Source organism: Oncorhynchus masou, chromosome 28, assembly GCF_036934945.1.
Source record: "Oncorhynchus masou masou isolate Uvic2021 chromosome 28, UVic_Omas_1.1, whole genome shotgun sequence".
Lineage (NCBI taxonomy): Eukaryota > Metazoa > Chordata > Actinopteri > Salmoniformes > Salmonidae > Oncorhynchus > Oncorhynchus masou.
Window position 1 is genome coordinate 1,526,566 of NC_088239.1, and position 72,089 is coordinate 1,598,654.

Consider the following 72,089-nt stretch of genomic DNA (forward strand, 5'->3'; position numbering starts at 1 on the left):
CTGTGGTTCTTTAACCCTGGTTCTGTCTCTGTGGTTCTGTCTCTGAACCCTGGTTCTGTCTCTAACCCTAGTTCCGTCTTTGTCTCTAACCCTGGTTCTGTCTCTCACCCTGGTTCTGTCTCTATCACTGGTTCTGTCTCTGAACCAAACCTTGGTTCTGACTCTAACCCTGGATCTCTCTCTCCCCTAACCTTGTTACCTTATCTAACCCTGGTTCTGTATCTGAACCAAACCTTGGTTCTGTCTCTAACCCTGGACCTCTCTCTACCCCTAATCTTGGTTCTGTCTCTCACCCTGGTTCTGTCTCTAACTCTGGTTCTGCCTCTTAAACGGTGGTCTGTCTCTAAGCCTGGTTCTGTCTCTAAACCTAAGTCTGGTTCTGTCTCTAACCCTGGTTCTGTCTTTAAAACTAACCCTGGTTCTGTCTTTAACCCTGCTTCTCTCTCCAACCATTGTTCTGTCTCTTACCCATGTTCTGTCTCTAACCCTGCTTCTGTCTCTAACCCTGCTTCTGTCTCTAACTCTGTTTCTGTCTCTATCTCTAACCCTGTTCTGTCTCTATCTCTAACCCTTGTTCTCTCTAACTCTAACCTTGGTTCCTTCTCAAACCCTGTTCTTTCTCTAACCCTGGTTCCATCCCCTAACTCTAACCCTGATTCTGTCTCTAACTCTAACCCTGGTTCTGTCTCTATCCCTGGTTCTGACTTTGTCTCTGACCCTGGTTCTGTCTCTAACCCTCGTTCTGTCTCTAACCCTCGTTCTGACTTTGTCTCTAACCCTGGTTCTGTCTCTAACTAACCCTGGTTCTGTCTCTAACTCTAACCCTTGATCTGTCTCTAACACTAACCCTGGTTCTGTCGTTGTTTCTAACCCTGGTTCTGTCTCTAACTCTAACCCTTGATCTGTCGATGTCTCTAACCCTGGTTCTGTCGTTGTCTCTAACCCTGGTTCTGACTTTGTCTCTAACCATGGTTCTGTCTTTGTCTCTAACACTGGTTCTGTCTCTAACTCTAACCCTGGTTCTGTCTCTAACCCTGGTTCTGTCTTTGTCTCTCTCCCTGGTTCTGTCTCTAACCCAGGTTCTGTCTCTGTCTCTGACCTTGGTTCTGTGTCTAACCCTGGTTCTGTCTCTATCCCTGGTTCTGTCTTTGTCTCTAACCCTGGTTCTGTCTCTAGCCCTGGTTCTGTCTCTGTCTCTAACCCTGGTTCTGTCTTTGTCTTTAACACTGGTTCTGTCTCTGACCCTGGTTCTTTGTCTGTCTCTGACCCGTTTTATGTCTCTAATTCTGGTTCTGTCTCTAAACCCTGGTTCTGTCTCTGACCCTGGTTCTGTCTCTGACCCTGACCCTGGTTCTGTCTCTAATCCTAGTTCTGTCTCTAACTCCTTCCCTGGTTCTATCTCTAAACCTGGTTCTGTCTTTGTCTCTAACCCTGGTTCTGTCTCTCACCCTGGTTCTGTCTCTATCACTGGTTCTGTCTCTGAACCAAACCTTGGTTCTGACTCTAACCCTGGATCTCTCTCCCTACCCCTAACCTAAGCTCTAACCCTGGTTCTGTCTCTAAACCAAACCTTGGTTCTGTCTCTAACCCTGGACCTCTCTGTCTCTACCCCTAATCTTAGTTCTGTCTCTACCCTGGTTCTGTCTCTAACTCTGGTTCTGTCTCTAAACAAACCCTGGTTCTGTCTCTAAGCCTGGTTCTGTCTCTAACCCTGGTTCTGTCTCTAAAACTAAGCCTGGTTCTGTCTCTAACCCTGCTTCTGTCTCTAACCCTGCTTCTGTCTCGAACTCTGTTTCTTCTCCATCTTTAACCCTGGTTCTGTCTCTATCTCTAACCCTTGTTCTGTCTCTAACTCTAACCTTGGATCCTTCTCTAACCCTGGTTCTTTCTCTAACCCTGGTTCTGTCTCTGTCTATAGCCCTGGTTCTGTCTCTGTCTTTAACCCTGGTTCTGTCTCTAACTCTAACCCTTGATCTGTCTCTAACTCTAACCCTTGATCTGTCTCTAACTCTAACCCTTGATCTGTCTCTAAACCTTAGCCTGGTTCTGTCTCTAACCCTGTTCCTGTCTCTAAACCTTAGCCTGGTTCTGTCTCTAACCCTGGTTCTGTCTCTAAAACGAACCCTGGTTCTGTCTCTAACCCTGCTACTCTCTCTAACCATTGTTCTGTCTCTAACCCTGCTTCTGTCTCTAACCCTGCTTCTGTCTCTAACTCCGGTTCTGTCTCTAACCCTGGTTCTGTCTCTATTTCTTACCCTTGTTCTGTCTCTAACTCTAACCCTTGATCTGTCTCTAACTCTAACCCTTGATCTGTCTCTAACTCTAACCCTTGATCTGTCTCTAACTCTAACCCTGGTTCTGTCGTTGTCTCTAACCCTGGTTCTGTCTCTAACCCTGGTTCTGTCTCTGTCTATAGCCCTGGTTCTGTCTCTAACTCTAACCCTTGATCTGTCTCTAACTCTAACCCTTGATCTGTCTCTAACTCTATCCCTGGTTCTGTCATTGTCTCTAACCCTGGTTCTGTCTCTAACTCTAACCCTTGATCTGTCTCTAACTCTAACCCTGGTTCTGTCGTTGTCTCTGACCCTGGTTCTGTCTTTGTCTCTAACCCTGGTTCTGTCTCTAAAGCTGGTTCTGTCTTTGTCTCTAACCCTGGTTCTGTCTCTAACCCTGGTTCTGGTTCTGTCTCAAACCCTGGTTCCTTCTCTAACCCTGGCTCTGTCTCTAACCCTGGTTCTGTCTCTAACCCTGGTTCTGTCTCAAACCCTGGTTCTGTCTCTAACTCTAACCTTGGTTCTGTCTCTAACCCTGGTTCTGTCTCTAACCCTGGTTCTGTCTCTAACTCCGGTTCTGTGTCTAACCCTGGTTCTGTCTTTGTCTCTATCCCTGGTTCTGTCTCTAACTCTGGTTCTGCCTCTAACCCTGGTTCTGTCTCTAACCCTGGTTCTGTCTCTAACCCTGGTTCTGTCTCTAACTCTAACCCTGGTTCTGTCTCAGTCTCTAACCTTGGTTCTGTCTCTAACCCTGGTTCTGTCTCTAACCCTGGTTCTGTCTCAAACCCTGGTTCCTTCTCAACCCTGGTTCTGTCTCTAACTCCGGTTCTGTCTCTAACCCTGGTTCTGTCTTTGTCTCTATCCCTGGTTCTGTCTCTAACCCTGGTTCTGTCTCTAACTCTGGTTCTGTCTCTAACCCTGGTTCTGTCTCTAACCCTGGTTCTGTCTCTAACCCCGGTTCTGTCTCCAACTCTAACCCTGGTTCTGTCTCAGTCTCTAACCCTGGTTCTGTCTCTAACTCTAACCGTTGATCTGTCTCTAACTCTAACCCTTGATCTGTCTCTAACTCTATCCCTGGTTCTGTCATTGTCTCTAACCCTGGTTCTGTCTCTAACTCTAACCCTTGATCTGTCTCTAACTCTAACCCTGGTTCTGTCGTTGTCTCTAACCCTGGTTCTGTCTTTGTCTCTAACCCTGGTTCTGTCTCTAACCTGGTTCTGGTTCTGTCTCAAACCCTGGTTCCTTCTCTAACCCTGGCTCTGTCTCTAACCCTGGTTCTGTCTCTAACCCTGGTTCTGTCTCTAACTCTAACCTTGGTTCTGTCACTAACCCTTGTTCTGTCTCTAACCCTGGTTCTGTCTCTAACTCCGGTTCTGTGTCTAACCCTGGTTCTGTCTTTGTCTCTATCCCTGGTTCTGTCTCTAACTCTGGTTCTGCCTCTAACCCTGGTTCTGTCTCTAACCCTGGTTCTGTCTCTAACCCTGGTTCTGTCTCTAACTCTAACCCTGGTTCTGTCTCAGTCTCTAACCTTGGTTCTGTCTCTAACCCTGGTTCTGTCTCTAACCCTGGTTCCTTCTCAACCCTGGTTCTGTCTCTAACTCCGGTTCTGTCTCTAACCCTGGTTCTGTCTTTGTCTCTATCCCTGGTTCTGTCTCTAACCCTGGTTCTGTCTCTAACTCTGGTTCTGTCTCTAACCCTGGTTCTGTCTCTAACCCTGGTTCTGTCTCTAACCCCGGTTCTGTCTCCAACTCTAACCCTGGTTCTGTCTCAGTCTCTAACCTTGGTTCTGTCTCTATCCCTGGTTTCTATCTCTAACCCTGGTTCTGTCTCTAACCCTGGCTCTGTCTCTAACCCTGGTTCTGTCTCTAACCCTGGTTTTGTCTCTAACCCTGGCTCTGTCTCTTACCCTGGCTCTGTCTCTAATTCTGGTGCTGTCTCTGACCCTGGCTCTGTCTCTAACCCTGGTGCTGTCTCTAAACCTGGATCTGTCTCTAACCCTGGCTCTGTCTCTAACCCTGGTTCTGTCTCTATCCCTGGTTCTGTCTCTGTCTACAGCCCTGGTTCTGTCTCTGTCTTTAACCCTGGTTCTGTCTTAAACTCTAACCCTGGATCTCTCTCTACCCCAAACCTTGGTACCTTCTCTAACCCTGGTTCTGCCTCTTAAACAAACCCTGGTTCTGTCTCTAAGCCTGGTTCTGTCTCTAACCCTGGTTCTGTCTCTAACCCTGGTTCTGCCTCTTAAACAAACCCTGGTTCTGTCTCTAAGCCTGGTTCTGTCTCTAACCCTGCTTCTGTCTCTATTTCTTACCCTGGTTCTGTCTCTAACTCTAACCCTGGTTCTTTCTCTAACCCTGGTTCTTTCTCTAACTCTGGTTCTATCTGTAACTATAACCCTGGTTCTGTCACTAACACTGTTTCTGTCTCTAACTCTAACCCTGGTTCTGTCTCTAACTCTTACCCTGGTTCGGTCTATATCTCTAACCCTGGTTCTGTCTCTAACCCTGGTTCTGTCTCTAACCCTGGTTCTGGTTCTGTCTCAAACCCTGGTTCCTTCTCTAACCCTGGCTCTGTCTCTAACCCTGCTTCTGTCTCTAACTCCGGTTCTGTCTCTAACCCTGGTTCTGTCTTGTCTCTAACCCTGATCTGTCTCTAACTCTAACCCTGGTTCTGTCTCTAACTCTAACCCTGGTTCTGTCGTTGTCTCTAACCCTGGTTCTGTCTCTAACGCTGGTTCTGTCTTTGTCTCTGACCCTGGTTCTGTCTCTAACCCTGGTTCTGGCTCTGTCTCAAACCCTGGTTCCTTCTCTAACCCTGGCTCTGTCTCTAACCCTGGTTCTGTCTCAAACCCTGGTTCTGTCTCTAACTCTAACCTTGGTTCTGTCTCTAACCCTGGTTCTGTCTCTAACCCTGGTTCTGTCTCTAACTCCGGTTCTGTGTCTAACCCTGGTTCTGTCTTTGTCTCTATCCCTGGTTCTGTCTCTAACTCTGGTTCTGCCTCTAACCCTGGTTCTGTCTCTAACCCTGGTTCTGTCTCTAACCCTGGTTCTGTCTCTAACTCTAACCCTGGTTCTGTCTCAGTCTCTAACCTTGGTTCTGTCTCTAACCCTGGTTCTGTCTCTAACCCTGGTTCTGTCTCAAACCCTGGTTCCTTCTCAACCCTGGTTCTGTCTCTAACTCCGGTTCTGTCTCTAACCCTGGTTCTGTCTTTGTCTCTATCCCTGGTTCTGTCTCTAACCCTGGTTCTGTCTCTAACTCTGGTTCTGTCTCTAACCCTGGTTCTGTCTCTAACCCTGGTTCTGTCTCTAACCCCGGTTCTGTCTCCAACTCTAACCCTGGTTCTGTCTCAGTCTCTAACCTTGGTTCTGTCTCTATCCCTGGTTTCTATGCCTAACCCTGGTTCTGTCTCTAACCCTGGCTCTGTCTCTAACCCTGGTTCTGTCTCTAACCCTGATTTTGTCTCTAACCCTGGCTCTGCCTCTAACCCTGGCTCTGTCTGTAATTCTGGTGCTGTCTCTGACCCTGGCTCTGTCTCTAACCCTAGCTCTGTCTCTAACCCTGGTGCTGTCTCTAAACCTGGATCTGTCTCTAACCCTGGCTCTGTCTCTAACCCTGGTTCTGTCTCTATCCCTGGTTGTGTCTCTGTCTACAGCCCTGGTTCTGTCTCTGTCTTTAAACCTGGTTCTGTCTTAAACTCTAACCCTGGTTCTGTCTCTAACCCTGGTTCTGTCTCTATCGCTGGTTCTGTCTCTGAACCAAACCTTTGTTCTGACTCTAACCTTGGATCTCTCTCTACCCCAAACCTTGGTACCTTCTCTAACCCTGGGTCTGTCTCTGAACCAAACCTTGGTTCTGTCTCTAACCCTGGACCTTTCTCTACCCCTAATCTTGGTTCTGTCTCTCACCCTGGTTCTGTCTCTAACTCTGGTTCTGCCTCTTAAACAATCCCTGGTTCTGTCTCTAAGCCTGGTTCTGTCTCTAACCCTGCTTCTGTCTCTATTTCTTACCCTGGTTCGGTCTATATCTCTAACCCTGGTTCTGTCTCTAACCCTGGTTCTGTCTCTAACCCTGGTTCTGGTTCTGTCTCAAACCCTGGTTCTGTCTCTAACCCTGGTTCTGTCTTTGTCTCTATCCCTGGTTCTGTCTCTAACCCTGGTCTGTCTCTAACTCTAACCTTGGTTCTGTCTCTAACCCTGGTTCTGTCTCTAACCCTGGTTTTGTCTCCAACCCTGGTTCTGTCTCTAACTCCGGTTCTGTCTCTAACCCTGGTTCAGTCTTTGTCGCTATCCCTGGTTCTGTCTCTTACTCTGGTTCTGTCTCTAACCCTGGTTCTGTCTCTAACCCTGGTTCTGTCTCTAACCCTGGTTCTGTCTCTAACACTAACCCTGGTTCTGTCTCAGTCTCTAACCTTGGTTCTGTCTCTAACCCTGGTTCTTTCTCTAACTCTGGTTCTTTCTCTAACCCTGGTTCTATCTGTAACTCTAACCCTGGACCTGTCACTAACCCTGTTTCTGTCTCTAACTCTAACCCTGGTTCTGTCTCTAACTCTTACCCTGGTTCGGTCTCTATCTCTAACCCTGGCTCTGTCTCGAACCCTGGTTCTGTCTCTAACCCTGGTTCTGTCTCTAACCCTGGTTCTGTCTTTGTCTCTATCCATGGTTCTGTCTCTAACCCTGGTTCTGTCTCTAACTCTAACCTTGGTTCTGTCTCTAACCCTGGTTCTGTCTCTAACCCTGGTTCTGTCTCCAACCCTGGTTCTGTCTCTATCTCCGGTTCTGTCTCTAACCCTGGTTCTGTCTTTGTCGCTATCCCTGGTTCTGTCTCTTACTCTGGTTCTGTCTCTAACCCTGGTTCTGTCTCTAACCCTGGTTCTGTCTCTAACCCTGGTTCTGTCTCTAACACTAACCCTGGTTCTGTCTCAGTCTCTAACCTTGGTTCTGTCTCTAACCCTGGTTCTGTCTCTAACCCTTGTTCTGTCTCAAACCCTGGTTCCTTCTCTAACCCTGGTTCTGTCTCTAACTCCGGTTCTGTCTCTAACCCTGGTTCTGTCTTTGTCTCTATCCCTGGTTCTGTCTCTAACCCTGGTTCTGTCTCTAACACTAACCCTGGTTCTGTCTCAGTCTCTAACCTTGGTTCTGTCTCTAATCCTGGTTCTTTCTCTAACCCTGGTTCTTTCTCTAACCCTGGTTCTATTTGTAACTCTAACCCTGGATCTGTCACTAACCCTGTTTTTGTCTCTAACTCTAACCCTGGTTCTGTCTCTAACTCTTACCCTGGTTCGGTCTCTATCTCTAACCCTGGTTCTGTCTCTAACCCTGGTTCTGGTTCTGTCTCAAACCCTGGTTCCTTCTCTAACCCTGGCTCTGTCTCTAACCCTGGTTCTGTCTCTAACCCTGGTTCTGTCTCTAACCCTGGTTCTGTCTTTGTCTCTATCCCTGGTTCTGTCTCTAACCCTGGTTCTGTCTCTAACTCTAACCTTGGTTCTGTCTCTAACCCTGGTTCTGTCTCTAACCCTGGTTCTGTCTCTAACTCTAAACTTGGTTCTGTCTCTAACCCTGGTTCTGTCTCTAACCCTGGTTCTGTCTCCAACCCTGGTTCTGTCTCTATCTCCGGTTCTGTCTCTAACCCTGGTTCTGTCTTTGTCGCTATCCCTGGTTCTGTCTCTTACTCTGGTTCTGTCTCTAACCCTGGTTCTGTCTCTAACCCTGGTTCTGTCTCTAACCCTGGTTCTGTCTCTAACACTAACCCTGGTTCTGTCTCAGTCTCTAACCTTGGTTCTGTCTCTAACCCTGGTTCTGTCTCTAACCCTTGTTCTGTCTCAAACCCTGGTTCCTTCTCTAACCCTGGTTCTGTCTCTAACTCCAGTTCTGTCTCTAACCCTGGTTCTGTCTTTGTCTCTATCCCTGGTTCTGTCTCTAACCCCGGTTCTGTCTCTAACTCTAACCCTGGTTCTGTCTCAGTCTCTAACCTTGGTTCTGTCTTTATCCCTGGTTCTGTCTCTAACCCTGGTTCTGTCTCTAACCCTGGCTCTGTCTCTAACCCTGGTTCTGTCTCTAACCCTGGTTTTGTCTCTAACCCTGGCTCTGTCTCTAACCCTGGCTCTGTCTCTAATCCTGGTTTTGTCTTTAACCCTGGCTCTGTCTCTAACCCTGGTTCTGTCTCTAACCCTGGTTTTGTCTCTAACCCTGGCTCTGTCTCTAACCCTGGTTCTGTCTCTAACCCTGGTTTTGTCTATAACCCTGGCTCTGTCTCTAACCCTGGCTCTGTCTTTAACCCTGGTGCTGTCTCTAACACTGGCTCTGTCTCTAACCCTGGTTTTGTCTCTAACCCTGGCTCTGTCTCTAACCCTGGCTCTGTCTCTAATCCTGGTTTTGTCTTTAACCCTGGCTCTGTCTCTAACCCTGGTTCTGTCTCTAACCCTGGTTTTGTCTCTAACCCTGGCTCTGTCTCTAACCCTGGTTCTGTCTCTAACCCTGGTTTTGTCTATAACCCTGGCTCTGTCTCTAACCCTGGCTCTGTCTTTAACCCTGGTGCTGTCTCTAACACTGGCTCTGTCTCTAACCCTGGTTCTGTCTCTAACCCTGGTTTTGTCTATAACCCTGGCTCTGTCTCTAACACTGGCTCTGTCTTTAACCCTGGTGCTGTCTCTAACCCTGGTTCTGGTTCTGTCTCAAACTCTGGTTCCTTCTCTAACCCTGGCTCTGTCTCTAACCCTGGTTCTGTCTCTAACCCTGGTTCTGTCTCTAACCCTGGTTCTGTCTTTGTCTCTATCCCTGGTTCTGTCTCTAACCCTGGTTCTGTCTCTAACTCTAACCTTGGTTCTGTCTCTAACCCTGGTTCTGTCTCTAACCCTGGTTCTGTCTCTAACTCTAACCTTGGTTCTGTCTCTAACCCTGGTTCTGTCTCTAACCCTGGTTCTGTCTCCAACCCTGGTTCTGTCTCTATCTCCTGTTCTGTCTCTAACCCTGGTTCTGTCTTTGTCGCTATCCCTGGTTCTGTCTCTTACTCTGGTTCTGTCTCTAACCCTGGTTCTGTCTCTAACCCTGGTTCTGTCTCTAACCCTGGTTCTGTTTCTAACACTAACCCTGGTTCTGTCTCAGTCTCTAACCTTGGTTCTGTCTCTAACCCTGGTTCTGTCTCTAACCCTTGTTCTGTCTCAAACCCTGGTTCCTTCTCTAACCCTGGTTCTGTCTCTAACTCCGGTTCTGTCTCTAACCCTGGTTCTGTCTTTGTCTCTTTCCCTGGTTCTGTCTCTAACCCCGGTTCTGTCTCTAACTCTAACCCTGGTTCTGTCTCAGTCTCTAACCTTGGTTCTGTCTTTATCCCTGGTTCTGTCTCTAACCCTGGTTCTGTCTCTAACCCTGGCTCTGTCTCTAACCCTGGTTCTGTCTCTAACCCTGGTTTTGTCTCTAACCCTGGCTCTGTCTCTAACCCTGGCTCTGTCTCTAATCCTGGTTTTGTCTTTAACCCTGGCTCTGTCTCTAACCCTGGTTCTGTCTCTAACCCTGGTTTTGTCTCTAACCCTGGCTCTGTCTCTAACCCTGGTTCTGTCTCTAACCCTGGTTTTGTCTATAACCCTGGCTCTGTCTCTAACCCTGGCTCTGTCTTTAACCCTGGTGCTGTCTCTAACACTGGCTCTGTCTCTAAACCTCATCCACTTTTCAAAACATCTCAAATCTCACCATCCATGTTTTTCTGCACATTTGTTGTGTATCAGTTAGGAGACTGGTCGTCTGGTCAGAGAGAGACACATACCTGACACATTGGAAAGAATTAACAACAAAACAAAGAGAACTAGAATGCTATTTGGCCCTAAACAGAGACTACACAGTGGCTTAATACCTGACCACTGTGACTGACCCAAACTTAAGGAAAGCTTTGACTATGTACAGACTGAGTGAGCATCGCCTTGCTATTGAGAAAGGCCACCGTAGGCAGACATGGCTCTCAAGAGAAGACAGGCTATGTGCTCACACACACATATACACCCACCCACACACACACATACACACACACACACACACACACACACACACACACACACACACACACACACACACACACACACACACACATGCCAGAATATGATTGTAGCAGTAAGAGTGTACAGTAGAGGTGGAGAGAGAGAATCAGAGAATGAGTCTCATGATGATGAATTATATCGCAGATGTTCCTAATCGCCAAAGGGCACGTTCACAAAATCGTAGTAATTTCTTCTGGATGATGTATGGCCCACTTAAATGGATCTGATAACGTTGGTATGAATATAGTTTTCATTATTATTCCATACTTTTCATTATTGTCATTATTGCATTTTGTTACACTAACCGTGGCCGCGGTTAGATTAATGAAGCAAGCCACGTCTTTTTCTCCAGACACTGCGATCCACTGCTCTGTTCTGATAGGCCTGTGTCATATTAGGTTGTCGAGATTAAGGAAGAACATGGTCCATATTACGAGGGAATATATGGCCGTTCTGGATAATTTCGTTAGTTTTGTTTGCAGGCACGTCGTTATTTTCACTGATAGACGCCCCCCGATGCTGTACATTAAAGATAAAACGTTGATGTGATTTTCGTGTTAGGGGGCCGACCCGGTAGTGTTTCTAAATGTGGAAAGCAAATGCTGATTTACACGTGGATTTGGAGATTGGCTTCTTGGCACAATAGCAATCGTCCGTTTTTTTTATCAAGCTTTATTCATTGTTACTTGATGAAGGCTGTATTTACTTGAAAAGGGAGTGTCAGCTATAGTTTGACATTAATTGCCTGTGTGAGAGCTTTTGGAATGAGCTGCGTAGCGTATTTGACAAGAACATTCCGAGTTTTACCTGATTTGTTTGTCTAGTAATCACTGCTCATTAAAGCCATAAGTACGCCCATTTGAAAAGGCAAATAGAATAAACCTACAATACTTTTCGAGCACAATATATTGATACAAAATGTGTGTTTATTGGAGTGTTTTGTTTGATAGTTATAGAAACTTCGTCTCAGAGACAGATATTTAACAGGAAACATCCAGAATGTGCTATGGTCACACACACACACACACACACACACACACACACACACACACACACACACACACACACACACACACACACACACACACACACACACACACACACACACACACATACACACATACACACATACACACATACACACATACACACATACACACATACATACACATACACACACTGACACACACACAGTATTATGAATATAGCCTAAGCCTAAAGAATGTAAATTAGTATTGAAGCATTTTCTTATACTACAAATGCGAAAATGTTCTGGAACGTTTTCTACTGATGAATGAACTCTTGGATTGGGCAAAATCTTTCTCCATGACGACAGGCGAATTAATAGAAGGTGCGTCTCGTGTTTCACATGTCCTTATCAATACAACGTTGATGCGGTAGATACAACATGTCCTGAAGATACAGAAAGACTGGGAAATCTGTCCGGCCTTTGTCCATCATGTTAAAGCATATTCACTAGGCCTAAGTATCATTATATTACCGATCAATCCGTCCTTACCTCAATTCTCGTCAAATGATGTTGTTTATTTATTACTTAGGTTATTTTATAATATATTGTTAGTGTTTTGTTATTTCTATCATCGTAATTATAAAAACTATGTGTTACTGTTGTTGATATTAATGCAAGTATTATTATTTTTGTTGTTGTTATAATAATGTTATACGTTTGTTTGTTTTACGTTGTATGTGTATTTTTATAATTAACTTACTTTGAGAAGTGAATCAACCAATGTTTTAATCTTAGACCCTTTGTATCGATCAACTTGGACAGCATACAGGCTGAAGAGAGAGAGAGAGAGGTGAAGAGTATGAAGACGTATAAACTGCTAAAATGTGTTTTATAAGCCACGGTACACAACATCATAAAGACTCCCTTCCCTTTTGACTGCATGGTGTGTAGTCTTTCTATAGACCAAAATAAGGTTCTAGTACTAAATAGGCGGCCCTTGTACAAAACTATAGCAGCAAATTAGAGAGGGTAGGAGTGTGTGATCAAAAGGCAGGCGGAATAAGCACGGTTCGCCTGCTTCATTCATCCAGCGGCATAGAGTCTCAAGGCCAACAAGCGTATCTCCCTCTGAAAGGGAGTTCCTATTCAATGTGCAGGTGCGAAGTAGTGTTGCACATTCTGCCACATTATGCGAAGGTTGTTAGAGCTCCGCGCTCAGACGTACTAACTATGTGGGCTGATTCGCATTGGAGGGAGTCCGCTCATCCATGAAAGTAAAATAACTTCTCCCCTGAAACTGGGGGACGGACGTTGGTAATCCGAATACTTTGGGGAACATTCAACCCGCCCGCGTCGTGAATCATCCACGGCTTTCTCGACTCTACCAATTTCACAACTTGTTGTACATTTTTTTTCCACGAGTCGACTTTATCGAAAGGCTAAGGTGTTGATTTCTGCCACACGTTTGTTGTCAAACTGAAAGAACATATCGCAGGGGGGTGTAGTCTGAATTTAAACATCCCTTTATAAAGGACATTATTGAAATACTATTCATAATTAGACAAAGCATTTCATGGTTTTAATAAACCAGTAGACTTGCATACACTAAAAACTAATCTCATATTTATTTTTTGTTTGTTGTTGAAGCATGACTTTGCATGACATTAACAATTAAATTAATATTATTTTCTGGGAACCACACGCTTGTATCCTACATTCACGTTTTCCATTTGTGAAGTGTCCTTTTTCTAATTGATATATTGATTTGTTTGGTATTGCACCTGTCTTTTGGTTTAGATTGTGAGTTCCGGCCGGGCCTCTCCATGTCTGGTAACTATGACATGAAATGGAACGTTGAATGGGTTCCAGAACTGCTCGCGCGCTAATCCCCCCATTAAAAGAGCTTTATTCAATAATGCAAGACAGTTTCCGGAAGTCGGATTACCGCCTCCATTATTTTGCAAAGAAATTATATTTCACACTCAAACGAGTCTTGGGAAGCTTTGATATGATGCTGAGCGGGCCAGAGACAAGAAAGCAAATGGATTCATCTTATTTTTTGCGGCATTAGTCCCCAAATTATATACATTTTTAGGTAGGCCTAATCTGCAATTAATTTTAAATGTACTTTAACAAAAATGACCTTTCTACCATTGAATTCGGCTTCTTTCTCCGGTCATTTTATTTCTTATTCGGTGAACTACACTTTAAAAACTCCCATGTTCCAGAGTTAAACTAACATTTTAGTCGTTGATTCAACTAACCCTAACCCTAACCTATGTGAGACTCTAATTTAGCATTTCCTTCATGCATTTGTGAATGGTGGTTTATGTAGTGATGTGAATGAATGGTGGTTTATGTAGAGACCTTTACACAGGCCTATGTTTCTGATTTCAGTTATTTTTGGTCAGGAATATACAGACGGTTCTACATTAAAAATCTAATCAAATGCATTAGTCACAATCACGTGTTTAGCAGATGTTATTGTGTGTGGAGTGAAGTGGTTGTAATTCTCGCTCCGACAGCGCAGTAATATTTAACAAGTAATATCTAACAGTTCCACAACCTATCCCCAAAATACACGTACATCTAAGAAAGGAATGGATTAAGCCGATGTGTCAGAGCAGCATTGGACTAGGATACAGTGGCAAATTGATAATGCTGATACTGTTGTCTTCTAGACTGATGTACTGGTAGAATACAGGACGCTCTAACACAAGGGTGTCAAACTCATTCCGTTGAGGGAATCCTCTCTGCGGGTTGTTGGTTGTTGCCTTCAATTAAGCCCTAGAAAACCAGGTGTGGGTTAAGAACCTTAAGGACCTTCATTCATAAATAAAGTGAAAGGGAGGAGGGAAAACCCACAGACTCTCAGCCCACCGTGGAATGAGTTGGACATAAACCCACAGACTCTCAGCCCACCATGGAATGAGTTGGACATAAACCCACAGACTCTCAGCCCACTGTGGAATGAGTTGGACATAAACCCACAGACTCTCAGCCCACCGTGGAATGAGTTGGACATAAACCCACAGACTCTCAGCCCACTATGGAATGAGTTGGACATAAACCCACAGACTCTCAGCCCACTATGGAATGAGTTGGACATAAACCCACAGACTCTCAGCCCACCGTGGAATGAGTTGGACATAAACCCACAGACTCTCAGCCCACCGTGGAATGAGTTGGACATAAACCCACAGACTCTCAGCCCACCGTGGAATGAGTTGGACATAAACCCACAGACTCTCAGGAATGAGTTGGACACAAACCCACAGACTAAACCATAAACCCACAGACTCTCAGCCCACTATGGAATGAGTTGGACATAAACCCACAGACTCTCAGCCCACTGTGGAATGAGTTGGACATAAACCCACAGACTATCAGCCCACCGTGGAATGAGTTGGACAGCTGTGGTCCAACATGCAGAGAAATGTCACTTTCACACAAACAAACACACACTCACGCATCTTATGGTTGGAAAACAGGAGATGGATCTGAACCCTGACCCTTTGTGTTACACACGGAAAAGGATAGTTAACTTCCTTAAAATACTTAGTAATGATGGGCACATGTCTCCCTTTACACTGCCCAACCAGCCTTCCCCTTTACACTGCCCAACCAGCCTTCCCCTTTCCACTGCCCAACCAGCCTTCCCCTTTACACTGCCAAACCAGCCTTCCCCTTTACACTGCCCACACTGCCCAACCAGCCTTCCCCTTTACACTGCCCAACCAGCCTTCCCCTTTACACTGCCCAACCAGCCTTCCCCTTTACACTGCCCAACCAGCCTTCCCCTTTACACTGCCCAACCAGCCTTCCCCTTTACACTGCCCAACCAGCCTTCCCCTTTACACTGCCCAACCAGCCTTCCCCTTTACACTGCCCAACCAGCCTTCCCCTTTACACTGCCCAACCAGCCTTCCCCTTTACAATGCCCAACCAGCCTTCCCCTTTACATTGCCCAACCAGCCTTCCCCTTTACACTGCCCAACCAGCCTTCCCCTTTACACTGCCAAACCAGCCTTCCCCTTTACATTGCCCAACCAGCCTTCCCCTTTACATTGCCAAACCAGCCTTCCCCAGCCTTCCCCTTTACACTGCCCAACCAGCCTTCCCCTTTACACTGCCCAACCAGCCTTCCCCTTTACACTGCCCAAACAAGCCCAACCAGCCTTCCCCTTTACACTGCCCAACCAGCCTTCCCCTTTACACTGCCCAACCAGCCTTCCCCTTTACACTGCCCAACCAGCCTTCCCCTTTACACTGCCCAACCAGCCTTCCCCTTTACACTGCCCAACCAGCCTTCCCCAGCCTTCCCCTTTACACTGCCCAACCAGCCTTCCCCTTTACACTGCCCAACCAGCCTTCCCCTTTACACTGCCCAACCAGCCTTCCCCTTTACACTGCCCAACCAGCCTTCCCCTTTACACTGCCCAACCAGCCTTCCCCTTTGCCCACACTGCCCAACCAGCCTTCCCCTTTACACTGCCAAACCAGCCTTCCCCTTTACACTGCCCAACCAGCCTTCCCCTTTACATTGCCCAACCAGCCTTCCCCTTTACACTGCCCAACCCGCCTTCCCCTTTACACTGCCCAACCAGCCTTCCCTTTACACTGCCCAACCAGCCTTCCCCTTTACATTGCCCAACCCGCCTTCCCCTTTACACTGCCCAACCAGCCTTCCCCTTTACACTGCCCAACCAGCCTTCCCCTTTACACTGCCCAACCAGCCTTCCCCTTTACATTGCCCAACCAGTCTTCCCCTTTACACTGCCCAACCAGCCTTCCCCTTTACATTGCCCAACCCGCCTTCCCCTTTACACTGCCCAACCAGCCTTCCCCTTTACATTGCCCAACCCGCCTTCCCCTTTACACTGCCCAACCAGCCTTCCCCTTTACACTGCCCAACCAGCCTTCCCCTTTACACTGCCCAACCAGCCTTCCCCTTTACACTGCCCAACCCGCCTTCCCCTTTACACTGCCCAACCAGCCTTCCCCTTTACACTGCCCAACCAGCCTTCCCCTTTACACTGCCCAACCAGCCTTCCCCTTTACACTGCCCAACCAGCCTTCCCCTTTCCACTGCCCAACCAGCCTTCCCCTTTACACTGCCCAACCAGCCTTCCCCTTTACACTGCCCAACCAGCCTTCCCCTTTTACACTGCCCAACCAGCCTTCCCCTTTACACTGCCCAACCAGCCTTCCCTTTACACTGCCCAACCAGCCTTCCCCTTTACACTGCCCAACCAGCCTTCCCAACCAGCCTTTACACTGCCCAACCAGCCTTCCCCTTTACACTGCCCAACCAGCCTTCCCCTTTACACTGCCCAACCAGCCTTCCCCTTTACACTGCCCAACCAGCCTTCCCCTTTACACTGCCCAACCAGCCTTCCCCTTTACACTGCCCAACCAGCCTTCCCCTTTACACTGCCCAACCAGCCTTCCCCTTTACACTGCCCAACCAGCCTTCCCCTTTACACTGCCCAACCAGCCTTCCCCTTTACACTGCCCAACCAGCCTTCCCCTACACTGCCCAACCAGCCTTCCCTTTACACTGCCCAACCAGCCTTCCCCTTTACACTGCCCAACCAGCCTTCCCCTTTACACTGCCCAACCAGCCTTCCCCTTTACACTGCACAACCAGCCTTCCCCTTTACACTGCCCAACCAGCCTTCCCCTTTACACTGCCCAACCAGCCTTCCCCTTTACACTGCCCAACCAGCCTTCTCCTTTACACTGCCCAACCAGCCTTCCCCTTTACACTGCCCAACCAGCCTTCCCCTTTACACTGCCCCAAGTTGCACCCTATTCCCTCTAATGACACCCTATTCCCTCTAATGGCACCCTATTCCCTCTAAAGGCACCCTATTCCCTCTAAAGGCACCCTATTCCCTCTAAAGGCACCCTATTCCCTCTAATGGCACCCTATTCCCTCTAAAGGCACCCTATTCCCTCTAAAGGCACCCTATTCCCTCTAATTGCACCCTATTCCCTCTAAAGGCACCCTATTCCCTCTAATGGCACCCTATTCCCTCTAATTACACCCTATTCCCTCTAATTACACCCAATTCCCTCTAAAGGCACCCTATTCCCTCTAAAGGCACCCTATTCCCTCTAATGACACCCTATTCCCTCTAAAGGAACGCTTTTTTCCAGGGGCATAGAGCTCTGGTCAAATGTAGCTCACTGTGTAGGAAATAGAGTGCCATTAGAGACACAGGCTTTATGTTGACTTTAGTCAACTACTACGATATCCTCATGAAGCTATAGAGGTGCTGACTTACAGTCCTCATGAAGCTATAGAGGTGCTGACTTACAGTCCTCATGAAGCTATAGAGGTGCTGACTTACGGTCCTCATGAAGCTATAGAGGTGCTGACTTACAGTCCTCATGAAGCTATAGAGGTGCTGACTTACAGTCCTCATGAAGCTATAGAGGTGCTGACGGTCCTCATGAAGCTATAGAGGTGCTGACGGTCCTCATGAAGCTATAGAGGTGCCTCCTCATGAAGCTATAGAGGTGCTGACTTACAGTCCTCATGAAGCTATAGAGATGCTGAGTCCTCATGAAGCTATAGAGGTGCTGACTTACGGTCCTCATGAAGCTATAGAGGTGCTGACGGTCCTCATGAAGCTATAGAGGTGCTGACTTACAGTCCTCATGAAGCTATAGAGGTGCTGACTTACAGTCCTCATGAAGCTATAGAGGTGCTGACTTACGGTCCTCATGAAGCTATAGAGGTACCTCATGAAGCTAGAGGTGCGGTCCTCATGAAGCTATAGAAGAGGTACTGACTTACGGTCCTCATGAAGCTAAAGAGGTGCTGACTTACAGTCCTCATGAAGCTATAGAGGTGCTGACTTACAGTCCTCATGAAGCTATAGAGGTAAATGACTTACGGTCCTCATGAAGCTATAGAGGTGCTGACTAACGGTCCTCATGAAGCTATAGAGTCCTCCTCATGAAGCTATAGAGGTGTGCCTCATGAAGCTATAGAGGTGCTGACTTACAGTCCTCATGAAGCTATAGAGATGCTGACGGTCCTCATGAAGCGATAGAGATGCTGACGGTCCTCATGAAGCTATAGAGGTGCTGACTTACGGTCCTCATGAAGCTATAGAGGTGCTGACTTACGGTCCTCATGAAGCTATAGAGGTGCTGACTTACGGTCCTCATGAAGCTATAGAGGTGCTGACTTACGGTCCTCATGAAGCTATAGAGGTGCTGACTAACGGTCCTCATGAAGCTACAGAGATGCTGACGGTCCTCATGAAGCTATAGAGATGCTGACGGTCCTCATGAAGCTATAGAGGTGCTGACTAACGGTCCTCATGAAGCTGTAGAGGTGCTGAAGGTCCTCATGAAGCTATAGAGATGCTGACGGTCCTCATGAAGCTATAGAGGTGCTGACGGTCCTCATGAAGCTATAGAGATGCTGACGGTCCTCATGAAGCTATAGAGATGCTGACGGTCCTCATGAAGCTATAGAGGTGCTGACGGTCCAAATGAAGCTATAGAGGTGCTGAAGGTCGTCATGAAGCGAAAGAGATGCAGACAGTCCTCATGAAGCGATAGAGATGCTGACGGTCCTCGTGAAGCTATAGAGGTGCTGACAGTCCTCATGAAGCTGTAGAGGTGCTGACGAAGCTATAGAGATGCTGACGGTCCTCATGAAGCTGTAGAGATGCTGATGAAGCTATAGAGGTGCTGACGGTCCTCATGAAGCTATAGAGATGCTGATGGTACTCATGAAGCGATAGAGATGCTGATGAATGCTCCTCATGAAGAGAGATGCTGATGGTCCTCATGGTCCTCATGAAGCTGTAGAGGTGCTGACGAAGCTATAGAGATGCTGACGGTCCTCATGAAGCGATAGAGATGCTGATGGTCCTCGTGAAGCTATAGAGATGCTGACGGTCCTCATGAAGCGATAGAGATGCTGATGGTCCTCGTGAAGCTATAGAGGTGCTGAAGGTCCTCATGAAGCGATAGAGATGCTGACGGTCCTCATGAAGCTGTAGAGATGCTGACGGTCCCATGAAGCTATAGAGATGCTGACAGTCCTCATGAAGCGATAGAGATGCTGACAGTCCTCAGAAGCTATGAGGTGCTGATGGTACTCATGAAGCGATAGAGGTGCTGACGGTCCTCATGAAGCTGACGGTCCTCATGAAGCTGTAGAGATGCTGACGGTCCTCATGAAGCGATAGAGATGCTGACGAAGCTATAGAGATGCTGACGGTCCTCATGAAGCTGTAGAGATGCTGACAGTCCTCATGAAGCTATAGAGATGCTGATGGTACTCATGAAGCGATAGAGATGCTGACGAAGCTATAGAGATGCTGACGGTCCTCATGAAGCTGTAGAGATGCTGACGGTCCTCATGAAGCTGTAGAGATGCTGACAGTCCTCATGAAGCTATAGAGATGCTGATGGTACTCATGAAGCGATAGAGATGCTGACGAAGCTATAGAGATGCTGACAGTCCTAATGAAGCTATAGAGGTGCTGATGGTACTCATGAAGCTATAGACGGCCCTCATTTTTAATTTAATTTTTCCTTTATCTTACAAGGCAAGTCAGTTATGAACAAATTCTTATTTTCAATGACGGCCTAGGAACAGTGGGTTAGGGGCAGAAGAACAGATTTATACCTTGTCAGCTCGGGGACTCGAACTTGCAATCTTTCGGTTACTAGTCCAATACTCTAACCACTAGGCTACCCTGCCACCTCATGAAGCTATAGAGATGCTGACTGTATACTTCTTGACCCCAGGGCGTGGCTGTGTCTTTGTACTAGTTATATTGGCCTATAGTTGCGACTGAGGGGTGATCAATATATGGTTATAACTGTTTCTCATGTTTTGGGCTCCCCTAGTCTAAGGTAGTAACAGACATGTATGACTTAAGTGCATGCTTGCGGCTTCCCTAGTATAATGTAATAACGGACCTGTGGGTACATTTGCAGGGTACAGGGCTGAGCTGCAAAGTTTGCAGAATTTGATGAAAACGGCAATCTACTTTATTTCAATTCAACAATGCGTTATAGTTTGTTCTCTTACTACTTCTCTTTATTTCTCTCTCTCTCGTTCTCTTTCTCTCTCTCACACACGCACACGCGCACGCGCGCACACACACACACACACACACACACACTTGTATTCGCGTACACCCTCTCCAAACATGCACGATCAATGTTGTTTTTGCATGCGGTGCAGAAACGGTGTATTCTCACCAATAAGTATTAGTGTTGAATAATTACAGTTTTTTATATACCATTCTGTCAGCCCTTGTCTCCCCTTTGACGGCTGGATCTTAAAGCGTTGTAAGGCGCAACAGAGACGAGGCGAACACATCCGTGACAAAGAAGGCTTTCCGTGTCATCGGCGTCGTTCGGACGACGTGGAAGAATTGCTCAGATAATAAAGTCCGGCTTCAAAGACTCCTCGCTTCAATTGAGACCGAACTATCTTTTACCTCTTTGCGGGCACAAGAGCTGGTGCTATGGAGAGGACTGTTTGGTTCCTTTTTGTTGTTGTAGTGTTTATTATTCATTCTTTTCTGTGGGGCACTTGGACAGAGTAAACGGCAATACAAGCGCCAAAGGAACTCTAAACGTATGAGACAGTGGGGACTCCCGCCTTGTTCGTGCCTTAGAATGGCTAATGTTCTGCAGCGGGTTCTGCATACTCTCAGCCTCTAGAAAACAAATGTACGCCTCAGATCCTAGTAAAAGCATGTATGTACCTGTCTTAATTAGAGTATAACATTTCCCGGTGTATGTTTGACATGATGGAATAAATTAAGACACAAACCCATTTCTAGGCTATTATTGTATTTTATTTTAAAATATATTTTCATTAATTCTGAAATAATATTACATTTTAGCTACCCTAAACGACCATGTGCTCTACCGTCAGCTCAGTCACATAGGGAAGGTTGTTTCCCAATAGGCTACATGTTCCAAACTTCACATCTTTCGAGCGGCTTTTGACCATCTCTACAATCACTATTAGCATGCTTGTGCTTATCCCCCTCAGTCCAAAACACGAGGATATACCATACTGGTTTTGAAGAAAGTAGATCCCGCTAACTACAGCCTCAGTTCACAGAACCCACTAACTACAGCCTCCGTTCACAGAACCCACTAACTACAGCCTCCGTTCACAGAACCCACTAACTACAGCCTCCGTTCATAGAACCCGCTAACTACAGCCTCCGTTCACAGAACCTGCAAACTCCAGCCTCCGTTCACAGAACCCGCTAACTACAGCCTCCGTTCATAGAACCCACTAACTACAAACTCCGTTCACGGAACCCGCTAACTACAGCCTCCGTTCACAGAACCCGCTAACTACAGCCTCCGTTCACAGAACCCGCTAACTACAGCCTCCGTTCACAGAACCCGCTAACTACAGCCTCCGTTCACAGAACCCACTAACTTCAGCCTCCGTTCACGGAACCCGCTAACTACAGCCTCCGTTCACAGAACCCGCTAACTCCAGCCTCCGTTCACAGAACCTCCTACAGCCTCCGTTCACAGAACCCGCTAACTACAGCCTCCGTTCACAGAACCCACTAACTTCAGCCTCCGTTCACGGAACCCGCTAACTACAGCCTCCGTTCACAGAACCCGCTAACTCCAGCCTCCGTTCACAGAACCTGCTAACTACAGCCTCCGTTCACAGAACCCACTAACTCCAGCCTCCATTCACAGAACCCGCTAACTCCAGCCTCCGTTCACAGAACCCGCTAACTCCAGCCTCCATTCACAGAACCCGCTAACTCCAGCCTCCGTTCACAGAACCCACTAACTCCAGCCTCCATTCACAGAACCCGCTAACTCCAGCCTCCGTTCACAGAACCCACTAACTCCAGCCTCCATTCACAGAACCCGCTAACTCCAGCCTCCGTTCACAGAACCCGCTAACTCTAGCCTCTGTTCACAGAACCCGCTAACTCTAGCCTCTGTTCACAGAACCCGCTAACTCCGGCCTCCGTTCACAGGACACATGCAAGAAGCTATGCAATGCAAGTCTATTATTGTGGGAATAAGTGCGTAATTCTAGCGGCTTCTCTTTTGATAGTTCTAAAAAATATAGCAAAAGAATATTTTATCCTTATATTTGATCGAAAGACCATAGATGACCGTTTCCTACCCCATGGACAGCAAATATTACATTCCTTTGAAGAGGCGCTGAAGTCCTCGGACATGGCCCCATATTATCCGAGTTTGACTCGGCTATTGCTATAGAAATCTTAATTCACCGTGAGGACTCACCGTCATGAAGAAATGGCTCTTTGTGTTAAAAGATCTTTGAAGTCTGGATGAGAATATAGCCTTTCATCAAATGCTGCCCTCATCTTCCCTGCATAAAATCACACTTTATCTAAGAGAGAAATAGAGCCGCACAAACAAGACATGGACATGTGAATAAATATATATATTTAAAAATAAATAAATATGGATTTTCTTTTAAAGAATTGCTTTGTAGGTTTCCACTATTCAGGGGTGAGGAAAGTTTAGAGTAAGCGAATTGTAAATATAATACCTAGGAGGTGGGATCTTTTCAATGTGTCTTTATGCGGATTTAAATGTTGAAATGTCTACACGTTGGCAAGAAGCTGTAGCAGTAGAAATAACAGCAACAAAAAAAACATCGTTCAAACGTAACAAAAATCTCCTACTGAACCTTAGGTTTGAAGTGCTCCGGGTACAACATGTTTTGTTCCTTATGGGCTCTACCTTATAGACGGTACATGAGACATAATAAGTCACCAATGGCAATAAGGCTCGCTGTTGAATATAGTGATAGAACAATCTCTCTGTATATTGTCTCATGATTCCTTTAAAAAAAAGATCGGTGTAAATCTGCTCTGCTGAGTTATAAAGTTATGCACGAGTCGTCTAAACCGTGAGGCCGAAAGCGTTTTACAGAACCTGTGATATATTCGTTTTTAACTGTACCCTCGTAGTATATGCATTTAAATAAATCATTGTAAATATCAATGTTAAAAAGTAAAGACCCAGAAAAGTAAAATAGCAATTTTATCATACAGGATTTATTGAAAATACTGACAAATTACAACGCAGTTGGTAACACATTTCGAGTGTCTTTTCTCGGTAGGACAACATTTTTATAAAAATGCATTAATAACAAATAATGACAAGAATGACCAAATCACAAAATGACCACGTTGACCAAACATTTATGAATGTAATATCAAATAGACTATATGAAAACAATCAATAGGAAAAAATATGTCTGTATGAAACTCAAAACTTCTCAATTATTTAATTTATACAAATAAGATTAGCAAACAATTAAAATAGCTGAAAGATCAAAGCTTACAACATTACTGTTATTAACACATTGAATTTTAGCAATTTTACAAATGTACATTCACTTATCTTTCATATTGAAAACACTTTGGTTCGATAATACAAAAATGTTCATGTCAGATTCAAAAAAATAAATTAAAAAGATATTGAATTCAAAACTCGATTTACAAAATAATACAACAACATACAAACATACAATTAACCAGCACGAGACATTTGAACAAATTTACAGAATATTTGTTCATACTCATCCACATGGGGATATAAGAAAGCGATCACAAAACTACAATTTGGCTGTTTCTTATTTTGTCGATATGCCAGTGCATTGAATGATTTGGGCCTTAGAAAATAGACCTTCTCGATATGTTTATTTTCTGAGTCCATGGGCATATTAGAAAATATCTTGGATATATTTTTTATTATTTTCTGGGCCGATTTTGGTTAGAACGCGTCCCTTGGCTCTGGGTGTCTGTAGAGGGCCTCATCCTCGGAATCAGGGCTGGAGGAGCCGCTGGGGGGTGTCTGAGTGCCGCTGGCACCCGAACTATGACAGACGTACCACTCTCTTAAATTGGCGGGCTGGGACGAGGCTGCTGGTTCCGAGAGCGACGAAGACCCTGGCTCTCGGCCTAAGTCCAATGATGGGGACACCAATGACGGGGTTGATGACTCGTAGCCAGAGCTCGGTGGCGGAGACTTGCAGTGGACTTTCATGTGTTTTCGGAGCGAGCTGGGGTGTGTGTAGGATTTGTCACAGCCTCTCACTTTGCAGTTGTAGGGCTTATCGCTGGTATGCACGTGGGAGTGCTTCTTCCGGTCACTGCTGTTGGCGAAACGTCGGTCACACCCGTCAAACTCACATTTGAAGGGTTTCTCACCTGAAATAAGGGAACATAAGTTAGGCGTTGGATCCAGAAAACCCAAAGGCATAAACTAAAACCGCTGCTCTATTTTTGGTGGTGACGCATGGTCATATAAAACAGTACTGGCTTATAGTGTATTGCCTATTGTATGAACCAGCTGAGTTCCTTTAGGACAGCCCAAATCAACCAGCTGAGTTCCTTTAGGACAGCCCAATGAACCAGCTGAGTTCCTTTAGGACAGCCCAATGAACCAGCTGAGTTCCTTTAGGACAGCCCAATGAACCAGCTGAGTTCCTTTAGGACAGCCCAAATCAACCAGCTGAGTTCCTTTAGGACAGCCCAAATCAACCAGCTGAGTTCCTTTAGGACAGCCCAATGAACCAGCTGAGTTCCTTTAGGACAGCCCAATGAACCAGCTGAGTTCCTTTAGGACAGCCCAAATCAACCAGCTGAGTTCCTTTAGGACAGCCCAAATCAACCAGCTGAGTTCCTTTAGGACAGCCCAATGAACCAGCTGAGATCCTGTAGGACAGCCCACTGAACCAGCTGAATTCCCTTAGGACAGCCCAATGAACCAGCTGAGTTCCTTTAGGACAGCCCAATGAACCAGCTGTTCCTTTAGGACAGCCCAAATGAACCAGCTGAATTCCCTTAGGACAGCCCAATGAACCAGCTGAGTTCCTTTAGGACAGCCCAAATCAACCAGCTGAGTTCCTTTAGGACAGCCCAAATGAACCAGCTGAGTTCCTTTAGGACAGCCCAATGAACCAGCTGAGTTCCTTTAGGACAGCCCAAATCAACCAGCTGAGTTCCTTTAGGACAGCCCAATGAACCAGCTGAGTTCCTTTAGGACAGCCCAATGAACCAGCTGAGATCCTGTAGGACAGCCCACTGAACCAGCTGAATTCCCTTAGGACAGCCCAATGAACCAGCTGAGTTCCTTTAGGACAGCCCAAATCAACCAGCTGAGTTCCTTTAGGACAGCCCAATGAACCAGCTGAGTTCCTTTAGGACAGCCCAATGAACCAGCTGAGTTCCTTTAGGACAGCCCAAATCAACCAGCTGAGTTCCTTTAGGACAGCCCAAATGAACCAGCTGAGTTCCTTTAGGACAGCCCAATGAACCAGCTGTTCCTTTAGGACAGCCCACTGAACCAGCTGAATTCCCTTAGGACAGCCCAATGAACCAGCTGAGTTCCTTTAGGACAGCCCAAATGAACCAGCTGTTCCTTTAGGACAGCCCAATGAACCAGCTGAATTCCTTTAGGACAGCCCAATGAACCAGCTGAGTTCCTTTAGGACAGCCCAATGAACCAGCTGAGTTCCTTTAGGACAGCCCAATGAACCAGCTGAGATCCTTTAGGACAGCCCAATGAACCAGCTGAGTTCCTTTAGGACAGCCCAAATGAACCAGCTGAGTTCCTTTAGGACAGCCCAATGAACCAGCTAAGTTCCTTTAGGACAGCCCAAAGAACCAGCTGAGTTCCTTTAGGACAGCCCAATGAACCAGCTGAGATCCTTTAGAACATCCCAATGAACCAGCTGAGATCCTGTAGGACAGCCCAAATGAACCAGCTGAGTTCCTTTAGGACAGCTATACTGTTGTATGCAAAAGGTCAAAGTGTTACATTGAATAAAAAGAGAATGGATCATAATTTGCAGGATTTTAGTGGCTTGGTTATGGTTATGTTGAGAATGTAGTTCCCTGTAGTTTAAGACACAGGCTGTCCTCTACCTGTAGTTATTATCATACTTGACATTTTACTTGTTTATATTGCAAAGTAATGGAAAACTGTCATATATAATCAACAGTAAAACTAAACAGAAGTGTTACTGCAGCTTATTGTAAATGTTGGTGCATTGTGGGAAAATCGCTGTATTTCGGGATGGTAGGCCTACTGTAATTCCACCCTGCAGAATGAAAGCGCCGAAAATCTTTTCACCACTAGTGAGTTCATGCTGATGTTGTTTCTTCGTCATTAACATATTTTCAGGCGTGTCTTATAACAGGCTGCATATGTTGCACATGTGAGTGAGAACTTCGTATCAATTGAATTCCTATGTGGTTACAATGTCCCAGTAAGTTTAAATATATATTGGGGACAAATTGGAGTAACAACAAGTCTTTCAAACATAAATGGGTTATCACTTTCCTTGTTCTTTTGTGTCTGTGTTGCCCTGACCTGTTGCCTTGACCTGGTCTGTTGCCTTGTCCTTCTGGTCTGTTTTGCCCTGACCTGTGTTGCCTTGACCTGGTCTGTTGCCTTGTCCTTCTGGTCTGTGTTGCCCTGACCTGTGTTGCCCTGTTGTCCTGGTCTGTTGCCTTGTCCTTCTGGTCTGTGTTGCCCTGACCTGTGTTGCCCTGTTGTCCTTGTCTGTTGCCTTGTCCTTCTGGTCTGTTTTGCCCTGTAGTCGCTGCCAGTTTGGCTGCCTTTGTTATGGCCTCTAGAAGTGTATGTGATATTAAAATACCAAATATTCATTAATATACTGTAACGTGTGAACGCTTTGCCTAGCAACCAACCTGTGTACACCAATCCCTTGTAAATTAGAGTAAAATACTGTGTAATACAAACCCCTTCCTCTCCACAGATTTTATTAATTCATTCAATTCCGATTACTTTTTATTATAGTATAATGCAGTCAATTTTACGATATTTTACTGTGTGTCATTACACAATACTTGCTTTCATACAATAGTTGTAATTTATATTACAGTGCGTGTATTGTAAATTACATCTTCCTAAATAACGATACCAAAGCATTTACTGTGTAATAAAATACAGCATTTTACTCTCTACAGAGCTACAGCTTGATTGGCCTGTAATGTCTAGCTTCTATGTAGCCTGAACAGCATAACCTGGTAAAACCATAATGGTTGAATTAATTACTCTGAAATCATCCTATGCTGATCTCTCTCCGATGCAAGGCGGCGTTGTCAGGCAGCTAGGCTCTTAGCTACAGAGAATATATAATTGCTCAGTCTAATTACACATGCACGTTGAATATCAATTTGACCTTCAGCTGTTGGGCTGAGAGAGCAAATCAGGGACATTAGTGTAGTACAAGAGCATGTCTCGGGAACACACCCCAGGGGAAGCCCAGTCATAACCACAGATCCGGGTAGGTTTTAAACATGATACTCTGGACCAGAGGCCCTTGGGAATCAACACATGCACAAATCATTTAACAGATTTCTACTTAAGTAATGTGAGCAAACGATATGAATAATACATGTGGAGGAATGAAAGAGGCAGCAGAGGCAAATTGTTCATTCACCATAAAGGAATCAGAGTCATATTCACCATAAAGGAATCAGAGTCATATTCAACATAAAGGAATCAGAGTCATATTCAACATAAAGGAATCAGAGTCATATTCAACATAAAGGAATCCGAGTCATATTCACCATAAAGGAATCAGAGTCATATTCACCATAAAGGAATAAGAGTCATATTCACCATAAAGGAATCAGAGTCATATTCAACATAAAGGAATCAGAGTCATATTCACCATAAAGGAATCAGAGTCATATTCACCATAAAGGAATCAGAGTCATATTCACCATAAAGGAATCAGAGTCATATTCACCATAAAGGAATCAGAGTCATATTCACCATAAAGGAATCAGAGTCATATTCACCATAAATGAATCAGAGTCATATTCACCATAAAGGAATCAGAGTCATATTCACCATGAAGGAATCAGAGTCATATTCACCATAAAGGAATCAGAGTCATATTCACCATAAAGGAATCAGAGTCATATTCACCATAAAGGAATCAGAGTCATATTCACCATAAAGGAATCATAGTCATATTCACCATAAAGGAATCAGAGTCATATTCACCATAAAGGAATCAGAGTCATATTCACCATAAAGGAATCAGAGTCATATTCACCATAAAGGAATCAGAGTCATATTCACCATAAAGGAATCAGAGTCATATTCACCATGAAGGAATCAGAGTCATATTCACCATGAAGGAATCAGAGTCATATTCACCATAAAGGAATCAGAGTCATATTCACCATAAAGGAATCAGAGTCATATTCACCATGAAGGAATCAGAGTCATATTCACCATGAAGGAATCAGAGTCATATTCACCATAAAGGAATCAGAGTCATATTCACCATAAAGGAATCAGAGTCATATTCACCATAAAGGAATCAGAGTCATATTCACCATGAAGGAATCAGAGTCATATTCACCATAAAGGAATCAGAGTCATATTCACCATGAAGGAATCAGAGTCATATTCACCATAAAGGAATCAGGGTCATATTATGTGCAGTTCAGACTCATCAAGGCCCCAAGGAAGGCTTTTCATTTGGGTCGCAGGCCCAACCAGGAGACACGCGGCCATATTTGTTCAGGAAAAAAATGACTCTCTTCATGTCATTATCTCTAGTGGAATGAAACTACAATGGCACCAAGCTACATTACACGTGTCCATTGCCCTGCCTAATACACTGCTATATGACTCCTCTTCCTCTCCTGCTGCCCTGCCTGTTACACTGCTATATGACTCCTCCTCTCCTCTCCTGCTGCCCTGCCTGGTACACTGCTATATGGCTCCTCCTCTCCTGCTGCCCTGCCTGGTACACTGCTATATGACTCCTCCTCTCCTGCTGCCCTGCTTCTTACACTGCTATATGACTCCTCCTCCTCTCCTGCTGCCCTGCCTGTTACACTGCTATATGACTCCTCCTCCTCTCCTGCTGCCCTGCCTGGTACACTGCTATATGACTCCTCTTCCTCTCCTGCTGCCCTGCCTGTTACACTACTATATGACTCCTCCTCTCCTGCTGCCCTGCCTCTTACACTGCTATATGACTCCTCCTCTCCTGCTGCCCTGCCTCTTACACTGCTATATGGCTCCTCCTCCTCTCCTGCTGCCCTGCCTCTTACACTGCTATATGGCTCCTCCTCCTCTCCTGCTGCCCTGCGTCTTACACTGCTATACGGCCCTCCTCCTCTCCTGCTGCCCTGCCTCTTACACTGCTATATGGCTCCTCCTCCTCTCCTGCTGCCCTGCCTGTTTATCGGCTTGTTGCTGAGGGTACTACAACCCTGCTCTGAGCAATACTACAACAGTTTCCTTAGCAACAACCCTGCTCTGAGCAATACTACAACACTTTCCTTAGCAACAACCTTTCCCTAAATTATAATACAACCCTGTCCTTGGCAACAACCCTTCCCCGAGCAATACTACAACACTTTCCTTAGCAACAACCTTTCCCTAAGTAATAATATTACCCTTTCCTTAGCAACAACCCTTCTCTGAGCAACACTACAACCCTTTCCTTAGCAACAACCCTTCACTTAGTAATAATAGAACCCTTTCCGTAGCAACAACCCTGCTCTGAGCAATTCTACAACCCTTTCCTTAGCAACAACCCTTCCCTAAGTAATAATAGAACCCTTTCCTTAGAAACACCCCTGCTCTGAGCAATACTACAACACTTTCCTTAACAACAACCTTTCCCTAAGTAATAATAGAGCCCTTTCCTTAGCAACAACCTTTCCCTAAGTAATAATATAACCCTTTCCTTAGCAACAACCTTTCCCTTTGTAATAATAGAACCCTTTCCTTAGCAACAACCCTGCTCTGATTAATACTACAACCCTTTCCTTAGCAACAACCCTTCCCTAAGTAATAATAGAACCCTTTCCTTAGCAACAACCTTTCCCTTTGTAATAATAGAACCCTTTCCTTAGCAACAACCCTGCTCTGAGCAATACTACAACAATTTCCTTAGCAACAACCTTTCCTTAAGTAATAATATAACTATTTCCTTAGCAACAACCTTTCCCTAAGTAATAATTGAACCCTTTCCTTAGCAACAACCCTGTCCTTAGCAACAACCCTGCTCTGAGCAATATTACAAGCAGAGGGGTTTCCAATATAAATACATTAATAAAAATAAATGTTTATGAACATGACAACTTTGCCATGAATTCATATTTTGTGTTTTATAGTGTATTACTGCTTTGTATATACTACTACTACTACTACTTCCACTACTGCTACTACTACTGCTGCTGCTATTTACTAATACTACTGCTACTGCTACTACTAATACTACTGCTACTACTACTACTACTAATACTACTACTACTGCTACTACTACCACTTACACTTCTGCTATTACTGCTACTACTATTTCCACTACTGCTACTACTATTGCTACTACTACTACTTCCACTGCTGCTACTACTATTGCTATTACTACTGCTGCCGCTACTACTAATACTATTACTATTACTACTAATGCTACTACTACTGCTACTACTACTACTACTGCTTCTACTACTGCTACCACTACTACTAATATGATGACTACTACTACTACTACTACCACTACTACTACTGCTAATAATTCTTCTACTACTACTACTACTACTACTACCACTACTACTACTGCTAATAATTATTCTACTACTACTACTACTACTACTACTACTACTACTACTAATAATAATAATAATACTGCTTCTACTACTCCTACTACTACTGCTACTACTACTGCTACTACTACTACTACTACTACTACTACTACTACTACTACTAATAATAATAATAATAATAATACTGCTTCTACTACTACTACTACTACTACTACTACTACTACTACTACTACTACTGCTACTACTACTACTACTACTACTACTAGTACTACTACTAATGCTACTACTACTGCTACTACTACTACTACTGCTACTACTAGTACTACTACTACTGCTACTACTACCACTACTGCTATTACCACTGCTACTACTACTACTAATATGATGACTACTGCTACTACTACTACTACTACTACTACAACTACTACTACTGCTACTACTACTGCTAATAATTATTATACTACTACTGCTAATAATTATTCTACTACTACTGCTACTACTACTACTACTGCTACTACTACTACTACTACTACTACTACTACTACTACTACTACTACTACCACTACTACTACTACTACTACTACTACTACTACTACTGCTGTTGCTGCTACTACTGCTATTACTACAATCCACCCCACAACTAACCATACAATTAAATACAAAATGTGAATATATAATATTTTACAATAATACTACTAATACTACTACAACTACTACTACTAATAGTAATAATACTAATAAGATATGAATCATAACATTTGAATAGTGTACAACTGAATATATGACATCTACCTATGTTGTTATGTTTTCTTAGCCATGTGTCATGATTTATATGATAATATGAATAATAATCCCATAATATTTCCATTTAGCAGATGCTTTTATCCACACTGACTGAGTCATGCTTGCATACATTTTGCATATGGTTGGCCGGGGAATCGAACCCAAAACCTAGGCAGCGGATGCGCCATGCTTTACTATCCGAGCCATATATCTTAAACTATTATCAGTATTATTCTACGTGACCATTCAGTTCTAGGCTCAACAGAAGACCAAACATTATACAGAGAGTCTCGTTGACAAATCCCAGTATTAAAAGACACATTCAGGGGTTGTTCACGGCGGCGAAGCAGAAAGGGTCTCCACTACAGATAAAAAGGCGAAGCAGAAAGGGTCTCCACTACAGAAAATAAGGTCCATTACAAAACCCCAATGTATTTCCGCTCCAATGCTAACTTATCCCAACTGCATTCTGGACAGTAGGCTTCTAGTACCTTATAGGGCGATACACGACACTTCGGAAAAGTAAGTAACAACGTTCTATCTGATATGCTTGGTTCCATGTGCCTGCAGCAGCATGGTTTTGAGAGTACAGTGTATGCCTTTTCGTAAGCAGGTTAGGAAAATGTATGCAGCAGATTAGGATCATTCGAGTTAATGTTAGGAAGAGGGTTAGCTAAAAATGCAAAAACATTGTCAACTTTCGTCGTCAATTTGCCATGTACTGTGTAACATCTAGACTTGACCCTGCTGCAGGCAACGCAACAGTTGGACAGACCGTGTGGGCCATAGTCTCTCTTCGGACGGCATGTTTTGGCACACATCAAACCGCTGAGGGAGAGAGAACTGTTTTACCATAATCCCCCTAGCATTATCTCTGTAGAGCGCTGGCCCACTGGAGCAATTCACAACAAACACATCGGAAATGTGTTTGTCCAACAATACACTATTGCCTAATGTTTAGGCTAATCAGGCTCAGTGTCATGCCAACGTTTTGGTAGCTTAAAAATTGTTTATTTGAAATGCCATGATCCAAATATCACATTTAGAAAGAATAAAAAAAACATTTATATCAAATATATGTATATATATATCGAAATAATTATCAAATAAATACTGCTTTCAGGGATTTGGCAATTGGTTCAATGACATTTTAAATAATATTTTTCCCCTTTTTGTTTTACGCTGCGACTGCAGTACAGCATATATTCTCAACATAACTACATTTAATTTATATGCAATTTCAAATATAAATGTTATGCAATTTCAAATAGAAATGTGAACTGAGCTCTAGTGTTGAATGGGGTTCAATCCATAAATTCAAGTCGTAATCTTGCTCAATGCTGGAGGAGGATGGAACCTATACCGATGTCTCTGAAACGGAAATAAAGTCACTGACCTGTGTGAGTCCTCTTGTGGATCTTCAGGTTTTCCGATCGAGCAAACACTTTTCCACAGCCGGGGAAGGGACATGGGAATGGTTTCTCTCCGGTGTGCACTCTGATATGATTTACCAGTTTGTACTTGGCTTTGAACGGTTTTCCTTCTCTGGGACACTCTTCCCAGAAGCAGATATGGTTTGCCATCTCCGGACCACCGACATGCTCCACCGTCACATGAGTTACCAGCTCGTGCATCGTGCTGTAAGTTTTTGAGCAGAGTTTCTGCGGCGACAGTTCCGGTTCATGCCACTTGCAGATGAGTTCTTGCTTTATTGGCTGCCTCATGTAGCGGAAGAATGCACCAGCTCCGTGATGCTGAGCGCCGAGGTTCATGTTCAGATGGTTCAGACCGCCGTAGCCATGTAATGTCGAGGCGGAGAACGGATCAGCCCTGGAGCTCGCCACTTGACTCAAGTGATCAGACCTAACGTACATTTCGCTAGGTATTCCTAACCTTATTTGTCCATTCATGGCTTGGCCACCTGGTGCTCCGCTAGATGACTGCTCATGGTGGAGTCCGGAGAAGAGGGCATGGCTACCAGCATCAGGGTGATGGCCGTAGTGTCCCGGATAGCTACCTGTTGTTGAGACAAACATTCCGTGATGAGAGGTTGAACCGGGGCTCTGGTCGGTCAGTACCGGCATGGCTTGAGCTGTCAGATCTCTCCGAATGAGGAAATCCCTACCTGCGGCTGCGGATAACGCCTGGGCCGTGTGGGACATGGAATAAGGGACGGTCGCCGCCTGCACCGGGCCAAAAGCTCCCGTTTGACTGGAGACCACTTCACTGTGGCCTGCCATATGATGATTGTGGTGGTGATGGTGGTGTGGGTAATGATGGGCTGGGCTGATTTTGAGGGCCGCGGAGTGCCCCATGTGTTCTGGCCCAAATGGACTCGGCCCCAGGCGGGGTTTCGCAGTAATCTCCCCAGGGTGCGAGTGAGCCATTGAGTGTGGATGGCTGCTGAACCCCGGGAAGCCTGTCACGCTCTGAGGGGTATGGTGGTGATGATGGTGATGGTGGTGCGCCCCTACCAAGTCAACTAATCTCAGCGCCGTGTTCCGTTTGGAAATCGTAGGGTCCATCATAGGGCTTCCCAAAGCATTCATGTTCATTACTCCTAATTCTAGAATAACTTGACAGCAGGCAAAATAACAATGATGACAAATATATTTTAATTGCAATGAAAAATATAGAAAAACAAACTAAAACATATATTAAAAAAGTTGTAAAGTTGTGATTCTATCTGTGGCTGCATGGAATCCCATTCGGTTGGCCGGCAGCAGCAGGACGCTTTGATAGTGAATAGAGATTCATGGTAGGCGCTGCAGCCCGTGGAGCTAAACAATCACCCCGACTTCTAATTGGTCAGAGCCCCGTGATTGACGTCACTTGTGACAAGTCTCCAATGTGAACAAAAATGTTTTAGCGACAGCAAGCAGGCAGAGCGCCTGCGCAGAGCCTCGGGCAAAAAATAAAAATGTAGTTGTTATGCAAAGGTTATTGTACTTTAAACTAATCTCCAAAAGTTAAACCGTTACACCAAAACTATAACTGTCATATTTTACTACTGAGTGACTAAGAGTTATGGAAGTGCAATATACCCAATGTAGGCTGAATAAAACCTAGCCTCCAGTACACATGAAAATAATGCAGTAGAGCCTCCAAGGTTATAGCTGATAATCAATAGAGAGATATCTTCATTTCGGTACATATTTTACGAAAATATGTCATTGAAATTCATAAAATATATGCAGAGTCGGAAAATGTGTGCATCAAAATACCAGATATCTTTTCCAACATAGACAAGACTAGTCCTTTCTCAAAAGCAATTTTCCGCGTTTCGGAGTTTTTTCGCGGTTCGGAGTTCACTCAATGGCCCAAAATGATCCGGTTAGATAAAGAAACAGTTTTTACACGTTTTCCCAGGCGCTCGCTTGTTCGTCCTCACCGCACCACCACTCTTCGTCGCTCGTTGCGCTTCGTCCTCCTCCTCGTCGCGGGATCGGTTTCTGTGTATTAGTGAATAGAGACGACGCCGTCCATTGTCCCGGGAAAAAGTAATGGAACCGACCTGTTGTTATGATCCGGGGTAATTTCGCTCACGAGCCCTGTCGGATTGAGACCCAGAACTGAAGCGGATCAGGGGCACGGGAGGTGGCGCCCGATGAACGGCACAGAACGGCACAAGAGCGGTAGAGATTTAAATCCAAAATAAAACTTGCTAAAATATGAGTTTATACTTTAGAATGATACCCTGAGAGGGAAAGGGATGTCTGCTGTTGAAGGAAAACGTTGTCGAAAGCATAAAAGTTAATCTTGTTGATGATTCCCTGCTATCAAACCAACACCGCTAGACAATACCATAAATCACAAAACATATTTTGCATTCATTTTGTCTTTGGATTTATGTTAGACGATGAGATTTAATTGTTAATAACGTTTTATCCTCTCCTCTTTTATTAACACATTGATTCAGAAACCAACGCGTATTGGAGCACCTGAAGCTGCTGCATATGTTATATAAAATATATATATTTTAAAAACATTCCGCTCATCTCTACTGTTTGTGATGCTATAGTGTGTCGTCATTATATGTTCGGCATAATATAATCAACTACATAATGAAGACATTGAGCTGCGATATGATATCATTAACATTTTTTGATCAACTTTATTTTGTTGTTCACATCTATATTAAGGGGACTATTTATTGTTGTAACATAATTCTAGCCTATAAAACTGTTGTCATTAGTCCTCCTAGCTAAGGCCTTGAATATGTTTTTTTTTCATTCAACTTTAACATTTGGTAAACGCATGTATATTAATCGACATATACTTAAATATTCTTACCTCAATATACATTGGGCCCTTTTATCTTAATCAAAACAGTCGGAGACAAATAGGAATTGTTCTGTGAATTGACCCAAAAGGAGGTCAAACCGTTGCCATTAGATCCATGTCAAATATAGCATGTAGAATGTGTTTAACAATTTGGTCGGATTATAACGTGCCCACAGTAGTCAATCATTGGGCTGTTGTCTCAGAGAGCCATGGGTAGGTTCAGAGGCAGTAAAGCCGTCATTTATTTTGACAGTGTGTCTTGCCAATATTTGACTACTTTGTGACCATCGCCTCAATAGGAATTTGAGAGACCCAGGTTGGGTTATATTCATGCATCGGTCTCATTGGGCTGTTGAACAAAAGTAATGTCCATTCTCAATGTAGAATGAATTTGCTCATCAGTTAATTAACAAAAAATAAAAACAAGTATAACATATTCCGTTAGTATGTCAATAACGTGGTCATTTTACAACCACAATCTATTGCAAAAAAAAACAAACAAAAAAACGTTTTGGGGTAAATGTAATTTTAGGCACTTCTAAAACACAACTAGCGTACTGCACTACACACTGAAAATGCTGGACACCAAACATGTCCCACCTCTATGTGAGTACAACTCCTGCACACTCGATCGGTTACCGAAACAGCATAACGATGCAGCATTCTAAAACAAGACATTTCTATATGTAGGTGAATGGGTCACATATTTATTTATGTTAGTATTTGTGACTCAATGTTATTCGGTCCACAGTAATTCAATTGATATGAACTGGCCATGTGTAGTAGGCCATGTGCTTTGTTCTTTACACCAAAAACGTAAAACCGAAATGTATTATTTTTAGGGGGATAAAGTTGGCATATTACGCACAGACTACCATTGTAAATACTGATAGAGATAGCCCGACGGCAGTGATTGAACATCCCTGGAGAATCATATCCAGGATTGACTTGTCAAAGTCATTTGGTGACAAAGCCACGTTAAACACGTCATGAATAAGTAAATATAATGTGAAATATGTGTGATCCTGGCAATGTTTATGAAATGGCCTCTGCTCCAGGTGCCTAGTGCAAGGTCGCAGCTGTAGTCTGCAGAGAGAGAGAGAGAGTGGCAGCTCAGGAACACACTGCAGTAATGCATATGCCGAGGAAGAGCTTTTTCTGGTCCAAGCTGCGCCCTCTTGTAAACCACAAGAAATAATGCAAATGGGTCGGGACCAAGACCAGACCATATTGAAGCAATTCACAGATAGGGACCAAGACCAGAACATATTGCAGCAATTGACAAAACGCCTAATCGCTAGGCTAATTGAGTTGTTTTGTATATGTAAAGACAAAAATATGTATAAAGGGAAAATAATATACTGTATATATATGTATGCTATATGCATAAACTGGACATCCTTTTCGTTACAAACAACACGGTGTATATGCCGTTCGCCAATCAGAATTAGGTTGCCTATCCAAACTCAATGTATTTCAGAAAAGGCCTATTTTAACGCATTTAATGTCAGTTGTAAGACACCGCTTAATAACATCCCGATTACGTTATGTTACATAACTATTATGTTACATCACTATTATGTTACATCACTATTATGTTTCATCACTATTATGTTACATTACATCAATATTATGTCACATCACTATTATGTTATATCACTATTATGTTACATTACATCACTATTATGTTACATCACTATTATGTTACATCACTATTATGTTACATTACATCAATATTATGTTATCAATATTATGTTACATCACTATTATGTTACATTACATCACTATTATGTTACATCACTATTATGTTACATCACTATTATGTTACATTACATCAATATTATGTTACATCACTATTATGTTACATTACATCACTATTATTTTACATCACTATTATGTTACATCACTATTATGTAACATTACATCACTATTATGTTACATTACATCACTATTATGTTACATCACTATTATGTTACATCACTATTATGTTACATTACATCACTATTATGTTACATTACATCAATATTATTTTACATCACTATTATGTTACATCACTATTATGTAACATTACATCACTATTATGTTACATTACATCACTATTATGTTACATCAATATTATGTTACATCACTATTATGTTACATCACTATTATGTTACATCACTATTATGTTACATTACATCACTATTATGTTACATCACTATTATGTTACATTACATCAATATTATGTTACATCACTATTATGTAACATTACATCACTATTATGTTACATCACTATTATGTTACATCACTATTATGTTACATTACATCAATATTATGTTACATCAATATTATGTTACATCACTATTATGTTACATCACTATTATGTTACATCACTATTATGTTACATCACTATTATGTTACATTACATCACTATTATGTTACATCACTATTATGTTACATCACTATTGTTACAACACTATTATGTTACACCACTATTATGTTACATTACATCACTATTATGTTACATCACTATTATGTTACATCACTATTGTTACATCAATATTATGTCACATCACTATTAAGTTACATCACTATTATGTTACATTACATCACTATTATGTTACATCACTATTATGTTACATCACTATTATGTTACATCACTATTATGTTACATCACTATTATGTTACATTACATCACTATTATGTTACATCACTATTATGTTACATTACATCAATATTATGTTACATCACTATTATGTTAAGGTACATCATTATTATGTTACATTACATCAATATTATGTTACATCACTATTATGTTACATCACTATTATGTTACATCACTATTATGTTACATTACATCAATATTGTGTCACATCACTATTATGTTACATTACATCACTATTATGTTACATCACTATTATGTTAAGGTACATCATTATTATGTTACATTACATCAATATTATGTTACATCACTATTATGTTACATCACTATTATGTTACATCACTATTATGTTACATTACATCAATATTATGTTACATCACTATTATGTTACATCACTATTATGTTACATCAATATTATGTTACATCACTATTATGTTACATCACTATTATGTTACATTACATCAATATTATGTTACATCACTATTAAGGTATGTTACATCACTATTACGTTACATCACTATTATGTTACATCACTGTTACGTTACATCACTTTTACCTTATGTTACATCACTATTACGTTACGTCACTATTACCTTATGTTACATCACTATTACGTTACATCACCTTTACCTTATGTTACATCACTATTACGTTACGTCACTATTACCTTATGTTACATCACTATTACGTTACATCACTATTACCTTATGTTACATCAATATTACCTTTTGTTCCATCACTATTACGTTATATTACATCACTATTATGTTATGTTACATCACTATTATGTTACATCACTATTATGTTACATCATTATTACGTTATGTTACATCACTATTATGTTACATCACCATTACGTTACATCACCATTACGTTACATCACTATTATGTTATGTTACATCACTATTACATTATGTTACATCACTATTATTTTACATCACTATTACCTTATGTTACATCACTATGACCTTACATCACTATTATGTTACATCACTATTATGTTACATCACTATTACCTTATGTTACATCACTATTATGTTACATCACTATTACCTTATGTTACATCACTATGACGTTACATCACTATTATGTTACATCACTATTACGTTACATCACTATTATGTTATGTTACATCACTATTACGTCACATTACATCAATATAATGTTACATCACTATTATGTTTCATCACTATTATGTTACATTACATTAATATTATGTTACATCACTATTATGTTACATCACCATTATGTTACATCACTATTATTTTACATTACATCAATATTATGTTACATCACTATTATGTTACATCAATATTATGTTACATCACTATTATGTTACATCACTATTACCTTATGTTGCATCACTATTACATTTACATTACATACATTTAACATTACATTATATCAATATTATGTTACATCACTATTATGTTACATCACTATTACCTTATGTTACATCACTATTATGTTACATCACTATTATGTTACATCACTATGACCTTATGTTACATCACTATTACGTTACATCACTATTACCTTATGTTACATCACTATTACCTTATGTTACATCACTATTACGTTACATCACTATTACCTTTTGTTACATCACTATTACCTTATGTTACATCACTATTACGTTGCATCACTATTATGTTACATCACTATTACGTTACATCACTATTATGTTACATCACTATTACGTTACATCACTATTATGTTGCATCACTATTACGTTATGTTACATCACTATTACGTTACATTACATATTATGTTACATTACATATTATGTTATATCACTATTATGTTACATCACTATTATGTTACATCACTATTCCGTTACGTTTATAACAAAATAAATGCCCTGTAGCCTGTCCTATCGACAATAATATTAATTAAATTAGCGGCCTCCACCCATAATGGATATATTATTATCTATATCATTGGTCACCTTGCTGTAAAGTTCTCCATATTCCCAATAAATCAGTCAGCAATGCCAATCACCGGATACTTCTGATAAATCCGTGGAAAATAAACATTCAACTACAAACATGTTTTGCCTTCTGTTGTTGCATTTGATGATTCCCAGACCCCTGTTGAACCCCAAAGGTATTTATTTCTTCCCTGTTTAGAGTCACTTGGACACACGTTCCATCATGACCGTTTTCCACCTGTTGAAGCCAAGGGTCTTCCAGATTTGTATGTGAGTTGTGGTAGTCTACTTTAAAACTTGATACAACTCGTATGGAAAAAGAGAACCATGGATAATGTTCTCTTCCCCTTAGCCTCTCGGGAAGGAGTCGGAGAATGTACGGAGCAGAAACGGGCAGTCAAAATGATATTTTAATGGTTCGTATGGCGAGTCTGTTCATGCGGCTTTGAACCAGTGAGAGCCGCAAATCCCACTTGATAACTTCGGTAACCCACAACGTTGTACACATATATACAGTCTGGCTATGGTGATGCAGTAAGCTTTTACTAGTCGGCCAACATACAACGTGACCAGTGTTTTGTTTTCAACAATCACCAGTGTGTGAGTTATCATCATAAATGTCCTTCAAGATAACTGATTATTAAACGTCTTTGTGATAATAACTTTTTGTGTAAGTTTTGGGAAAGAATTTAGGTTGAGAATGATCATGCCAGAAGGGAGTCCTGACTGCTGATGTTCCCTTTACGAGGCTGCTGCAAAAACGGACATGGAATTGAGAGAGAGACAGAGAAAGAGGGATGTTGGGGGGCAGAACAGAGTTCACAGATAACTACAGCCTAGGCCCTACATATGTAGGATCCTAATTTGAGACAGGTTGCTACAGCAGGAAATTTAATTCTGCAGCAAAAGGAAATGTGAATTATTATGTGAATTAGAATTAATGGACATTTATGTAGGGGTTGATACATTTTACATAAGGGAAAATCTAGTCTGAATTTTTAAGGGGAAATTAGAAGCTTCAGAAGCCTGTTTAAACCTCAAACAGACTACAAGTTTTAAAAGTTCTTCATTGCAAGAAAGTTCTCCTGTAACAGAGTGATCAGATTAAAATCCTCCATCTGTAGACGTTCTCCTGTAACAGAGTGATCAGATTAAGATCCTCCATCTGTAGACGTTCTCCTGTAACAGAGTGATCAGATTAAGATCCTCCATCTGTAGACGTTCTCCTGTAACAGAGTGATCAGATTAAGATCCTCCATCTGTAGACGTTCTCCTGTAACAGAGTGATCAGATTAAGATCCTCCATCTGTAGAAATTCTCCTGTAACAGAGTGATCAGATTAAGGTCCTCCATCCGTAGACGTTCTCCTGTAACAGAGTGATCAGATTAAGATCATCCATCTGTAGAAGTTCTCTTGTAACAGAGTGATCAGATTAAGATCCTCCATCTGTAGACGTTCTCCTGTAACAGAGTGATCAGATTAAGATCCTCCATCTGTAGAAGTTCTCCTGTAACAGAGTGATCAGATTAAGATCCTCCATCTGTAGTTCTCTTGTAACAGAGTGATCAGATTAAGATCCTCCATCTGTAGAAGTTCTCCTGTAACAGAGTGATCAGATTAAGATCCTCCATCTGTAGACGTTCTCCTGTAACAGAGTGATCAGATTAAGATCCTCCATCTGTAAATGTTTCCATGGTCACACCTGATGTGTAAATGACAACACAGGAAGTATAAAACTCGAGGACAGCTTTATAGAAGAGGTGCTGTGTGCACAGGAAGTGATGAGTGAGCCTACCTGGGATTGTGAGGCTACTTGCAGTGTTTTTCAACATTGACATTGGATTGTTTTTTCGAGATAGACCTATAGCCGATTCGAACTGACAAAAAAATAATAATAATAACTTAATCGTGGCACTTGTAGGATAATTCGTATATTATTAGTCCTATTATAATGTGTTTGTGACAGTCACATATTGACGTTTTGGCTGTTTTGTAGTAAAACGTAATATTCCCTTGTGGTATGTATCCATGCAGCCTCTACTCCCTAAACTACTTGAATAGAGAGGGGGAAATGGAGTCGAGTCGTCTTTTCCGTTCCCTTTCATCCTCCGGAAATTTGACTGGATCCAGAGATTGCCATGGAAATCAACAAAGACATCGCCATGCCCTCAACGTGTGTCCTATGAAATCAAACAAATATCCCGGATCAACAACAAAGAGTGTGTGGTATACTGCCTCCCCAGTCTCTTTGCTGAGCAACAACATTCAGCGACACATTGACGTCTTGGTATGCAACCGAATAGCCATGCTCTACATCAGCATTTGCCACCCCCTTCCTTAACAAAAAGTGTGTTTTAGAATGGAAAGTTGTTGCTATGCATTAGTTATAGAGGAACATGCATGCATTTGACTTTTAGCAGTATATAGTGTGACTGAATAGCCGACGACTGTCTACATTTTCACACCGTCTATTGTTGCTTTTATTTCTCTCAACTTTCTTTCTTGTGTTATTCAGCCGTTTAACCAAAACCACAGTCAGCAATCTCACAATACCTGGGATTGATGATGCACGCGGACCAATAGGAGAGGGGCCTCGGCACGCGGATTGTTATTTGATGGGTGCATGTTAGTAGGGGGATAGGGCCTCCTCCAATGATCGTCTGAGTACCGGGTCACATGTTTGGTCCCCCCTTCCTCTCCATTCATCAGGGGTGGACTGTGTTGTCTTTTCAATTCATTTATCTGCAGGAATGATTGCGACTATCAGTCTGAAGCTCACCGCCTGACTGGGGAGGTGAAAGTTTCGCCACAGGAAGATAAACCGCAAAATACAATATTGTACATGATTTGCGTGTGCATCGGATGAGAATTAGTGTGGGGGAAAATTCCACTCTTGTTTTAGGTAAATAGAAAACCGGTGGATTGGAGTTTGTACTCCTCTGTAAGTTCTGAGAGAGACTTTTGCAGAAAGATAGAAAGCGAGAGAGGTATAGGAGTGAGAGAATAACTGTTCGTGATTTTTTATTTCTGCTCTCAGTCGCCTCATTGAGTTGTAGACTGCCGGAAGATGCTTCTGGATGCAGGACCCCAGTACCCCACCATAGGAGTCACTACGTTCGGCTCCTCAAGGCATCACTCAACAGGCGAAGTCACAGAAAGAGAAGTGGCTTTGGGGATAAATCCGTTCGCAGACGGGATGGGAGCTTTTAAAATCAACCACAGCTCCCACGACCTGGGCTCCGGCCAGACGGCGTTCTCCTCCCAGGCTCCCGGCTACGCTGCTGCCGCCCTGGGTCACCACCACCACCCGACACACGTCAGCTCCTACTCCACCGCAGCCTTCAACTCCACCCGGGACTTTCTCTTCAGAAACCGGGGCTTCGGGGATGCCACCAGCGCGCAGCACAGCCTGTTTGCCTCGGCAGCGGGAAGTTTTGCAGGGCCACATGGACACTCCGATGCCGCGGGGCACCTGCTCTTCCCGGGACTCCACGAGCAAGCCGCAAGTCATGCATCATCAAATGTCGTCAACAGCCAGATGCGGCTTGGCTTTACCGGGGACATGTACGGCCGGGCTGACCAGTACGGCCATGTTGCGAGCCCCCGCTCCGACCACTACGCCTCCTCCCAGCTGCACGGCTATGGCCCCATGAACATGAACATGGCGGCTCACCACGGGGCAGGGGCCTTCTTCCGATACATGAGGCAGCCCATCAAACAAGAGCTCATCTGCAAGTGGGTCGAGCCCGAACAGTTGTCGAACCCCAAAAAGGCTTGCAACAAAACGTTCAGCACGATGCACGAGCTCGTGACCCACCTGACAGTGGAGCATGTCGGTGGACCGGAGCAGTCTAACCATATCTGCTTCTGGGAAGAGTGCGTCCGAGAAGGAAAACCATTTAAAGCCAAGTACAAACTGGTAAATCATATCAGAGTGCACACCGGAGAGAAACCATTCCCATGTCCCTTCCCCGGCTGTGGAAAAGTGTTTGCCCGATCGGAAAACCTGAAGATCCACAAAAGGACACACACTGGTAAGAAATGTAACATGTTTTTTTAATTCCCGCATCAAAAACCTTGATCACAATTTCCGCTCCATAAGCGATGAAATGTTATTAAATGTAAGACATATTTGACTGAGTAACAAGCTAGAGTAGCCTATCAACTTGAATGTTTTTGTTACGTTTTTACACACACACACAAAAAATGTCAACAATATTGAATGCATTTATTAAATTGTCTATACAGTATAACTTTATGATTCGTATTTTGAAACTTTCAAACGTGAATATAATGCAATAGGTTTGTGAAATATGTGGCAATGCTGTTGCGAACTGTTTATCTTAGTGGACTAAGTAAAACATGCCAACACATCAAAATGTGTGTGTCAATATATAGGCCTACACACATTAAACAAATCATAAATACTGAAAATAAGGTTATCTTTATACAATGTGCTTGAACCACGTGAGAACTGAAACTCTGAAATGTTCATGTTAAATGAAAATGTATCATAGTTCATATTCTCCGTGTGTAAAATGTTTATGTCGTGTCATTTTTTTTAAGGTGAAAAACCTTTCAAGTGTGAGTTTGAGGGCTGCGACAGACGGTTTGCCAACAGCAGCGACCGGAAGAAACACATGCACGTCCATACATCTGACAAGCCATATCTCTGCAAGCAATGCGACAAGTCCTACACACATCCAAGCTCTCTGCGGAAACACATGAAGGTACATATTAACTTACACTTTTATTTTAATCCGTGGCTACTTAAAATTGTTCTGGATATTTAGCGTGCTATAAATACGTCCATATATTGGATATTGTTGAGGAGGAAAATGTTGTGTATACATTCCAGCAAATATGAACGTACGATGCAGTATAACTAGCTGTTGTGTTTTCATAAAACCTTTCACGCTGTAATAATTTCCAAAATATTGCGTCATGCATTTACATTAGGATCTTGGTTTATTTATTAAAAATGGATTATCATTAACATGTATAGAATTGTATTTTCTTCTCACTATAGAGAATCGAACTTTAAGCCTTCATATTACCGTAAAGCATGGCAGCGTATGAGTAATACACAGGCACACTGTCAAATGTAAAAATGTCCTGTTGTTATTATTATTATTTTTTCGCTCTGTCTCATAGGTTCACGAGGCTACCACGCAAGGACCCCAACCGTCACCAGCGGCCAGTTCCGGGTACGAATCGTCCACGCCGCCCACCATCGTATCCCCGTCCACAGAGAACCATAATTCCAGTTCCATATCACCGGCAACCTCGACAGTACACCACACGACCAGTCACCACACCACGCTGTCGTCAAATTTTAATGAATGGTACGTGTAAAATATTTTCACAAAGACTGCAGAAATAGGACTGCTTGGAATCTAAGACTTTGAAAGTCAGTCTATAATGCGTGGACAGAGAAAAATACGAGGAAGCCAAAATGGTTGGTTAATGGCTACAGAGAGAGAGACAGAGTGATGCATGGACAAGGTGCACGACCAGCTACCAAGTTAAAGTTTTTTTTAAACATCCCCCCCCCGGCTCTTTTTTGAAAGACTGAACGCAAGATATCTCAATGCATGCTATCTGCGGTTCGTGGCCTGATTCTCTTTGTACATAAAGATTCACAGTTCAAACATGTTATATTTTATTTTGTAAATAGTTATATCACAGTTTAAGGGCATTTGTGAAAATGTGGTCCCTAGATATATGGAAAATGAGATGGTTTTACCAATAATATTGCGATGACTAGTGTTGATTGAACAGAATGTTGTAGTTGATGTGTACCCAATGTGAATTACTCAGTATAACTACCGTCTCCACTATGACGTCGACCTTACCGACTATTAGTCTATTTATGTGCTTTTGTATTTGGTGCCACATTCCGTCTACGGTCCAGTTGGAGTAGCACAGTACTTACCATTGCTGTTATTTAATGTCATGTCGATAAATCGTGTAGTGAACGCCTGAAACTCCGTGTCAATCTGTTTATGTACGTGATAAAAGATTTTAAAAAACTATTTGTCCATTACCTTGATAATGTCAAGGCAGTATTACCTACATGTATATAGCTCAATTTTCCATATTTATCCGCATGTAAAGGGTAACGTTAGAAATGATCGGGATTTATGGAGAAATACGCTCTTATGTAGAATTTAGTCTACACAAAATGTTTGGTTACATTTCGTACTATATTAAAGCATAAAAAAATACAACCAACTATTGTCTTCCAATATTTTTTGTTTCTCATAGCCTACTGTCTAAATATGACTGGACATCAAAATGACTGCTTCGTGATTACCTATGTATTCCATTATCATTAACAACGCAGTTAAATAGAGAACTAGGCATTTAGTAAAGCATGATAAGCCTATATGAGGTATTATATTGAAATAACTATCATACTAAAAGTAACCGTTTTAAATGACATGTTCACAGGGGCACAAATCAAATAGGTGGTGCACATTTCATAACACCTAGACTATCAGTAAAGGGACATGATATGTGGACCGTCTTATCAGGCTAGGCTAAGCTACTGCTCTATCACCCGCTTATCAAAGGGCACCACCTAAATCACATCATGCTAGCCTTTTTAGACTTGCAGAATCCAATTCAGTAATACGAATTAATGTTAAGTAATTTGATTATTCCTGTCCTTGTCTCCTGTTAACCCATAATTAACATACCAGTCCTTGCCCTCGAGTAATTCGAGAATGTAAACGGTTAATCGTGACGGATATAATTATCAGTCTGTGTAAACGAAATTGTTTATGTTTTGACTTAATTGTTGTCGATGTAATTCAGTTTCCCCAAAGCTAGCTGTGTCAGATGGATGTCATAGTGCCGAGGAAGTGTTGAGACTTCTGGAGTCAGTGTTGTAGTCTTTGTTCCGTGGTGTAGCCAGCCTGGTTGACCGGACCATTAGGCAGGGTTCACGTCAACAGACAGACGCCAGTGATCACCAGCCTGGCCTGCGTCGTTAACACTGCCAGTGCGCTAAGGCGACACAGAATAGAATCATATAATCCCCGATCTGTCAGTCTGCAGCTGACAACATGACACGTTGGACAGGCCGAAAAATGACGATACAATTCTAACAGAAAAAGACGAAGACAAATGGCCTGCACACAATGTTCAATTGATCAGTCATCAGTAACAATCCTCACGCAGTGTGTTTATGTGTTTTATTTTTTACATATAGTTTACAGTAATACTACGGGCCTAAACATTTTCTCTGAAATAAGATCTGTTTTTTTAATTAAAATGATTTGCAATCGTACAGGATGGAACTAAGAGTTGAAATATGATCTGTTTTTATAAAATACGTTACCATGGTCCAGGATGAAATAGAAGAATGACTATGTGTTTTTTCAAGTCCATATAAAACATTTGATTTAAAATGTAAGAGTGTGTGTATGTGCGTTCGTGTGTGTGTGTGTAATTTAAATGGCGGAAATTCATGATATCTAAGGTGATTTGTTTGAAATGTATTCATATTATTTTAGCGTGCCAGGCTATTCATTCTTTTTCCTGATAAATGGCGGTACTAAAATGACTTTTCCGACTCTATTTAAGACTATCTATTTAGATTCTAGTGCCAATACTTTTTCATTCATGCATCATTAGACCAGCTATAGAAAGTGCTGTGTATACCATATACCCATAAATATGTTTTGCATTATAGAATGACATTGGTTTTGTTTGAAAAGACCGGTCGTTCTCCAACAAAGCTAGAAAGCTTTGCTTATCGACTCTGGTCTTGAATTTCCTTAACATTTATTTTGAACTAAAATATCACTAGGCCTCAAATATAACTTTATAATATTATTAGATGTTACCAGATCATATCGTTATATCGCACACCTGGTTTCGGAAAACGCAACAAATGCATGTTGAGGCTGAATTCAACTGCAAAGTGTCTTGAACTACGAGACAACCATGGTCTCCTCATGCCAATATCAGCGCTACACAGACAGACACTACTAAAGCATGTATATGCAGAGATTCCATTGGGTATCGATATATATATCGTTTACATTCCAAAATGTAAAACAAATGTCATTAAATTAGTCATAAACACACATAAACAATGTAATTGACATTTTACATTAAAAAAAAGACATCGCATTGTGTTATTACAGAACAAAAGTAAACTATTAACATTTGAAAAGACTGAGAACAAATGTAGGACATATATATATATGGTAGAATCAATATTTGAGATTCTTCCTTTACAAAAATAGCTGATATGGAAATCTTCTCGTTTCCAGACGAAGATGTCTGAATGCCAGGCGGTGTAGCCACCACGGCGTGCATGGGCTCTTATGAACCGGATCATTGACGGAATAAGGAAATCTCATCCTTTCAGTTTTGTTCACACCAACTTAATTTGTTCAGTTGACTGTATTGCGACGTTTCTTAACGGTCACATCGCGCTGAAAACAGCAGAGTCGCGTTTAAAGCTCTTGAACAGCGCAGGCGCCAGCCCTCAGTGCGCCTAGCTTGTCAATGAATATTTATGACTTGCGCTCGCAGCCAGTTAAACCCAGGCCGAGCGTGTGTGTTGTTTTCAATGATAGAAATTAATGCGAACTTGCACGTTCCAACTATGAATTATATTTAAACCTTCAGGAAAATATTTGACCCATGAAAACAGACGTGTCACTTTATAACTTCAACACGCAGTTATTGCAAAGTAAAATATCCTGTTCCAAATATGATAGTCAGATTATAGCATAGTATGGTCCAATTATAATATAGACGTCAAATATTCAATTAAGATGTTAATGGAAAATCAACGTTTTATTATTTGACTAATAGACCTACAAAACGGGTAATACTAACTATCGAACAAAGCCGTTAGCTACCAAATAGCTGCTTACTTTCTCCAATAATATAAGACAATATGTTTAATCATTTCAGAGTTATTTCAAGTTCTGAACAAAGTTTAGAAGACATTCTGTATGATTATGTTCGTTATTGTTATACCCTAACCTTTTTTTCTGATTGGGTGTTGGAGTGTAAACCTGGCAACTTGTTTCTTTCTAATGCGCACTTGATGTTGGCCTATACACTCTTCAAATCTGTCAAGTCATTAACATAGTTGCCAGGCTGCAGGAAGGATTAGTCTAGTATCAAGTTACTGAGTTGACTAGTCTATGTACTAGAGCTGAGGGGTTGGTTGAACCCGGCAGTACATGGAGCCCCGGAGCCCCGGAGGTACACGGAGACCCAGCCGGAGAAGAGAAGGAAAGCTGTTGTGCCACTTGATGAATCATTACTGCCCGCCCACGGTTCCACATGTTCATCCTACGGTGGTAACTAAATTAATAAGATAAATATTTAGTCATAAGACTACATGCTGATATGTATAGGGTAGCGTATGTGTTTCCCCCCCAAAAATAATCAATGATGGTGCAGAAATGTTTAGTGCGCAGATCTTCCCAATAGACAATTGATCTGATGATTGAACATTTGTATCTTTAGTTTGGATAGTTTAGTCCTTATTATGGTAACAGGTGAAAAAAAAGCATCGGTGTGATTACACGTTTTTTTTTTACCTTGGCAGAAATGTGTATTTATTATAATGATTGTGATGATTCTGCTAATGTTCTGTTTGTTATCGTGTCGTTATCTCTTCTGTGTGGTTTCTTTTCATGAACCCAAGGCAAATAAAGACATCCAGCGTTACAGATCAGAGAGCCGCTGCCAAGGGCCCTTCACATCCTTCATGTTTTCCATCCACCGACTTACGATCTTGGTTAAATGACAACGCTATTTTCTTACATATACATAACATTTAAAGGAAACCTTTGGTGATGGGTAAACCTGTTTGTATCGATGTGTATTGTGCTATATATGTCTGAACTATGCTGTACCCTTCCCAAGGCCACTATATATCCGTTTTCAGAGATACAGATCCTTATTCCCCAGCCGTACAGTGGACAGTGAATCATATCAACCCTACAATGAACCTCTCGGGTTGCCGTCTAGCTGTTAGGCAGAGATGGATGTGAGAGGGGCAATTCCTGCCCTTTCTCCAATGTAAAGGTAGTTGGACTTTTTTTCTCTCTCTCTTCCTCAATTCACATGCGCTTGCCCTTTGGCTGACTTCGAGGCTGTCTCGGCTCTGTTCAAAAGGCTCGCCTCTGATAGGTTGATCTGCCTGAGCCGCTGTGTGCTGCGGAGTTGAAGTTTGAGAGGTGGTATGGAAAACTCCATATTCATGCTCCGCGTAAAGCTGACATGAGCGTGTCAGATGTGTATGGAATATATATATATATATATATATATGTATTTTCTGATATATTACTACCGTGGAAAGACATTCTAACGGGAAAGTTAATGCAACACTAATGTCGTAATAATTTGCAATGTTAGCAGCTCACTTGAAGATACCAATTGTACGCGATAAACGTCAAACGAGCATAGAAATACATATCGTGTTGGAAATGAATAGAGTAGAATTAGTTAATTCTGTATCAAATAGGCCCATATTCTTAATATTAATATGTTGAGTTCTCGATTCGAGATAGGGCCTACGTTATTTTTATTCTGACTTTTCATTTTGGATCAATTCATTAAAAAAAGGAACGTTATAAGGCTCTTAGTAGCCGACCTCCTCGTTTACAGCCTGGGTCAGGTTGTACGTGGGCTCCTGGGTCAGACATGGCGCAGTGTGGATTATATATTTGTCTATAGGTAAATTATATGAACACCTTCACTTATAATTAGAAACCATTGTATGTGTCATTAGAAATAATTGGAACTCATGTCTAGGATATTAGCACTCATATGGATAAAGGAATAATTAGTGGAGGTAGACTCGTTAATTACCGTGTTCAGTCTGATTCAGAGGTCTTCACCGGTCTTTCATGAGTTAATAAAAACAATAGTCAAGTCTTTATATAATATCAAATGATTGGCATAATGCCTTTCAACGGACTGGTCACTTCCTGCCAGACCCAACCCAACCTGGAATAAGGGTTGACGCGCGCATCATGCAGTACAGCTGTATGTATGTTCCTCCTTTTCCCCCCTGCGATTCGCCCGAATCGCCCAGCAGCTAAATAAAGAACGGCCATGTACCATGAGTCACGCAGCTAGCTCTCTGAGACACCAACCAGTCAGTAGTGGCGCTGGACAGGCACAGTGACACGCTATTAAGTTTAGACCACAGAAGATTTGTAGAGGCGCTGACATTGTCCATGTTGTCGCCTTTCCCTGACATGTTGCTAAATGGGTTCATTCCAATTAGATGTTTGCGACAGGGGTAGACCAGGGGTAGCTTTCTCCCTGGGCCGTTGTTTCCCACCATGATGCAGTGGTTTAGGGCTAGAAAAACATCACCATCCGTTCCCTACAGAAGGCATCATGTCAACTGTACAAATTAGGCCGCCAATTTAAGTTGTTCATCTTTGTTGTTTTATGACACAACTACACAGAAGTAATATCGGCAGGCCTGCGTTTTTTTGCTATAGGTTTTTTATCTCTCCTTTTTTATGGCACGGGTCATTTGACTAGGTATCTCATGTATGCTAAACCGTTTTTAATTACACTTGTAGAAGGCAATAAAACATAAATGCTATTTCGTTGTTTTGTAAATGAAATCCTATTAGGTTAGGGTTGGTATTTTATTTCCTCTTCATAAGAGAGAGAGAGAGAGAGAGAGAGAGAGAGAGAGAGCGAGAGAGAGAGAGAGAGAGAGAGAGAAAGAGAGAGCGAGAGAGAGACAGAGACAGAGACAGAGAGACACTACCAACGGTTATCTATTATAAATACAGGAGCATGCGCACTACCAAATGTTTTAGATTGGATATACCATATGTATAGTTGATGTGAATATTTCATTTTACTTCCATTCATTTATTTTATGTGACACTACATGCAATTCAGTTTTATGATATTCGTAATTAAATTTGGACAAATTATTTTTCATCTGGATTTATTTATTTTGTTGTAGCCTAACTAAAATCTATGCATCCCTGAGCTTTGAGCTAAACCATTTTTGAATAGGCAATTTTGTGAAAAACAAATCGTGTAATTCTGTTACGTAATATTTTTTTGTGTAGCCTGGTGAATCGAAGGAAATTCGAATTTATTGTTTCAAAATATTTTAAGAGATCAATAGTTTTACATTAGGACGCGTTTAGGTCTTGGCATGTGTTGAATTAAAGTACCACAAATCCTAACAGATTGTCATTAAAGCTACAAAACATATTCTGTACCCTTGGGGAAGGTATCTTGTTCTCTTCTTAGATTAGAATTAGACACACAGATATGTTGTAGAGAAACGACTTCAATTAACATAATCACTGACCTCATTATTATTGTGCTCTGAACCGAGAGGGAAAGTTTTCTTCCTTTGTAATTAGGACATGATAGAGATGTCCTCAAACTGTTCAAGTTGACTTCCAGCAGGAGTCCATGGCAACCGACAACCACACCTAGTGTTCATAGGAGTTGCTTGTTCTAGGTTCATTTGATATGGTCTCCGTAACGTCACTCTCTAAATGTTTAAATCTGGGATGTAAAAAATTAGATTATTCTGTCAACTGTTGTTGTAGTGACACAATCTAACGTGTCCCAGTTTTTTTTTTTTTTTACCGGGTATTTACATTCTGAAAACGGGCTCCTATCAGGGTTTCCTCGACCTACTGCAAGCCAAGCTTTGCTTAAATAGCGCAAGCAATGGGATTGTATATTGTCATTGAGTAGCAGTAGCCTAATTATAAGGGGAATATCAGAGCAGTCAAACCTAGCGTACTGGTGGAGTTGCACAATAAATAAACAATTACATTTAGGTTACCACAACACTACAGCTAGGACTATTTGTTTAGCTATTCTGACAGGCAGTTTTACAGTACTTCAAAACGTTTAACAACATGCCTACCTGTTTGGTGAACTTACCCATGTGTCTTTTTCCAACGTCTCAGATCCACAGTTGAGATTGTGTCATGTGCTGTGGACATTGTGTGGCCCTATGTCATGTGATAGAGAATGCAGATGTATGCAGGTGTGGTCGGAAGGAGGTAAGATACAACTGTCTTGAGATCAGTAGGCCGCAGATAGCACCATTGCTGAAAGAAATGCATGCCTTTTGTTCTAACTCCTTATTTTATACTCAGTGTCATCGGTTGTTGTTGATGTATTTAATTGATAAATCTTCTTCAGAATCGGTGTCCCTTTCACAGGAAATGTTGAGCTAACGTAGGCTAATGCGATTAGCATGAGGTTGTAAGTAACAAGAACATTTCCCAGGACATGGACATATCTGATATTGGCAGGAAGCTTAAATTCTTGTTACTCTAACTGCACTGTCCACTTTACAGTAGCTTTTACAGTAAAACAATACCATGCTATTGTTTGAGGAGACTGCATAATTTTGAACATGAAAAGTTATTAATAAACAAATTAGGCACATTTGTGCAGTCTTGATACATTTTGAACAAAAACGCAATTGTTCATTGTATCAGTCTAAAACTTTGCACATATACTGCTGCCATCTATTGGTCAAAATCTAAATTGCACCTGGCCTGGAATAATACATTATGGCCTTTCTCTTGCATTTCAAAGATGATGGTACAAAAAAAAATACAAAAGACTAGTAGTTTTTTCTTTGTATTATATTTTACCAGATCTATTGTGTTATGTTCTCTGACATTTATTTCACATTTACACAAACTTCAAGGTGTTTCCTTTCAACTGGTACCAAGAATATGCATATCCTTGCTTCAGCTCCTGACCTACAGGCAGTTAGATTTGGGTATGTAATTTTAGGTGAAAATGTAACATAAAGGGGCGGATCCTTATTAATGAGGGCTCCTCACTTGCGCATGCTGATAGGAGCACTACTGGCACCAAATTAGCTTACTAGCGTTGCCTCATTTTTGGGCCAAAACAGAAGATGCTTAATTGTAAAATTGGTATCAATTTCATTATCGATTTAAATGATGGATATTAAGTATTTATACATTTTATAAAGCAGATCAGAGATGATGTAAAAAAGAAAAAGAAAAGCCTAGCTACCTCCCTCCAGGTAACAGCTCAATCTTGAAATAATTTGCCTTCCTCCACTTCTGGTTGTTGCCTCCAACTCGATTCAAAGCAGTGGACATTTTATCACCAAATTCCTCACATTTATATTGAAGTCAACTGTGTAGACTCCCTGTCTAACAGATGCAATGCATTCAACTTTGTGTTGTTATTACCTTTGGCATCACGCTGTCCAGCCTTCCCAGATTATTGTGTTGTGTTTCCAGTACACTCTAAGACTGGCCCATAAATACATACAGTGCTGTGACTGCCAGAGGCTGTGAAACAGACATGGTATTTCGGAAGAGAAATTACCTTCAATTCGATGTATCCTCCGTTCGACACCAGTGCCCCCGCACATTGACTCTTTACCGGTACCCCCCCTGTATTTCACCCCGCTATTGTTATTTACTGCTGCTCTTAAAATATTTGTTATTCTTATCTCTTACTTTTTTTGGGGTTGTATTTTTCTAAAACTGATTTGTTTGTTAAGGGCTTGTAAAGTAAAGCATTTCCCTGTATTTGGTGCACATGACAAAGACAATTTGATTTGACTTCATTCCTTGTGGACACATTGTTGTGTGAGTCTGGCTGAGAATCATATTTCAGACCCCTACCAGTCCTGATACGATCAACTCTCATTGGTCTAATATGGTAGTTCAATTTAAATAGCATTATAGCTCTTCCAGGTCTACTATTTAAACAGTCATAACACTATGTAGTGAATGTTCTTTGAGAAGTTAATAGGTGCATCAATAAGAGCGGTAAGCTAAATACAGTATATACTGTGATAGACAGATTAAAACACTGACCTTCCACTTTACAGCATATTGTGTCATCCTTAGAAAGGACTTAAAATATACTGAACAAAAATATAAACGCAACATGCGACAATTTAAAAGATTTCACTGAGTCACAGTTCATATGAGGAAAATCCGTGAATTGAAATAAATTCATTAGGTCCTAATCTATGGATTTCACATGACTGGGAATACAGATATTCATCTGTTGTTCAGAGATTCCTTAATAAAATGGGCCTCAGGATCTCGTCACTGTATTTTTGAGCTTTCAAATCGCCATTGATAAAATGCAATTGTGTTTGTTGTCCTCAGCTTATGCCCGCCCATGCCATAACCCCATCGCCATCATGGGGCACTCTGTTCACAGCGTTGACATCAGCAAACCGCTCGCCCGCGTGACACACAGGATCTGCAGTTGTAAGGCCGTTTGGAAGAATTGTGTGACAAAACCGTACATTTTAGAAGGACCTTTAACTGTCCTCAGCACAAGGTGCACCTGTGTAATGATCATTCTGTTTAATCAACTTCTTGATATTGCCACATCTGTCAGGTGGATGGATTATCTTGGAGAAATGAGAAATGGATTATCTTGGATGGATTATAAAGGAGAAATGCTCAATAACAGGGGATGTAAACAAATTTGTGCACAACATTTCAGAGAATTAAGCTTTTTGTGAGTAACATTTCTGGGATATTTTTTTATTTCAGCTCATGAAACATGGGACAAACACTTTACATGCTGCGTTTGTATTTGTGTTCAGTGTTTATTAGTCATCCAAACCCTCGTGGAGAACCAGGCTTCCTGGAGGTTAGACGTGGTGTTTGGACATTCGGCAGCGTGTGACTAGCTTGTCGGTAACACCCTCCACTGCAGAGCTGTGTGCGTTAGTTAATAGAGCTAACACACTATGTCGCGTAATGGCTAAACAAAACTCTCCTATATACTACCTTACCATTGGTTCTTGATTTATGATATAAATTACATAGGCATAACAGTTCACCCTCTCTGCTTAAATGACCCATATTACAGATCAACTCTATTCCATTTACCGAGCCATTGAGATTGTTTCCTTTGGAAATATAAGTACATCTGTGGCAATATACTATACAATCCTGACTATTTGCTTCATACACGATAATATCAGTCCGTACAACGGGCTACTTTAAATGTAGTCAACTTTAATCTCAACCTTGGCTCAAATGTTCATGTGATTTGTCTTGTAATGTGGATGGAAGAAGCATAAAGATGCCACTAAAACACGGGTGATAATGTCTCTGTGAAGCCTGGCAGGCGTGTGTAGCATGGTTACTGTTTGAGGACATGTCCATGGCTCAGCTAATGACTCTTATTGATCATAATGAGACCAGGTGTGTTGGCCAGGTGGATGGCATTTATTACATCCCTTGTCTACTCTTTAATGAATTAATTACTAATTGGTTCTAGCACCTGCTTAGGCAAAGTGGATTTTTTTTTTAGATGGAGAAGCCACATTTAACATTCTCTGTTCAGATCTCAGTGCAGGAGGAAAATAACTTGTTTTTAGTTGACCTCAGAACTAGATTTTCTAGCATTTCCTGTGAGTGCTTAACACTATGTATGATAAATATGGTGCAATTTCATAAAATATAGAATATCCATTCGTGGACACAAAATAAGGGGGGAAAAAATAATTACAAGCATGAAAGTCCACTACAGTTTATTCCCAAGCTTCACTGTCTGGTATTTATTCAAAATGTCTTGGGGCAACATTGAGTTCCTTTTTCAGTTCAACTCAATCACCATGTTGACTAACAGACAGCACTTAATCCAGAAATGGCTGGGAGGGAAAACTGTCTGGTTATTCCACTATATCAGACAGCCCAGCTATATGCACATTCACAAACTATTTTTAATTTTGTGAACTTGGGGAACTGAACATGCTCTTGATAGGCAGGGGCTAGTGCCAGGAATCTATCCCAATAACCATTCCAACACTCTGTCTACAATCTAGAATGCTAGGAAACAATCCAAGCTCTGTCTAGATTATAGAATGTTAGGAAACAATCCAACGCTCTGTCTAGATTCTAGAATGTTAGGAAACAATCCAATGCTCTGTCTAGATTCTAGAATGTTAGGAAACAATCCAATGCTCTGTCTAGATTCTAGAATGTTAGGAAACAATCTAATGCTCTGTCTAGATTCTAGAATGTTAGGAAACAATCTAATGCTCTGTCTAGATTCTAGAATGTCAGGGGTGTAATCATTAGTCCAAAACATTTTCTAATGGAAACAGTTTACTCCAAAGGGAAAACGTTTTGCAACGAAAACGAGGGTTTCTATTGGATAAATTCAGGTAGGTCGCACCCCGTTTCATTCCGTTTCGTTCCATTTGGTCCCTCGTGAATACACCCTAGGCTTCTTTTCAGTTCCTGTGAAGGACATCCTGGTCATGTGACTTAGCTGTAGATCAGAGCTCTTGTACATTACCCACCAACAGTTCAACCCATTTTTTGGGGGGAAAAATACTCCTCCTCCCCATCCACACTCATTCATACAGTATGTGGATATGAGGTGCAGCAGCACCAGTGTCTAGTGGTAGAGTGCTGATTGGTCCTTGGGAAGAATAGTCAGCTAAACTCTGCTTCTGTCTCCATGCTGTTGCCTTCCAGCAGCTTGACCAATGGAAACGTCCACCTCAGACCACTCCGAAGGGATAGAACGCAGACAGACAGCAACACATGGTGGCACAGTAATATATAGTGTTGTTATTAATTCAATCCATCAGAAGATCTAGAACGAGCTAGGTAGCTCTGTATGGCCATTAGCCTTAAATACATCTCCAACTAGCTAGGTAGCTCTGTATGGCCATTAGCATTAAATACATCTCCAACTAGCTAGGTAGCTCTGTATGGCCATTAGCCTTAAATACATCTCCAACTAGCTAGGTAGCTCTGTATGGCCGTTAGCCTTAAATACATCTCCAACTAGCTAGGTAGCTCTGTATGGCCTTAGCCTTAAATACATCTCCAACTAGCTAGGTAGCTCTGTATGGCCGTTAGCCTTAAATACATCTCCAACTAGCTAGGTAGCTCTGTATGGCCATTAGCCTTAAATACATCTCCAACTAGCTAGGTAGCTCTGTATGGCCGTTAGCCTTAAATACATCTCCAACTAGCTAGGTAGCTCTGTATGGCCGTTAGCCTTAAATACATCTCCAACTAGCTAGGTAGCACTGTATGGCCGTTAGCCTTAAATACATCTCCAACTTGAGTGGCATGGTGTTTAATTAGCATTGAACGCTTTCTGTTTGTTTTTATCCTGAATCAAATTGGTGTTAGTTATTACAACACCGTATTGTTGATGTCATTGTGAAATGTGTGAATTTTGAAAAACCTTTGTTGCAGTAGATTTTTAAATTCTGGTTAGGTGTTTTGGTGCAGATGCTGTAGACAACTTTTTGCTGTGTAGTTGGTGTGTCCCAGACAGTCTTTGTGAATTGGTATCTCAGATCCTTCATTTACCTGGAAGTCATCTGGTGATCACTCTGACTTCGTGAAGCTCTTCCACAGTGAGCGGCAACGGGGTTATTCATGATGATGTGGCACACTATTACAGGTAAGACCCTAAGACCCTGGGATAAACACACCATTACAGTAAGACCCTAAGACCCTGGGATCACCACACCATTACAGTAAGACCCTAAGACCCTGGGATCAACACACCATTACAGGTAAGACCCTAAGACCCTGGGATCACCACACCATTACAGTAAGACCCTAAGACCCTGGGATCAACACACCATTACAGGTAAGACCCTAAGACCCTGGGATCAACACACCATTACAGGTAAGACCCTAAGACCCTGGGATCACCACACCATTACAGTAAGACCCTAAGTCCCTGGGATCAACACACCATTACAGAAAGACCCTAAGTCCCTGGGATCAACACACCATTACAGTAAGACCCTACTACCCTGGGATCAACACACTATTACAGTAAGACCCTACTACACTGGGATCAACACACTATTACAGTAAGACCCTAAGACCCTGGGATCAACACACCATTACAGGTAAGACCCTAAGACCCTGGGATAAACACACCATTACAGTAAGACCCTAAGACCCTGGGATAAACACACCATTACAGTAAGACCCTAAGACCCTGGGATCAACACACCATTACAGTAAGACCCTAAGACCCTGGGATCAACACACCATTACAGGTAAGACCCTAAGACCCTGGGATAAACACACCATTACAGTAAGACCCTAAGACCCTGGGATCAACACACCATTACAGTTAGACCCTAAGACCCTGGGATCAACACACCATTACAGGTAAGACCCTAAGACCCTGGGATCACCACACCATTACAGGTAAGACCCTAAGACCCTGGGATCACCACACCATTACAGTAAGACCCTGGGATCAACACACCATTACAGGTAAGACCCTAAGACCCTGGGATCACCACACCATTACACTAAGACCCTGGGATCAACACACCATTACAGTAAGACCCTAAGTCCCTGGGATAAACACACCATTACAGTAAGACCCTACTACCCTGGGATAAACACACCATTACAGGTAAGACCCTGGGATCAACACACCATTACAGTAAGACCCTAAGTCCCTGGGATCAACACACCATTACAGTAAGACCCTAAGACCCTGGGATCAACACACTATTACAGTAAGACCCTAAGTCCCTGGGATCAACACACCATTACAGTAAGACCCTAAGACCCTGGGATCAACACACTATTACAGTAAGACCCTAAGACCCTGGGATCAACACACCATTACAGTAAGACCCTAAGTCCCTGGGATCAACACACCATTACAGTAAGACCCTAAGACCCTGGGATCAACACACTATTACAGTAAGACCCTACTACCCTGGGATAAACACACCATTACAGGTAAGACCCTGGGATCAACACACCATTACAGTAAGGCCCTGGGATCAACACACCATTACAGGTAAGACCCTAAGACCCTGGGATAAACACACCATTACAGTAAGACCCTAAGACCCTGGGATCAACACACCATTACAGTAAGACCCTAAGACCCTGGGATCACCACACCATTACAGGTAAGACCCTAAGACCCTGGGATCAACACACCATTACAGGTAAGACCCTAAGACCCTGGGATCACCACACCATTACAGTAAGACCCTGGGATCAACACACCATTACAGGTAAGACCCTAAGACCCTGGGATCACCACACCATTACACTAAGACCCTGGGATCAACACACCATTACAGTAAGACCCTAAGTCCCTGGGATCAACACACCATTACAGTAAGACCCTAAGACCCTGGGATCAACACACTATTACAGTAAGACCCTACTACCCTGGGATAAACACACCATTACAGGTAAGACCCTGGGATCAACACACCATTACAGTAAGGCCCTGGGATCAACACACCATTACAGTAAGACCCTAAGACCCTGGGATAAACACACCATTACAGTAAGACCCTAAGACCCTGGGATCAACACACCATTACAGTAAGACCCTAAGACCCTGGGATCAACACACCATTACAGTGTGGGTAGATGTTCTCTTCATGAAGCTGTAACACAGGGTTTCACTCTGAACACGTTACCCGGGGGATTATGGGTAGATGGGTAGATGTTCGCTTCATGCAGAGTTCATGTTCTCTTTTCTGATTGGAAAGCAGACTGAACCAGACTGAACCAGGTCTTCCTCTATTATTTTGCCGTTGCTTAGCTACATTCCGTTTTATTTTATCCTCAAAAACTCATTTAATCCGTGTCGATTACAAGCAGACCCATAACATGATGCAGCCACCACCATGCTTGAAAATATGAATAATGGTACCCAGTGATGTGTTGTGTTGGATTTGCCCCAAACATAATGCTTTTTTTTCAGGACATAAAGATCATTTCTTTGCTACATTTTTTGCAGTTTCACTTTTAGTGCCTCGTTGCAAAAAGGATGCATGTTTTGGAATATTTGTATTCTGTACAGGCTTCCTTCTTTTCATTCTGTCATGTAGTTTAGTATTGTGGAGTTACTACAATGTTGTTGATCCATTCTCAGTTATCTCCTATCACAGCCATTAAACTCTGTAACTGTTTTAAAGTCACTGGCCTCATGGTGAAATCCCTACGCGATTTCCTTCCTCTACGGCAACTAAGTTAGGAACGACACCTGTATTTTTGTCGTGACTGGGTGTATTGATACACCATCCAAAGCGTAATTAATAACTTCACCATGCTCAAAATTGACATTCAATGTCTACTTTCAAAAAACACTATACATAAATAATAGTTGATCATATTACACAGATTTAGACACAGCTATACACAAATAAACATATTTAGTTATATGTCAAATCTTAAAAGTTCAATTTAGTGGTGATAAATTCCTGTTGTTGACGGAGATTTCCTAGCAGAGAACAGGCATTTATATCCTACTAAAATTACAGAGTAATTCAGTTGGCGAATGAAAACATCAATGCCAAAGGAACATGAAGATTATTCATATAATTCTAAGAAATTGAGGAAACTGTGAGATTATTGGCAGGCCTATGTTGGGGGACTTGAATGCAGGGCCTCAACGCAAGTCGCACATGTCTCTCTGTTATGAAGCCTTTAACTTGTACATGCGTTGAAAGTGATATCATTTAAGGGTTTTATATGTGCTATTGAACCCAAACATGTAGATGATAGCTATATGGGTCTGATTTCATTTAATAACATACAGTATTGTTCAGCATTATAAATCAATCCAATAGTGTCTATTTTATAGAGGTCTGATTTTATTTATTAACACGATGGTACAATATTTTGTAAAAAACAAATTCTACCTCTTTGTATAAACATAAATTACATTTTAAATGAATTAACTTATGGTTTTGGCCCCTTGTGTAATCAAAGCTCCCCACAACAAACTGCCGTGCCTGAGAAACAATTACTAAACACATGTTAAGGAGATACAAAGTCATGCCATAAATCTGCCTCAACATTATAATGTGTTGAGAAGCAGTAAGGAGTTTCTATACGGTCCGTTGTTTCAAAGGCTTCTTCTTCTCTTCTTCTACGTCAATGTACACATGGCTCTGGGAGAGAGTTGTACACATGGCTCTGTGAGAGAGTTATACACATGGCTCTGGGAGAGAGTTGTACACAAGGCTCTGGGAGAGAGTTGGACATATGGCTCTGGGAGAGAGTTGGACACATGGCTCTGGGAGAGAGTTGTACATATGGCTCTGGGAGAGAGTTGTACACATGGCTCTGGGAGAGAGTTGTACACATGGCTCTAGGAGAGAGTTGTACACAAGGCTCTGGGAGAGAGTTGTACACAAGGCTCTGGGAGAGAGTTGTACACAAGGCTCTGGGAGAGAGTTGTACACAAGGCTCTGGGAGAGAGTTGTACACATGGCTCTGGGAGAGAGTTGTACACATGGCTCTGGGAGAGAGTTGTACACATGGCTCTAGGAGAGAGTTGTACACATGGCTCTGGGAGAGAGTTGTACACAAGGCTCTGGGAGAGAGTTGTACACAAGGCTCTGGGAGAGAGTTGTACACATGGCTCTGGGAAAGAGTTGTACACATGGCTCTGGGAGAGAGTTGTACACATGGCTCTGGGAGAGAGTTGTACACATGGCTCTGGGAGAGAGTTGTACACATGGCTCTGGGAGAGAGTTGTACACAAGGCTCTGGGAGAGAGTTGTACACAAGGCTCTGGGAGAGAGTTGTACACATGGCTCTGGGAGAGAGTTGTACACATGGCTCTGGGAGAGAGTTGTACACATGGCTCTGGGAGAGAGTTGTACACATGGCTCTGTGAGACATCAATCTCTGTCAGAAGAGCAATAAGGCAGACGGTCCATACCGGGCAGGGCCATGGCCGGGGACAGAACTTTTGTAAATCAAATAAAGCCGTTGTGTTCTGGGCTCTATGACCCAGCTCCCTGCAGTGAGGATGCTGTGGGAATGAAATTATACACGCATGCTTACCCTGGTTACATTGGCTGCCTTTAATACAATAATACAATGAAATACACCCAGAGAAAAGTCCTTTAAGATCTACCGTGTCAAAATTCCATTTCATTTTAATTTTATAACGTCGGTGTCTCTGAAATGTAGGCTATAGTTCGAATTTATAGCATGGGTGTAGAATCTAACAGCTGCAGTGTTTTCTGGAGAACCCGATCTTTACCAGTTAGCTGCGAGTCAGAGAAGAAGTCAAGATGGTTTTTGATGACGTATGTTTATATCAGGGTGATGAACCAACTGGGGTCAGAGAGCATAACAAACGGTACCATAATTTGTTTTTCTTCAGTGAATGTTTTTGGCAGAAATACACACAAATGTCCTCCAAACTGTTATTTATGTTGATATATTGGGGGATTTCATCGTCCGACATCATATCAACAGCCAGCTACATGCTCACTCACCCGTGTCACACGTTGCTCAGACTGACTCGATCCTGTACGTATCGTGACCAGCAGGGGTTTCAAACACATAAAACAGTTGACAGAATGTTCTGATTGGAGCAACAGAAACTCCCTTGACTCATGTCCAGACTGTGTTGACGTCACATCTACTGAAGGGTGGAGTAGACTACCTACCACACACTGGAGGAGACTACCTACCACACACTGGAGTAGACTACCTACCACACACTGGAGGAGACTACCTACCACACACTGGAGTAGACTACCTACCACACACTGGAGGAGACTACCTACCACACACTGGAGTAGACTACCTACCACACACTGCAGTAGACTACCAACAAACTGGACCACACACTTTGTTTTTCACACACTGGAGTTTTTGGAGAAACCTACCACACAAATGTCCTCCAACACTGGAGTAGACTACCTACCACACACTGGAGGGACTACCTACCACACACTGGAGGACATCACACTGGAGCCACCACACACTGGAGGAGACTACACCCGTGTCACACACTGGAGGAGACTACTACCACACACTGGAGGAGACTACCTACCACACACTGGAGGAGACTACCTACCACACTGGACCACCACACACTGGAGGTTTCAAACTACCTACCAACACTGGAGTAGACTGTTCCACACACTGGAGTAGACTACCTAACACACTGGAGGAGACTACCTACCCACACTGGAGTAGACTACCTACCACACACTGGAGGAGACTACCTACCACACACTGGAGGAGACTACCTACCACACACTGGAGGAGACTACCTACCACACACTGGAGGAGACTACCTACCACACACTGGAGTAGACTACCTACCACACACTGGAGTAGACTACCTACCACACACTGGAGTAGACTACCTACCACACACTGGAGGAGACTACCACACACTGGAGGAGACTACCTACACACTGGAGTAGACTACCTACCACACACTGGAGTAGACTACCTACCACACACTGGAGTAGACTACCTCACACTGGAGGAGACTACCACACACTGGAGGAGACTACCACACACTGGAGTAGACTACCACACACTGGAGTAGACTACCTACCACACACTGGAGTACCTACCACACACTGACTACCTACCACACACTGGAGTAGACTACCTACCACACACTGGAGTAGACTACCTTCCACACACTGGAGTAGACTACCACACTGGAGGAGACCCACACACTGGAGTAGACTACCTACCACACACTGGAGTAGACTACCTACCACACACTGGAATAGACTACCACCACACACTGGAGTAGACTACCACACACTGGAGAGGACCTACCACACACTGGTCTACACACACTGGAGGAGACTACCACACACTGGAGTAGACTACCTACCACACACTGGAGGAGACTACCACACTGGAATAGACTACCACACACTGGAGTAGACTACCTACCACACACTGGAGTACCACTACTGGAGTACTACACACACTGGAGTAGACTACCTACCACACACTGGAGGAGACTACCACACACTGGAGGAGACTACCACACACTGGAGGAGACTACCTCCTCCTCTAACACTGACTAAAGTCTCCTTCTCTAACACAGACTAAGGTCTCTCTCTCTCTGGAACACAGACTAAAGTCTCCTCCTCTAACACAGACTAAAGTCTCCTCCTCTAACACAGACTAAAGTCTCTCTCTCTGTAACACAGACTAAAGTCTCTCTCTCTGTAAAACAGACTAAAGTCTCTCTCTCTGTAATACAGACTAAAGTATCCTCCTCTAACACAGACTAAAGTAGCTCTCTCTGTAACACAGACTAAAGTCTCTCTCTGTATCAGAGACTAAAGCCTCCTTTTCTCTGTAACACAAACTCCCAGCATGCCCCTCTCTTACATCCCAACATCCTGGTTTAATCCAAATATCTGCATAGAGGGTTGAGATGTAGTGATGTGACCGATGACATTCTTTCCTTTCCTCCCTCTGTCGCCGCAGCATTCTTCCTTACAACACCCCATGTTAAGGTTTCGGCTAAAGTAACAATTATCTCTAAAAAGATAATTTAATTAATGCATATCTGTAAATAGTCAATGAGGCAATTATGGATTTTTTTATTAAGCAAGTCAGTTAAGAACAAATTCTTATTTTCAATGACAGCCTGGGAACAGTGGATTAACTGCCTGTTCAGGGGCAGAACGACAGATTTGTACCTTGTCAGCTCGGGGATTTGAACTTGCAACCTTTCGGTTACAAGTCCAACGCTCTAACCACTAGGCTACCTGCCGCCCCGTGACTCTGTCATGTTCGACAGCTTACTTTTACACAGCAGTTGGAGGTTCTTGGCAGAGAAGGACCTAAACAACTTACAGAATCAGACTCTACCTATCTCCTGTCTGGATACTCCATCCCTACCTTACAGAATCAGACTCTACCTATCTCCTGTCTGGATACTCCATCCCTACCTTACATAATCAGACTCAACCTATCTCCTGTCTGGATACTCCATCCCTATCTGCATAATCAGACTCCACCTATCTCCTGTCTGGATACTCCATCCCTACCTTACAGAATCAGACTCTACCTATCTCCTGTCTGGATACTCCATCCCTACCTTACAAATCAGACTCCATGTTATCCCTACCTTACATAATCAGTTACCTATCTCCTGTCTGGATACTCCATCCCTACCTAACAATTATCTCTAAAAAGATAATTTAATTCCCTAATGCATATCTGTAAATACCTCAATGAGGGATACAATTATCAGACTCCACCTTTTTCTGGATTCCATCCCTACCACAGAATCAGACTCTAATCTCCTGAACAAATTCTCCCTATCTCCTATTTCCAATGACAGCCTGGGATACTCCATCCCTACTGCAGACTGTTCATGGGGATACATCCCTAACAGAATCAGACTTGTACCTTCTGGATACTCCATCCCTACCTTACAGAATCAGACTCTACCTATCTCCTGTCTGGATACTCCATCCCTACCTTACAGAATCAGACTCTAACTCCTGCAACCCATCCCTACCTTACAGGTTACCTATCTCCTGTCTGGATACTCCATCCCTACCTTACAGAATCAGACTCTACCTATCTCCTGTCTGGATACTCCATGGCCTTACAGAATCAGACTCTACCTCATGTCTGGATACTCCATCCCTACCTTACAGAATCAGACTCTACCTATCTCCTGTCTGGATACTCCATCCCTACCTTACAGAATCAGACTCTACCTATCTCCTGTCTGGATACTCCATCCCTACCTTACAGAATCAGACTCTGGATGTCCTGTCTGGATACTCCATCCCTACCTTACAGAATCAGACCTAAATACTCAATCTTACAGAATCAGACTCTACCTATCTCCTGTCTGGATACTCCATCCCTACCTTACAGAATCAGACTCTACCTATCTCCTGTCTGGATACTCCATCCCTACCTTACAGAATCAGACTCTACCTATCTCCTGTCTGGATACTCCATCCCTACCTTACAGAATCAGACTCTACCTATCTCCTGTCTGGATACTCCATCCCTACCTTACAGAATCAGACTCTACCTATCTCCTGTCTGGATACTCCATCCCTACCTTACAGAATCAGACTCTACCTATGTCCTGTCTGGATACTCCATCCCTACCTTACAGAATCAGACTCTACCTATCTCCTGTCTGGATACTCCATCCCTACCTTACAGAATCAGACTCTACCTATCTCCTGTCTGGATACTCCATCCCTACCTTACAGAATCAGACTCTACCTATGTCCTGTCTGGATACTCCATCCCTACCTTACAGAATCAGACTCTACCTATCTCCTGTCTGGATACTCCATCCCTACCTTACAGAATCAGACTCTACCTATCTCCTGTCTGGATACTCCATCCCTACCTTACAGAATCAGACTCTACCTATCTCCTGTCTGGATACTCCATCCCTACCTTACAGAATCAGACTCTACCTATGTCCTGTCTGGATACTCCATCCCTACCTTACAGAATCAGACTCTACCTATGTCCTGTCTGGATACTCCATCCCTACCTTACAGAATCAGACTCTACCTATCTCCTGTCTGGATACTCCATCCCTACCTTACAGAATCAGACTCTACCTATGTCCTGTCTGGATACTCCATCCCTACCTTACAGAATCAGACTCTACCTATCTCCTGTCTGGATACTCCATCCCTACCTTACAGAATCAGACTCTACCTATCTCCTGTCTGGATACTCCATCCCTACCTTACAGAATCAGACTCTACCTATCTCCTGTCTGGATACTCCATCCCTACCTTACAGAATCAGACTCTACCTATCTCCTGTCTGGATACTCCATCCCTACCTTACATAATCAGACTCTCCCTATCTCCTGTCTGGATACTCCATCCCTACCTTACAGAATCAGACTCTACATCCCTGTCTGGATACTCCATCCCTACAGAATCAGACTCTACCTATCTCCTGTCTGGATACTCCATCCCTACCTTACAGAATCAGACTCTACCTATCTCCTGTCTGGATCTCCATCCCTACCTTACAGAATCAGACTCTACCTATCTCCTGTCTGGATACTCCATCCCTACCTTACAGAATCAGACTCTACAGAATCAGACTCTACCTATCTCCTGTCTGGATACTCCATCCCTACCTTACAGAATCAGACTCTACCTATCTCCTGTCTGGATACTCCATCCCTACCTTACAGAATCAGACTCCACCTATCTCCTGTCTGGATACTCCATCCCTACCTTACAGAATCAGACTCTACCTACTATTTCCTGTCTGGCTCACTAAAGGAATCCTATACCAGTAGAGCCAGTTATGTTTATAGAGTTATGTTTGAGATGGTTAATAAAGTTATGTTTGAGATGGTTAATAAAGTTATGTTTGAGATGGTTAATAAAGTTATGTTTGAGACGGTTAATAAAGTTATGTTCGAGATGGTTAATAAAGTTATGTTTGAGATGGATAATAAAGTTATGTTTGAGATGGATAATAAAGTTATGTTTGAGACGGTTAATAAAGTTATGTTTGAGACGGTTAATAAAGTTATGTTTGAGATGGTTAATAAAGTTATGTTTGAGATGGTTAATAAAGTTATGTTTGAGAAGGTTAATAAAGTTATGTTTGAGATGATTAATAAAGTTATGTTTGAGATGGTTAATAAAGTTATGTTTGAGATGGATAATAAAGTTATGTTTGAGATGGTTTATAGAGTTGCTATGATTGATGTTGTAGGCTCGTGACTGTGGTCATGGTGAGGTTGGAGTCAGACACAGATACACGGCTTAACGTTTGAAATCGACATCATTTCATGCTGGATCAGAGGGTTTGAGTGAGACAGACTCCAAGGCAGATGGTTTGACTGAGAAGCACTCCGCTCCATGACGAAGGAGCTTGGTGGTTTTATCAGGTTCAGCTAAAGATTTCACGCCCTGATGTGTTTCACTTGTTCCTGTAATGGTCTCCACCTCCTTCAGGTCTCATTTACCCCAGTGTACTTATCTCTGTGTTTCCTGTCTCTCTGTACTAGTGTATATATCCCTGTGTTTCATTCTCTCTGTACCAGTGTATTTATCTCTGTGTTTTCTGTCTCTCTCTACCAGTGTATTTATCTCTGTGTTTTCTGTCTCTCTCTACCAGTGTACTTATCCCTGTGTTTCCTGTCTCTCTGTACCAGTGTATTTATCTCTGTGTTTCCTGTCTCTCTGTACCAGTGTATTTATCTCTGTGTTTTCTGTCTCTCTCTACCAGTGTATATATCCCTGTGTTTCATTCTCTCTGTACCAGTGTATTTATCTCTGTGTTTTCTGTCTCTCTCTACCAGTGTATTTATCCCTGTGTTTCCTGTCTCTCTGTACCAGTGTATTTATCTCTGTGTTTCCTGTCTCTCTGTACCAGTTTATTCTGTATGTTCAAGTCAACCAGCGTTTTCCCTGTACTCCTGCTTCTATTCTCCTTTTTCTAGTCCTCCCGGTTTTGACCCTTGCCTGTCCCTGGACTCTGTGCCTGACCAGCCTTTCTGCCACTCTGTACCTCCTGGACTCTGATCTGGTTTTGACCTTTGCCTGTCCACAACCATTCTCTTGCCTACCCCTTTGGATATAAATAAACAACTAAGACTGTAACCATCTGCCTCCTGCATCTACATCTGGGTCTTGCCTTGTGCCCTTATACAAAGAGGTGTTTATTTATGCGCTATCATGTTTCCAGAGGGGCCAGCAGGGGGGCCAGGCCAGCAGGGGGGCCAGCAGAAGGGCCAGCAGAAGGACCAGCAGGGGGGCCAGCAGTGGGACCAGCAGGGGGACCAGCAGGTGGGCAAGACCAGCAGGGGGACCAGCAGGGGGGCCAGCAGGGGGACCAGTAGGGGGACCAGCAGGGGGGCCAGCAGGGGGACCAGCAGGGGGGCAAGGGGGACCAGCAGGGGGACCAGCAGAGGGGGCCAGCAGGGGGACCAGTAGGGGGACCAGCAGGGGGCACCAGCAGGGGGACCAACAGGGGGACCAGTAGGGGGACAAGCAGGGGGACCAGTAGGGGGACCAGCAAGGGGGACCAACAGGGGCACCAGCAGGGGGACCAGTAGGGGGACCAACAGGGGGCCAGGCCAGCAGGGGGACCAGAAGGGGGGGCCAGCAGGGGGGGACCAGCAGGGGGACCAGCAGGGGGGCCAGCATGGGGACCAGCAGGGGGGACCAGCAGGGGGGGGCACCAGCAGGGGGACCAGTAGGGGGACCAACAGGGGGCCAGCAGGGGGACCAGCAGGGGGACCAGTAGGGGGACCAGGCCAGCAGGGGGGGCAGCAGGGGGACCAGCAGAGGGGCCAGCAGGGGTGACCTGCAGGGGGACCAGTAGGGCGGACCAGGTCAGCAGGGGGGACCAGGCCAGCAGGGGGGCCAGCAGGGGGCCAACAGGGAGACCAACAGGGGGGACCAGGCCAGCAGGGGCGACCAGGACATTAGGGGGGCCAGCAGGGGGGACCAGGCCAGCAGGGGGACCAGGGGGGGGACCAGGCCAGCAGGGGGGACCAGGCCAGCAGGGGGACCAGGCCAGCAGGGGGGCCAGCAAGGGGGCCAGCAGCATAAGGTGCTCTCTCAGGTCTGAGCTGTGCCAGATGCAACCTCTCTAATCATACTCCCCCCCAGCAGTAGTGACAAGAAGAAGACTATTCTACCCTCTACCCCGTCGTCTACAGACACTGGCTGTTCCAAACAGATATCACAGATGCATTTATACTGCCCCCCCATCTCCTCTGTCTTTGCCTTTCCCCACCTTTATTTGGTCTCTACCAGCCTCCTCCTCCTGTTCTCTTGTCTTATGATTGGGACCAGCTCAGCATGGGCATTACCAGAATATTCAGGGGGCTGCCATTCCAATTTATTATAATAGACAACATGCTTTATGACTTTCAACTTTCTGGAAGAGTTTCAGCTTTTATTCAAGGTCCTCAGTCACATGTTCAAAGAGCATCTGGTCCACGTCGACCCAGAAGAGAGACGGGGAGAGAGAGAGAGACAGGGAGAGAGACAGGGAGACAGAGAGAGACGGGAGACAGAGGGAGAGATGGGAGACAGGGAGACAGAGGGGGAGACAGAGAGGGGGACAGAGCAGAGGGAGACAGAGAGAGACATGGAGACAGAGAGAGATGGGAGACAGAGATATGGGAGATGGGATAGAGGACCATGGAGACAGAGAGGGGGACCAGGCCAGCAGGGGGACAGCAGGGGGAGACAGACAGGACGGGGACCAGGGAGACAGAGGGGACAGGGAGACAGAGAGACAGCAGATGGAAATAGATTAGATACAGGACGGGTAGAGAAAAATATAGGGAGACAGGAAGCAGGGAGGACCAGGCAGCTGAGATACAGAGGAAGGGAGACTGAGGGATACAGGGGGGGACCAGGGGAGACCAGAGACAGAGGCCAGCAGGGGGACCATGGAAACCAGAAACAGAGACAGAGGGAGACAGAGAGACAGTCAGAGAGAAAGAGACAGAAGAAATACAGGGAGAAGATGAGACAAAGAGAGGGAGACTGAGGGATACAGAAGATTGACGGGGGGACAGAGGGATGCAGAGTGAGACTTGTAGACGGGGAAACAGAGGAAGACAGGGAGAAAACGAGACAGAAGGAGGGAGACAGATTGAGACTGAGGGATACAGAAGATTGACCCCCAGAAAAGAGACAGTAGTGACAAGGGGAGACAGAGGGAGACAGATGGAGAAAGTGAGACAGGGGGAGACAGAGGGAGACAGAGGGAGAAAGGGAGACAGAGGGAGACAGAGGGAGACAGAGG

The 72,089-nt window shown here is 43.1% G+C and overlaps 2 protein-coding genes across 3 annotated transcripts; one reads left to right on the plus strand and one right to left on the minus strand.

Moving 5' to 3' along the window:
• Window positions 1-23,318: 23,318 nt before the first annotated feature.
• LOC135517095 (zinc finger protein ZIC 4-like) lies at window positions 23,319-34,707 on the minus strand. Its single transcript, XM_064941116.1, has 2 exons — window positions 33,068-34,707; window positions 23,319-24,489 (listed from the first exon to the last, which is right to left on the minus strand). Exons 1-2 carry the CDS (start codon window positions 34,224-34,226, stop codon window positions 24,053-24,055), a joined length of 1,596 nt encoding a protein of 531 aa, XP_064797188.1. The 5' UTR covers window positions 34,227-34,707; the 3' UTR covers window positions 23,319-24,052.
• Window positions 34,708-34,776: 69 nt separating this feature from the next.
• Window positions 34,777-50,234, plus strand: LOC135517096 (zinc finger protein ZIC 1-like). Of its 2 annotated transcripts, XM_064941119.1 has the most exons (4): window positions 34,777-35,306; window positions 43,565-44,561; window positions 45,094-45,257; window positions 45,682-50,234. In XM_064941119.1, exons 2-4 carry the CDS (start codon window positions 43,595-43,597, stop codon window positions 45,880-45,882), a joined length of 1,332 nt encoding a protein of 443 aa, XP_064797191.1. In that variant the 5' UTR covers window positions 34,777-35,306; window positions 43,565-43,594; the 3' UTR covers window positions 45,883-50,234. The 2 variants fall into 2 exon arrangements, with proteins under 2 accessions (XP_064797191.1, XP_064797190.1); XM_064941118.1 differs by lacking the exon at window positions 34,777-35,306 and having other exon boundaries at window positions 42,836-44,561.
• Window positions 50,235-72,089: the final 21,855 nt, after the last annotated feature.

Coding starts and splice junctions, on each gene's coding strand:
- LOC135517095 (XM_064941116.1), bottom strand. CDS start 34,226: ATGAACATGAATGCTTTGGGAAGCCCTATGATGGACCCTACGATTTCC. Junction 24,490..33,067: donor CCACAAGAGGACTCACACAG/GTCAGTGACTTT, acceptor CCCTTATTTCAG/GTGAGAAACCCTTCAAATGT.
- LOC135517096 (XM_064941119.1), top strand. CDS start 43,595: ATGCTTCTGGATGCAGGACCCCAGTACCCCACCATAGGAGTCACTACG. Junction 44,562..45,093: donor CCACAAAAGGACACACACTG/GTAAGAAATGTA, acceptor ATTTTTTTTAAG/GTGAAAAACCTTTCAAGTGT. Junction 45,258..45,681: donor CTCTGCGGAAACACATGAAG/GTACATATTAAC, acceptor TCTGTCTCATAG/GTTCACGAGGCTACCACGCA.